The 65,269-nt window shown below is 44.3% G+C and overlaps 2 protein-coding genes across 4 annotated transcripts; one reads left to right on the forward strand and one right to left on the reverse strand.

The window, feature by feature from the left end:
- The first annotated feature begins 743 nt into the window (after positions 1-743).
- On the forward strand, positions 744-41,151 carry LOC139413937 (DENN/MADD domain containing 6Aa). 3 transcript variants are annotated; one of them, XM_071161823.1, is made up of 19 exons: positions 744-1,074; positions 1,306-1,344; positions 1,445-1,487; positions 12,340-12,452; positions 13,747-13,827; positions 14,039-14,144; positions 14,716-14,795; positions 14,986-15,045; positions 15,698-15,753; positions 16,082-16,204; positions 19,041-19,136; positions 21,173-21,333; positions 22,062-22,126; positions 24,357-24,446; positions 30,321-30,484; positions 31,989-32,091; positions 35,057-35,131; positions 36,660-39,365; positions 39,500-41,151. In XM_071161823.1, exons 1-18 carry the CDS (start codon positions 847-849, stop codon positions 36,789-36,791), a joined length of 1,815 nt encoding a protein of 604 aa, XP_071017924.1. In that variant the 5' UTR covers positions 744-846; the 3' UTR covers positions 36,792-39,365; positions 39,500-41,151. The 3 variants fall into 3 exon arrangements, with proteins under 3 accessions (XP_071017924.1, XP_071017922.1, XP_071017923.1); XM_071161821.1 differs by having other exon boundaries at positions 36,660-38,937; positions 39,366-41,151; XM_071161822.1 differs by having other exon boundaries at positions 36,660-38,937; positions 39,433-41,151.
- A 4,816-nt stretch (positions 41,152-45,967) lies between these two features.
- LOC139414493 (phosphodiesterase 12) lies at positions 45,968-50,230 on the reverse strand. Its single transcript, XM_071162404.1, has 3 exons — positions 48,696-50,230; positions 48,504-48,582; positions 45,968-47,427 (listed from the first exon to the last, which is right to left on the reverse strand). The coding sequence occupies exons 1-3, from the start codon at positions 49,932-49,934 to the stop codon at positions 46,985-46,987; spliced, it is 1,761 nt and encodes a 586-aa protein (XP_071018505.1). The 5' UTR covers positions 49,935-50,230; the 3' UTR covers positions 45,968-46,984.
- Between the last annotated feature and the right edge of the window lie 15,039 nt (positions 50,231-65,269).

The raw sequence follows: 65,269 nt of genomic DNA on the forward strand, positions 1-65,269 counted from the left end.
TGTTGTAATAAACAGATTAGGAATATTGTTTGTGATACAATTCCCTCAGTAAGATTATTTTGGTCAAATATCTATGGTGATATACAATGGGGGAAAGCATGGAAAATTGCTAACAAATATTGTATATGTTTTGGAAAGATTCAAGCTGAATATTGAATATAACTGTGATTTCTGTGGAACGGAGAAGGAGACCATTTTGCATTTGCTTTTTGCCTGTATTTATAGTAGAATGTTTTGGATTGACATACACAATTGTTTTGAACATTTTTAATAGAACCGGTTGTACTATTTAATCGTTTTGATATGATGATTTATTTTAGAAATTCTGACATAAAGATGTAGTATATTTAATCAAACTGCTAATAATACTAGGTAAATTTCACATTCACAAATGCAAATAGTCTAATTCAAAACCTAACTTTTTCACTTTATAAATGAGTTTAAACAATATGGCACTACTTCAACTAAAATGAAAAACAAAAAGGCAATTAAAACTTCTTGTATTTTTAATTAATATGATTTGTTTGTTTAGGATTCCTGGCCATGTAAATAGTTTGTTTGTATGCTTGTTTGCATGTGTGACTATTCCTCTTTTTTTGTTGATGTATGTTAATAAAAATTGTTTTGCAAATGTGTTAACATGTTTAAAAAAACGCCCATGATTGTAGCGCTGACTAGTGGGCTTGTGCCGCTACTGCATTTCTGGTTGGAACGTTACGTACTTACGTAGCGTAGCCACGCCGGATTACGTGGTTGTTGTTTTTTTTAACGTGTGAGGTACATTGTTTAGCTTGCTATCGAAGAATAAAGTGACCAGTATAAAAGTTATCTAAAGGAAGCAATTTCATGATGGCTTTGCAGGGCTCTGAGGAGATAGAGGAGCAACTCGCAGAGCCTGAAGAGGTTGGAGACGAGGATGTGAGCATCTCTCCAGCTGAAGAAATAACATTAACCGTCGGGCCTGGAGGAGAGGAGGACACGGACCCGCTTCTCCTCCCGTGGGATCGCTTCTCTGCCTGGCTACACTGTATCTGTGTCGTCGGGTTTGATCTAGAACTCGGCCAGGCGGTGGAGGTGCAGTGAAATAAATACCTTTCTCTGCTTGTTGTCAATTCGGTAGATGGATGGCTAAAGCTTAGCTGGCTCACTAGCTAATGGTGTTAGTCGTAGCTAACTATATCTGGCTAATGTTCTTTAGCAAGCTATTGGAATTTAAAGTAACGTTATACAGTTAACATCTAGTTAGCTAGCTATCCGCGTTAACAGCTACGTTAGCTAGCCAACTGTTGTTTCTCTCTCTTGCAGGTCATCTACCCACACCATTCAAAACTATCCGAGAAGGAGGCAAGTTATGTTTTCAAAAGTAACCTCCTGTATCACACTGACTGTCTGTATTGTATTGAAACGTCACATCAAATAAACTGTCACCTTATTTTTGTTCCAGAAAACAAGTATCTGCTACTTGTCATTCCCAGACTCCAACTCAGGTAAGCTCCTTCCTTCATAGTCTCTCATGAACCAGAATCTGGTTTTACAGAGATCTGGGTTTACGGGGATCTGGGTTTACAGGAAACGTTGAATTTGACGATTTTCCTTTAAACCAAGGAAGCGGCCGTTCACTTGCAATTCACCAGTTTAATAATGTCAATACGGTCGTTACTTCGCAAAGTACGGAGTCTCGATGAGTAACTATCGTCATAACTGCCGCCTCGGCATGTATTTACTGACAAAAAAGGTCTAAATAAAGTTTCATGCAGTTTTTATTCCCATGGTTTAAAAATAGCATATTTTTTTTCTTCCTCGGCTGATAATTGAAGCACACTTCCCATTCGACATGCTAGTGGATATAGGCAACCTGTAGGTAGGCTTCATTGCATCAGACAATGAGCTGGAGGCACTATGCATTTTGAAAACCTATAGGCCTACTTGTTTGAAAGCACGTCTTACCTTGCTTCAGAGTAAAATCCGACCATTGGAGGCAATTATTTTATTCACTTCCATATGCCACTGAGACCACTTTCTCTCCTGTTCTATTGGTTTTCAAATCAACTTTCATTGTCCATCAGCCAAAGGCACAATCCTAGTCATATTAGCAACCCATGCTAGTTGATGATGATCCTAGTCATATTGGCAACCCATGCTAGTTGATGATGATCCTAGTCCTATTAGCATCTCGTGCTAGTTGATGATGATCCTAGTCATATTAGCATCCCGTGCTAGTTGATGATGATCCTAGTCATATTAGCATCCCGTGCTAGTTGATGATGATCCTAGTCATATTAGCATCTCGTGCTAGTTGATGATGATCCTAGTCCTATTAGCATCCCGTGCTAGTTGATGATGATCCTAGTCATATTAGCATCACGTGCTAGTTGATGATGATCCTAGTCATATTAGCATCCCCGTGCTAGTTGATGATGATCCTAGTCATATTAGCATCCCGTGCTAGTTGATGATGATCCTAGTCCTATTAGCATCCCGTGCTAGTTGATGATGATCCTAGTCCTATTAGCAGCCCGTGCTAGTTGTTGCATCTTTGGATCTCCCCTCTTTCCAAATTTCTAACTGTTATTTTCACCGCTTTTGGCAACAGTATTTTCCCGCTAATTGCATTATGGCTTACTGCCTTGTGCACATTGCTGCGCTTAAAATGTTTTAAACTAAACGTTCTGATCTGTTGCGTCACCCTCATTGCTTTTAAGGTGTTTGTGTTGCCTAGGCCTACTGGTTGTATGAATTTGGGATTTATTGTCCCAAAGTCTGTTTGGAATAGGCCATTTTTTCTTCTTGACAAACTGCCCAATAAAATTAGATAAATGTTTCTACTGTGAGGGTTAGTAGATTGACATAGGCTAGTGATTTTGTTATTTGTCTTGTTGGCTGAGGAAAGGTAACTGTGACAGTTATTGTAACCTCTTCAAGGTGGGCATTGTGATTCGGCAAGAAGGGAAGCGTAATGTTGCAGCCTCAACTTGCATGTTCTGTTAATATGAATGACCATAATCTAAATGTGATTTGTGTCATTCTGAGCACCGTGGGTGGACGCTCTGATCAGGTTACCCACCCAATGTGCACCGTGGGTGGACGCTCTAATCAGGTTACCCACCCAATGAGCACCGTGGGTGGACGCTCTAATCAGGTTACCCACCCAATGAGCACCGTGGGTGGACGCTCTAATCAGGTTACCCACCCAATGAGCATCGTGGGTGGACGCTCTAATCAGGTTATCCACCCAATGCATATGGGTCCGGTACATTTCTTAAATGCTGCAGGTTAAATGTCCGGCGCCACATTTTCCTGAAACCCTGTATCACGCCCATGTTAGACACGCCCCCGACACCATGTATCACGCCCATGTTAGACACGCCCCCGACACCCTGTATCACGCCCATGTTAGACACGCCCCTGACACACTGTATCACGGCCATGTTAGACACGCCCCTGACACCCATGTTAGACACGCCCCTGACACCCCGTATCACGCCCATGTTAGACACACCCCTGACACCCTGTATCACGCCCATGTTAGACACGCCCCTGAAACGCTGCTCCAGACACGGAGTCAGTCATTTACCCCACAGCTGATTGGGTGTCAGGCAACAGCTGAGTTTATATAAAGCTGTAACAAATATTTTCTCTGGACTATCATACTTTTCTAAGTAGTAAGTACACACTTACAGTACCAGTCAAAAGTTTGGACACGCCTACTCATTCAAGAGTTTATTTATTTGTACTATTTTCTACATCGTAGAATAATAGTGAAGACATCAAAACTATTAAATAACACATATGGAATCATGTAGTAAAAGTGTTCAACAAATCAAAATATATTTATATTCTTCAAAGTAGCCACCCTTTGCCTTGATGACAGCTTTGCACACTCCGTGCAGAGTTAAACCGTAAGAACAATCAGCAAGACAAAATAAGGAAAGAGTAACACAATAAAATAACAATAACGAGGCTATATGCAAGGGCTACAAGGGTAGTTGAGTTTTAAATAAGGTAATATGTACATGTGGATTAAAGGCAAAAGTGACTAGGCACAATCACAATGGATATTTAAGAGTAGCAGCAGTGTGTGTGTGACATTAATATGTGTGTGTGGGTAGAGTCCAGTGAGTGGGTAGAGTCCAGTGAGTGGGTAGAGTCCAGTGAGTGGGTAGAGTCCAGTGAGTGGGTAGAGTCCAGTGAGTGGGTAGAGTCCAGTGAGTGGGTAGAGTCCAGTGTGTGGGTAGAGTCCAGTGTGTGTGTGACATTAATATATATGTGTGTGGGTAGAGTCCAGTGTGTGGGTAGAGTCCAGTGTGTGGGTAGAGTCCAGTGTGTGTGTGACATTAATATATATGTGTGTGGGTAGAGTCCAGTGTGTGGGTAGAGTCCAGTGTGTGGGTAGAGTCCAGTGTGTGGGTAGAGTCCAGTGTGTGGGTAGAGTCCAGTGTGTGTGTGTGTGTGGGGGGGGAGTCCAGTGTGTGTGTGTGTGTGGGGGGGGAGTCCAGTGTGTGTGTGTGTGTGTGTGGGGGGGGAGTCCAGTGTGTGTGTGTGTGTGTGGGGGGGGAGTCCAGTGTGTGTGTGTGGGGGGGGGTAGAGTCCAGTGTGTGTGGGGGGGTAGAGTCCAGTGTGTGTGTGGGGGGGGGGGGTAGAGTCCAGTGTGTGTGTGGGGGGGGGGGTAGAGTCCAGTGTGTGTGTGGGGGGGGGGTAGAGTCCAGTGTGTGTGGGGGACTCCATCAGGTTTTCTTCCAGAATGGTCCTGTATTTGGCTCCATCCATCTTCCCATCAATTTTAACCATCTTTCCTGTCCCTGCTGAAGAAAAGCAGGCCCAAACCATGATGCTGCCACCACCATGTTTGACAGTGGGGATGGTGTGTTCAGCTGTGTTGCTTTTACGCCAAACATAACATTTTGCATTGTTGCCAAAAAGTTACATTTTGGTTTCATCTGACCAGAGCACCTTTCTTCCACATGTTTGGTGTGTCTCCCAGGTGGCTTGTGGCAAACTTTAAAAAACACTTTTTATGGATATCTTTAAGAAATGGCTTTCTTCTTGCCACTCTTCCATAAAGGCCAGATTTGTGCAATATACGACTGATTGTTGTCCTATGGACAGAGTCTCCCACCTCAGCTGTAGATCTCTGCAGTTCATCCAGAGTGTTCATGGGCCTCTTGGCTGCATCTCTGATCAGTCTTCTCCTTGTATGAGCTGAAAGTTTAGAGGGACGGCCAGGTCTTGGTAGATTTGCAGTGGTCTGATACTCCTTCCATTTCAATATTATCGCTTGTACAGTGCTCCTTAGGATGTTTAAAGCTTGGGAAATCTTTTTGTATCCAAATCCGGCTTTAAACTTCTTCACAACAGTATCTCGGACCTGCCTGGTGTGTTCCTTGTTCTTCATGATGCTCTCTGCGCTTTTGACGGACCTCTGAGACTATCACAGTGCAGGTGTATTTATACGGAGACTTGATTACACACAGATGGATTGTATTTATCATCATTAGTCATTTAGGTCAACATTGGATCATTCAGAGATCCTCACTGAACTTCTGGAGAGAGTTTGCTGCACTGAAAGTAAAGGGGCTGAATAATTTTGCACGCCCAATTTTTAAGTTTTTGATTTGTTAAAAAAGTTTGAAATATCCAATAAATGTCGTTCCACTTCATGATTGTGTCCCACTTGTTGTTGATTCTTCACAAAAAAATACAGTTTTATATCTTTATGTTTGAAGCCTGAAATGTGGCAAAAGGTCGCAAAGTTCAAGGGGGCCGAATACTTTCGCAAGGCACTGTAATTCACTACAACAAACAGACAAAAATGTGGGGAAATGGGGAAAATGTGATTTTTAGATTTGCTGTAAGCCACACATTGTTTTTTTTCCCCCCGCGGGCCGCGATGTTCTGTCTAATAACGACTGGGACTATGCAATAAAATGTTCGCAGGCTGATTTTAAAAAGTAATAATAATGTTGAGACGGGTTGTAATGTTCACATGCTCATTGATAATGAATTAATCAAAAAAAAGCTATGGAACATTGTATTGGGTGGATCTCCTCTTTAAATACATATTTAAAGAGGTTTTTTTTTACCATCAGATCAAATGATTTACCTAGATTGACTCATTGAAACAACAATGTGACACATAGCACAAATACATATTTAAAGAGGTTTTTTTTTACCATCAGATCAAATGATTTACCTAGATTGACTCATTGAAACAACAATGTGACACATAGCACAAATACATATTTAAATAGGTTTTTTTTTTACCATCAGATCAAATGATTTACCTAGATTGACTCATTGAAACAACAATGTGACACATAGCACAAATACATATTTAAAGAGGTTTTTTTTTACCATCAGATCAAATGATTTACCTAGATTGACTCATTGAAACAACAATGTGACACATAGAACAAATACATATTTGTTTTATGGACATTAGTCATACTGGGATGAAGTCCAAGAGGCCCAAAGTTAGTTTTGTATTGGATATTCCCTTTTTTGAACCGACTCTTTTGTCTTCACATACGCTGCTGTTACTGTTGTTATCTATCTATGCTGTTGCCTAGACACTAGCCCTGCTTATATATACATATCTATATACTGGTACGCTGTGTGTACAACAGCCATGTTATTGTTATTCCATTGGATTTATTCCTCCTGTTATGTTTCTTTTTTCTCTCTTCGTTGTTGGGCAGGGCCTGTAAGTAAGCATGTCACTGGTAGTTTACACTGGATAATTCTCACTGAACTGTAAAAAGAAGAAAACCCTTTCTGAAGTGAATTTACAGAAATTATTCAGAGCTTCAGATGTATACTTAGCTATTTCCTTTTTAAATATTTTTTGTTGTTGTACATTACCCCTTTTTGTCACCACTTTTTGATCTTGTCTCATTGCTGGAACTTTCCAATGGGCTCAGGAGAGGCTGAGGTGGTGTCATGCGTCCTCCTCATCACCCGCCAGCTTAACCCGGGTTAAGCCGGGTTCACCAATGTGTCGTTCAACTGACGACCGGGGTAAGCCCGCAGGCACCCGGCCCGCCACAAACAGTCGCTAGAGCGCGATGAGCTAAGTTAAGCCCCACAGACAAAACCCTCCCCCGGCCAAACCCTCCCCTAACGACGCTGGGCCAATTGTGAACTGTCCTATGGGACTCCCGACCACAGCCGGATCTGGGAATGAGCCCAGGTCTGTAGTAGCACTGCGACGCGGTGCCTTAGACCACTGCACCTCTCAGAAGGCCATATAGTTAACCTGTCTAGGACTGATGACACTCATAGGACTTCATGTTACACAATACATGTATGTTTTGTTCGGTAAAGTTCAAATTTATATCCAAAAATCTAATTTTACATTGGCGTGTTACGTTCAGTAGTTCCAAAACATGCAGTGATTTTGCAGAGCCACATTTTGCAGAGCCACAATTTACAGAAATACTCATAATAAATGTTGATGAAAATACAACTGTTATACATGGAACTTTAGATACACTTCTCCTTAATGCAACCGCTGTGTCAGATTTCAAATAAAAAATAAAATACTTTATGGAAAAAGCATAATCTGAGAACGGCGCTCAGAGCCCAAACCAGCCAGAGAAATATCCGCCATGTTGGGTCGTCAACATTAGTCATAAATAGCATTATAAATATTCACCATGTTGGGTCGTCAACATTATCAGAACTAACATTATAAATATCCGCCATTTTGGGTCGTCAACATTATTCATAAATAGCATTATACATATTCACTTACGTTTGATCTTCATCAGAATGCACTCCCAGGAATCGCAGTTCCACAATAAATGCTTGTTTTGTTCGATAATGTCCATAATTTATGTCCATTTATGTCCAATAGCTTCTTTTGTTAGGGCGTTTGGTAAACAAATCCAAAAGCGCGATCTGGTCCATTCGGACGAAACGTTCAAAAAGTTATATTACAGGTCGAAGAAACTTGTCAAACTAAGTATAGAATCAATCTTTAGGATGTTTTTATCATAAAAGTTCAATAATGTTCCAACTGGAGAATTCCATTGTCTGTAGAAAAGCAATGGCAAAAAGAGCTTACCTCTCAAGTGAAAGCGCGTGGCTGAGAATGAGGCTGACCAATTAGTCAAACAGCTCCCATCTGGCCCCCCTTCACATGAGAAGCCTGAAACAACGTTCTAAAGACAGTTGACATCTAGTGGAAGCCTTAGGAAGTGCAACATAACCCATATCTCACTGTGTTTTCGATAGGGGCTGAGTTCAAAACTACAAACCTCAGATTTCCCACTTCCTGTTTGGATTTTTTTCTCAGGTTTTCGCCTGCCATATGAGTTCTGTTATACTCACAGACATCATTTAAACAGTTTTACAAACTTTGGAGTGTTTTCTATCCAATACTAATAATAATATGCATATATTAGCATCTGGGACTGAATAGGAGGCAGTTCACTCTGGGCACGCTATTCATCGCAAAGTGAAAAATGCTGCTCCCTATCCCAAACAAGTTAACTACTTTAAAGTTATCACATTTTTTCGATCAGATATTATTAATTTTACCAATATTTTCACAAAAGTCTAATTACTGTTTTCGTAGTCGAACTGTTATAAACAAATCAATATGTGTAATGTTTTTTTTAACATGGTTCCCTTAATGAAAAGGCTTAACACTGGAAGAAAAATATATATTTCAAACAAATTATACAAATATTATACATTTTAATCAGCAACTGGGCCTGAGTTGCAGGTAGTTTACTCTGGGCACGCTTTTCATCCAAACGTGAAAATGCTGCCCCCTATCCTAAATTACTGACTCAGTGTCTGGAGCAGCGTTTCAGAGGCGTGTCTAACATGGATGGTCAAGGGCAGTCAGGTCTGGAGTGAACAATTTCGGCAGATCATTTTAGAAAGAGACGGTCCAGATTGTCTAGCCCAGATTGTATAGCCCAGCTGATTTTGTAGCTCTTTCAGAACATTGGCTATCTGGATTTGGGTGAAGGAGAAATGGGGGAGGCTTGGGCGAGTTGCTGTGGGGAATGCAGTGCTGTTGACTGGGGTAGGGGTAGCCAGGTGGAAAGCATGACCAGCTGTAGAAAAATGCTTATTGAAATTCTCAATTATTGTGGATTTAGCCGTGGTGACAGTGTTTCTTAGCCACAGTGCAGTGGGCAGCTGGGAGGAGATGCTCTTATTCTCTATGGACTTTAGTGTCCCAAAACTTTTTGGAGTTTGTGCTACAGGATGCAAATTTCTGTTTTGAAAAAGCTAGCCTTTGGAAAGCAAACTTCCTGTGTTTGTCGGTTCCTAACTTCCCTGAAAAGTTGCATATCGCAGGGGCTATTCGATGCTAATGCTGTACGCCACAGGATGTTTTTGTGCTGGTCAAGGGCAGTCAGGTCTGGAGTGAACAAAGGGCTGTATCTGTTCCTGGTGAGGAAGGCATTTAAAAAAATATTTAAAAAAATAACCAGGCATCCTCTACTGACAGAATGAGGTCAATATCCTTCCAGGATACCCGGGCCAGGTCAATTAGAAAGGCCTGCTCACTGAAGTGTTTTAGGGAGCGTTTGACAGTGATGAGGGTTAGTCGTTTGACCGCAGACCCATTACGGACGCAGGCAATGAGGCAGTGATCGCTGAGATCCTGGTTGAAAAACAGCAGAGGTGTATTTGGAGGGCAGGTTGGTTAGGATGATATCTATGAGGGTGCCTGTGCTTACTGATTTGAGGTTGTACCTGGTAGGTTCTTTGATAATTTGTGTGAGATTGAGGGCATCAAGCTTAGTTTGTAGGATGGCCGGGGTGTTAAGCATGTCCCAGTTTAGGTCACCAAGCAGCACGAGCTCTGAAGATAGATGGGGGGGGGGCAATCAATTCACATATGGTGTCCAGGGCACAGCTGGGGGCAGAAGGTGGTCTATAGCAAGCGGTGGATCGTAAGACAGAGCTCTGCAGGCTATCTCTGCAGTAGATTGCAACTCCGCCCCCTTTTGGCAGAGTTGTAAGGGAGGTGTTTTTAGAATATGAACTAAACTCTGAAGGCATATAAGAAAATACATTAACATAATTTAAACTCATCTGACTACTTCTCTTGCATCATGAGTTAATAAAGATTATATTTTTTAAAACGGATTCAAGTTTTTACCGGATCTTGGAAAAGTATTATGGTAATGAGACCCATGTCCACAGAAGGTTTTTGTACTTAATAAATATTATATTTTAATGTTTACTTAAACTAGTATACCATTTTATGGACAAACTAGAGCAACATATATTTTATTCAAATAAGTTTAAAGTTTTTTTGAAAATTAAACATTTTTAAAACATTATCCTAGTATTTAATCCGGATGCATTTCGGTAATGAGTTTTTGGAGTAACAAATGTCAAGAAATACAGGCGCAAATGTAAAATGTATTTAAAAAGACACTTTCCCAAAACTAGACATCTTGGCCGATTTTTGCCGATATGTCATTGTTTTGTAACTTAATTTGCTACAGACATTTTAAACTGGTTTAATGAGAATCACCTTAAGCATGTGACTAATACAATTCAATATTTTTTTTATAAAAATAAAAACAATTTGACACCTGTATTAGTCTGTAGGGCAATTCCCACAGTAACTCAGATTTTAGGCCAAACATGTATGCCAAACAAATACCATTTGATTTCTAAGTTTAACAAACCATACAACAACCATACAACAACCATACAACAACCATACAACAACCATACAACAACCATACAACAACCAAACCATTTACACCAAACATTTTGCTGAAACATAATGATGGATCTGACGTTCTCTTTACAGAGATTCATTCTGAATAGGTACACAGAGGTAGAATTATACAATATCCTCCTTTTACATATTTGGGAATTTATTTTACACACTGGCTATTATTTTAAAGACGTCTGCCACCAAACAAGACAACGTTTGGTTGGACTGGACCAAATATGAACCAATCATAGATGTTGATGTTTCATAAGTTCTGGACATCAGGGTCGAGCTCGGCAGGGTCGAGCTCGGCAGGGTCCTCAATTTGTGTGTGCTGTACTGTCCTGAACTATACTCTACTGTACTATACTCTACTCTACTTTACTTTACTGTGATGTACTGTACTCTACTGTGATATACTATATTCTTCTGCGACATACTCAACTGTGTCACTCAGGTGGCTTAGCCACCTCAGCACACAAAGCATAGCCTGGAATTTCACACGTTGTTCAAGAAGTGACTGGAACTCGGCCCACTTGTTACCTGCATCAGAGGAGAAACTCCGGGAAATGTTAACATCACTGTATTTAATCAACACTTGGTCCAACTGAAATCTGACTTCCTGTATTTAATCAACACTAGGTCCCACTGAAATCTGAATTCCTGTAATCTAATCAACACTAGGTCCCACTGAAACCTGACTTCCTGTATTTAATCAACACTAGGTCCCACTGAAATCTGACTTCCTGTATTTAATCAACACTAGTTCCCACTGAAATCTGACTTCCTGTATTTAATCAACACTAGTTCCCACTGAAATCTGACTTCCTGTATTTAATCAACACTAGGTCCCACTGAAATCTGAATTCCTGTAATCTAATCAACACTAGGTCCCACTGAAACCTGACTTCCTGTATTTAATCAACACTAGGTCCCACTGAAATCTGACTTCCTGTATTTAATCAACACTAGTTCCCACTGAAATCTGACTTCCTGTATTTAATCAACACTAGTTCCCACTGAAATCTGACTTCCTGTATTTAATCAACACTAGGTCCCACTGAAATCTGACTTCCTGTATTCCAACCCCTTTGAAATACTCCGATGTATACATGTTGGAGAGATTGGACCTGCTGCACTAGGCACCTGGGAAAACCTCCTGTCCCCATGTGGTGTGCAGATAGACACAGGCTGACATGCAGGCTCTGCTCTGCTCTGGAATGTAGAACTGGTGTTTCACTGTACAGTATGTTTTACCCCTTCAAAATGTCTTCACCAAATGCCTTGTTAGACTTCAATGTCTTATTTGGCCCCTGTATGACATTTTATTAGCCTGGTCCCAGATCTGTTTGTGTTCTTGCCAACTCTGCTGCCATTGTCAAAAGCATGATAATTCCGTAAGGAGTTGGTAGGACAGCACAAACAGACTGGCACCCAGGCTTCATTCTTATTAGCTATTCAGGGACCTTTCAGTAAAACAGCTTCTTTGTGTGATAAATCACTGCTTTAACAGTCTGGTTTCAAAACCTCCATCTCAGAACCCTGTTGCTATCACAACATTCCTCCCCTGTCCTCTTCCCCATGTCAGTGCTGAAATCCAGCCAAGAGGAAGATGACTACATTTGTTTCCTCTTCCTGTTTGGCAGGTTGTCTAGGGGACACACAGTTCTGCTTCCGTTTCCGCCAGGCCTCAGGCAGGAAGTCTTCTCTGGGATGTTTTCTGGACCAGTTTGACCGTGACGCCCCAGTCTGCCTGAAGGTAAAAAGGGGTCTCTGCAGGGCGGGGTCTCTGCAGGGCAGGGCGGGGTCTCTGCAGGGCGGGGCGGGGTCTCTGCAGGGCGGGGCGGGGTCTCTGCAGGGCGGGGTCTCTGCAGGGCGGGGTCTCTGCGGGGCGGGGTCTCTGCTGGGCGTGGTCGCTGCAGTTGTTAATTGTGGTCGTAAACATTGTTTTGAGTTAATTCTATGGGGGAGGGTGGTCTGCAACTTATTTGACAGTACACGGGGAGGGTTATTTGAAAATGTTTTTGATCTATCAAACTCTGAGGACCATGTTGAATGGGGCTATCTGGGTTAGAATAGATATAGAGCTGTCTGGGTTAGAATAGGAATGGCTGGGTTAGAATAGATATAGAGCTATCTGGGTTAGAATAGGAATGGCTGGGTTAGAATAGATATAGAGCTATCTGGGTTAGAATAGGAATGGCTGGGTTAGAATAGATATAGAGCTATCTGGGTTAGAATAGGAATGGCTGGGTTAGAATAGATATAGAGCTGGCTGGGTTAGAATGGCATTTATGTCCGCTAAGGGGAAACTCCTCATGACTGTACAGGTAAACATTGACTCACACCTGAGAGATGAGAATCTCTGTGAGAGCCATACAGTCTCAGCCAACACTTTCCCCATGCCATGACACACCTCAGCCAGTAGACACCTCAGCCAGTCACCAACCAGCCGGAACACACCTCAGCCAATCACCGGCCGGCCATTACACGCCTCAGCCAGTCGCCGGCCGTTACACGCCTCAGCCAGTCATCGGCCGGCCATGACTTCCTACTGCACTCTGACTGCCAGCTCTGGTCACACACTGGAAAATACTGAAGTTGGAAAACAAAATAAATATTCCTTGGGAGTGTAACCTGTCCTATAGACCTGTCCTATAGAGAAGGAGCTGGTATGATGTCAGTGTATAACCTGTCCTATAGAGAAGGAGCTGGTATGATGCCAGTATATAACCTGTCCTATAGAGAAGGAGCTGGTATGATGCCAGTAGATAGCCTGTCCTATAGAGAAGGAGCTGGTATGATGCCAGTATATAGCCTGTCCTATAGAGAAGGAGCTGGTATGATGCCAGTATATAACCTGTCCTATAGAGAAGGAGCTGGTATGATGCCAGTATTATCCACTGCCTCAATTCACTTGTCAACTGTTCACTTCCAACCATGTCGTGTTTAGGCTTACGTCAATGACTAATGAAATATTGTGTGTGTGTGTTTTATTGTACGTGTGTGTGTGCCCATACTAAATGTGAGTTTGTGTGTGTGTGTGTGTGTAGAGGGACCAAGGCCATTACTATGGTTACGTCTACTTCAGACAAGTCCGGGACAAGTCACTCAAGAGGGGTTACTTTCAGAAGGTGAGTTAGCTGGTGTTGAACTGTGTTATCAGACTACGTTTTAGCACAGTTTTTCTAAAACTTCCTGACCTTATTGCAAAATGATTTTGAAGTGTGTGTGTGTGTGTGTGTGTGTGTGTGTGTGTGTGTGTGTGTGTGTGTGTGTGTGTGTGTGTGTGTGTGTGTGTGTGTGTGTGTGTGTGTGTGTGTGTGTGTGTGTGTGTGTTTCCAGTCCCTGGTCCTTATCAGCAAGCTTCCCTACGTCACGTTCTTCCACTCCCTGCTGAAGCTCGTTGCTCCAGAGTACTTTGAGAAGCAGGAGCCATGTCTGGAGGCTGGTGGGTCTCCTCATTTCACCCTGTTCCAATGGGGGAAACATCAGCTGAAACCGGGAGGGGCCACAGACTAGCCCCTCCCTTTAGTAGAGAGGCTGGTCTGTGGCCCCTCCCTTTAGTAGAGAGGCTAGTCTGTGGCCCCTCCCTTTAGTAGAGAGGCTAGTCTGTGGCCCCTCCCTTTAGTAGAGAGGCTAGTCTGTGGCCCCTCCCTTTAGTAGAGAGGCTAGTCTGTGGCCGCTCCCTTTAGTAGAGAGGCTAGTCTGTGGCCGCTCCCTTTAGTAGAGAGGCTAGTCTGTGGCCCCTCCCTTTAGTAGAGAGGCTAGTCTGTGGCCCCTCCCTTTAGTAGAGCGGCTAGTCTGTGGCCCCTCCCTTTAGTAGAGCGGCTAGTCTGTGGCCCCTCCCTTTAGTAGAGAGGCTAGTCTGTGGCCACTTTTTTATAAAGTGTTGTCTGATCTGTTTGTTTCCTGTTATTTTTCTGCTGTTCAGTTGTTGTGTGTTTTTAGTCTGGTTTTTATTGGCCCGGTGAACCCTGTAGTCTGTCTGTCTTCACGTGGCTTGTTTCTGTGTGCGACAGCCTGCAACGACATCGACCGCTGGCCCACTCCTCACCCAGGGAAAATATTGGTCCTCCCTATAATGGGTACAGTTATGAAGGTACGTCTAACCCAGGGAAAATATTAACCATCTCTATAATGGGTACAGTACAGCTAAATATTTATGTAGGCCTCTTCTACGATTACCTATCAATCAAATATTTATAAAATATATTTTTTAAATTTACACCAACAGTTGTCACAAAGTACTTGAGCAACTTAATCGATAATATTTCTTTCTGTTTTTCTAGGTTCGGATCCCAACATGTTACGACAAGCCTGGAACCTCTCAGCTGGTACAGTCCACACAGGTGAGGATGAGAATCACCGTGCTACGAACAACACTACAAAATGGCACCCTGTTCCCTATCGCCGTGCTACGAACAACACTACAAAATGGCACCCTGTTCCCTATCACCGTGCTACGAACAACACTACAAAATGGCACCCTGTTCCCTATCACCGTGCTACGAACAACACTACAAAATGGCACCCTGTTCCCTATCGCCGTGCTACGAACAACACTACAAAATGGCACCCTGTTCCCTATCACCGTGCTACGAACAACACTACAAAATGGCACCCTGTTCCCTATCACCGTGCTACGAACAACACTACAAAATGGCACCCTGTTCCCTATCACCGTGCTACGAACAACACTACAAAATGGCACCCTGTTCCCTATCGCCATGCTACGAACAACACTACAAAATGGCACCCTGTTCCCTATCACCGTCCTACGAACAACACTACAAAATGGCACCCTGTTCCCTATCATCGTGCTACGAACAACACTACAAAATGGCACCCTGTTCCCTATAGTGAACTGTGTTTTGACCGGTGTACCATATATAGTGAATAGGATGCCATTTCAGACTCCTACCATGTCACTCTGATACACTGCTGGTAGTCTGTCCAAAACCCTGTAACCCTAATTATACCCCATGACTGTTTTTGTTACAGAATGACAACCTGGTGTCCATAGTCCTCCCCACGGTCCACGAGGTAGACTTGTTCACGTGAGTACATGTTAGTAGTGGTGTTCAATCACAAATGGCACACTATTCCCTATATCGTGCACTACTTATGACCAGGGTCTGCAAAAGTAGTGCGCTATATAGGGAATAGGGTGCTGGATGTGTTGTTGTTTTACTACCTTCCCAGCTCTCTGATGCCACCCATTGGTAGGGAGTGGGAGTGCAGGTTGACTCCAGCCAGGAGGACACTTAGCTGCTTTATGTTGTTGGCACACGCAGACTGGTTGCCATGGTAACATGGGGTTTCTGTAGAGTGTCCACCCAGGAGGAAGTGGAGAGCAGATACAGTTCCATCTCTTCCCCTCTGCAGGTGTTTCCACCCAGTCTTCTTCCACATTCAGATGTTATGGGAGCTGGTGTTGCTAGGAGAGGCTCTGGTTGTCATGGCACCATCACCGGCAGAATCTTCCGATACTGTTCTGGCATTGGTCAGGTGAGACAAGGAGGGTGTGGCTAGAAAGATAAACATAACCATTTTTTTTAAATAAAAAAGTACACAGGTGTAAAATACAGTGTCGTGAAAAAGTATGTCCCCCTTTACAATTGTCTCTTTTTTGCATATTTATTTACACTAAATGTTTTTATATCTTCAATCAAAACCTAATATTAGATAAAGGGTACCTGAGTGAACAAATAACTCCAAACCTAATATTAGATAAAGGGTACCTGAGTGAACAAATAACTCCAAACCTAATATTAGATAAAGGGTACCTGAGTGAACAAATAACTCCAAACCTAATATTAGATAAAGGGTACCTGAGTGAACAAATAACTCCAAACCTAATATTAGATAAAGGGTACCTGAGTGAACAAATAACTCCAAACCTAATATTAGATAAAGGGTACCTGAGTGAACAAATAACTCCAAACCTGGACAATTATTTAATGAATTTAATAAACAAAGTAATGCAACACAATAAGTATTTTCCCCCTTATACACAATAACTGGTTGTGCCACCTTTAGCTGCAATGCCTCCAACCAAACACTTCCTGTAGTTGATGATCAGTCCACCTTTAGCTGCAATGCCTCCAACCAAACACTTCCTGTAGTTGATGATCAGTCCACCTTTAGCTGCAATGCCTCCAACCAAACACTTCCTGTAGTTGATGATCAGTCCACCTTTAGCTGCAATGACTCCAACCAAACACTTCCTGTAGTTGATGATCAGTCCACCTTTAGCTGCAATGACTCCAACCAAACACTTCCTGTAGTTGATGATCAGTCCACCTTTAGCTGCAATGACTCCAACCAAACACTTCCTGTAGTTGATGATCAGTCCACCTTTAGCTGCAATGACTCCAACCAAACACTTCCTGTAGTTGATGATCAGTCCACCTTTAGCTGCAATGACTCCAACCAAACACTTCCTGTAGTTGATGATCAGTCTCTCACACCGCTGTGGAGGAAGTTTGGACCACTCTTCCAGAACTGCTGTAACTCAGCGACCTCAGCAACCGATCAGGTCCTGCAACAAAATCTCAAATCGGGTTTAGGTCTGGACTTTGACGAGGCCATTCCAAGACATTAAATGAGTTTCTTTTCAGCCATTCTGATGGAGACTTGATTTTGTGTTTTGGATCATTGTCTCGCTGCGTGACCCAGCTGGGCTTCAGCTCACAGACGGACGGCCTGTCATTCTCCTGTAGAGTTCTCTGATACAGAACCGAATTCACGGTTCCTTCAAGCAATGCAAGTCGTCCAGGTCCCGAGGCAGAAAAGCATCCTCAAACCATCACACTACCGCCACCACCACCATGCTTCACCGTTGGTATGAGGTTCTTACCGTGGAATGCAGTGTTTGGTTTTCTCCAGACATAATGGGACCCGTCTCGTCCAAAAAGTTCCACTTTTGACTCCTCTGTCCATAAAACATTCTTCCAGGAGTCTTGACGATCATCCCGGTATTTTTTGCAAATTTCAGTTGACTTTTTGTGAATGAAAAAGGGATAATTCTGAATGCGAATGTCAAGCCATCCGTCTGTGAGCTGAAACTGAAGCCCACAGACACGGATCTAGAACACACAAGTCTCCATCAGAATGAATGGCTGAAAAGCAACTCATTTAATGTCTTGGAATGGCCTCGTCAAAGTCCAGACCTAAACCCGATTTGAGATGTTGTGAGAGGCATTGTGTGTTGCATAACTTTGTTCATTAAATAAATGTTCATGTTATTTGTTCACTCAGATATCTAATATAAGGTTTTGTTTGAAGATGTTAAAAAATATATATGGAAAAATAGAGAATAACAAAAAGGGGAAATTACTTTTTCACAGCAGTCTGCTCCAGTAGCTACCAGCAGTCTGCATCAGTAGCAGTCTGCACCACTAGCTACCAGCAGTCTGCTCCAGTAGCTACCAGCAGTCTGCACCACTAGCTACCAGCAGTCTGCTCCAGTAGCTGTCTGCACCAGTAGCTACCAGCAGTCTGCTCCAGTAGCAGTCTGCACCAGTAGCTGTCTGCACCACTAGCTACCAGCAGTCTGCACCAGTAGCTACCAGCAGTCTACACCACTAGCTACCAGCAGTCTGCTCCAGTAGCAGTCTGCACCAGTAGCTGTCTGCACCAGTAGCTACCAGCAGTCTGCTCCAGTAGCAGTCTGCACCAGTAGCTGTCTGCACCACTAGCTACCAGCAGGCTGCACCAGTAGCAGGCTGCACCAGTAGCAGGCTGCACCAGTAGCAGGCTGCACCAGTAGCTGTCTGCACCAGTAGCTACCAGCAGTCTGCACCAGTAGCTACCAGCAGTCTGCACCAGTAGCAGTCTGCACCAGTAGCTACCAGCAGTCTGCACCACTAGCTACCAGCAGTCTGCACCAGTAGCAGGCTGCACCAGTAGCAGGCTGCACCAGTAACAGGCTGCACCAGTAACAGGCTGCACCAGTAGCTACCAGCAGTCTGCACCACTAGCTACCAGCAGTCTGCACCAGTAGCAGGCTGCACCAGTAGCAGGCTGCACCAGTAGCAGGCTGCACCAGTAGCAGGCTGCACCAGTAGCTAGCTACCAGCAGTCTGCACCAGTAGCTACCAGCAGTCTGCACCAGTAGCTACCAGCAGTCTGCACCAGTAGCTACAAGCAGTCTGCACCAGTAGCTGTCTGCACCAGTAGCTTACCTGCAGTCTGCACCAGTAGCTGTCTGCACCAGTAGCTACCAGCAGTCTGCACCAGTAGCTGTCTGCACGCAGGATAATAGACACAACACAACCCCTTAAGATGATCTGTGTGTCTGGAGTTCAATCACTAATTACTGTGTGTGTGTGTGTGTGTGCAGCTGCATCTCTCCACTCCGCTACTGCAGTGACTTCAGACCGTACTTCACCATCCACGACAGCGAGTTTAAAGAGTACACCACCAGAACACAGGCCCCGTGAGTAACACTATAGTAGGACACCACCAGAACACAGGCCTCCTGAGTAACACTATAGTATAGTAGGACACCACCAGAACACAGGCCCTGTGAGTAACACTATAGTAGGACACCACCAGAACACAGGCCTCCTGAGTAACACTATAGTATAGTAGGACACCACCAGAACACAGGCCTCCTGAGCAACATTATAGTATAGTAGGACACCACCAGAACACAGGCCTCCTGAGTAACACTATAGTATAGTAGGACACCACCAGAACACAGGCCTCCTGAGCAACATTATAGTATAGTAGGACACCACCAGAACACAGGCCCTGTGAGTAACACTATAGTATAGTAGGACACCACCAGAACACAGGCCTCCTGAGTAACACTATAGTATAGTAGGACACCACCAGAACACAGGCCCCGTGAATAATGGGCACAACTGAAAACACCTTATACTCTGAGTGGTATACTACAAAGCAGAAACAACTGGATTTGCTTATTCATTAAAAAAAGCTACACTTAGATATGTTTGTTTGTTGAATCAATTAGAGCATACCCATTTCAAGCTTATCTTCAAAAAAATATATATAAACTCAGCAAAAAAAGAAACGTCCAATGTCAACTGCGTTTATTTTCAGCAAACTTAACGTGTGTAAATATTAGTATGAACATAAGATTCAACAACTGAGACATAAACTGAACAAGTTCCACAGACATGTGACTAACATAAATGGAATAATGTGTCCCTGAACAAAGGGGGTCAATCAAAAGTAACAGTCAGTATCTGGTGTGGCCACCAGCTGCATTAAGTACTGCAGTGCATCTCCTCCTCATGGACTGCACCAGATTTGCCTGTTCTTGCATTGAGATGTTACCCCACTCTTCCACCAAGGCACCTGCAAGTTCCTGGACATTTCTGGCAGGAATGGCCCTAGGCCTCACCATCCGATCCAACAGGTCCCAGACGTGCTCAATGGGATTGAGATCCGGGCTCTTCGCTGGCCATGGCAGAACACTGACATTCCTGTCTTGCAGGAAATCACGCACAGAACGAGCAGTATGGCTGGTGGCATTGTCATGCTGGAGTGTCATGTCAGGATGAGACTGCAGGAAGGGTACCACATGAGGGAGGAGAATGTCTTCCCTGTCACGCACAGTGTTGAAACTGCCTGCAATGACAACAAGCTCAGTTCGATGATGCTGTGACACACCGCCCCAGACCATGACGGACCCTCCACCTCCAAATCGATCCCACTCCAGAGTACAGGCCTCAGTGTAATTCTCATCCCTTCAACGATAAACGCAAATCCGACCATCACCCTTGGTGAGACAAAACCGCAACTCGTCAGTGAAGAGCACTTTTTGCCAGTCCTGTCTGGTCCAGCGACGGTGGGTTTGTGCCCATAGGCAGTGATGTCTGGTGAGGACCTGCCTTACAACAGGCCTACAAGCCCTCAGTCAAGCCTCTCTCAGCTTATTGCGGACAGTCTGAGCACTGATGGAGGGATTGTGCGTTCCTGGTGTAACTCGTGCAGTTGTTGTTGCCATCCTGTACCTGTCCTGCGGGTGTGATGTTCGGATGTTCGGAAGCTGTTAGTGTCTTAACGACCATTCCACAGGTGCATGTTCATTAATTGTTTGTGGTTCATTGACCAAGCATGGGGAAACAGTGTTTAAACCCTTTACAATGAAGATCTGTGAAGTTATTTGGATTTTTACAAATTCTGAGAGCTGGTGTCCTTTAAAAAACTTTTTTTTTTTTTTTTTTTTGCTGAGTTAATATATTTCCAAGTATTTAGGTAAGTTGGCTAGCTAACTCCTTGATCCTGCATTGTAGTATACAGCTCTGGAATACCAATCTCTTCTTACTTCACATTTGATTTGTCTAGCTATGTTGTATGGACATGCTAGCTATGAGTTTTTAGGGAGCAAATGGAACACAGAAGCCAGTCAGACATGCTTTTGTTGACAAGTAGAGCTGCTATGATTTATTAACACGTGTCTGTCTTTGTGCCTGTGTGTCTGTCTTTGTGCCTGTCTCTCAGGCCATCTGTGATTCTTGGCGTGACCAACCCGTTCTTTGCGAAGACCCTCCAACACTGGCCTCACATCATCCGTATTGGAGACATGAAGCAGGCTGGAGAGACTGTCAAGCAGATGAAGGTCAAGAAGCTGAAGAACCTGAAGACACTGGACTCTAAACCAGGTGATTGAGCGGAGGCTTTACTCTCACATGACTAGGGTCGCAAAATTCCCTGTTTACAAAAATAAATAATGTAATCCTGGTTGAAGAATTCCAGGATGGATGATTCCAAAAATGCTCACTAGTGTTTTCATATCCACATTGTGTCTTCACTGTGTCACTAGTGTTTTCATATCCACATTGCCCCTTCACTGTGTCACTAGTGTTTTCATATCCACATTGCGTCTTCACTGTGTCACTAGTGTTTTCATATCCACATTGTGTCTTCACTGTGTCACTAGTGTTTTCATATCCACATTGTGTCTTCACTGTGTCACTAGTGTTTTCATATCCACATTGTGTCTTCACTGTGTCACTAGTGTTTTCATATCCACATTGTGTCTTCACTGTGTCACTAGTGTTTTCATATCCACATTGCGTCTTCACTGTGTCACTAGTGTTTTCATATCCACATTGTGTCTTCACTGTGTCACTAGTGTTTTCATATCCACATTGCGTCTTCACTGTGTCACTAGTGTTTTCATATCCACATTGCGTCTTCACTGTGTCACTAGTGTTTTCATATCCACATTGCGTCTTCACTGTGTCACTAGTGTTTTCATATCCACATTGCGTCTTCACTGTGTCACTAGTGTTTTCATATCCACATTGTGTCTTCACTGTATCACTAGTGTTTTCATATCCACATTGTGTCTTCTCTGTGTGAAACTACTTTGTGTGTTCCATTGCAGGTGTCTACAGCGCGTACAAGCCCTTCCTCAACAAAGATGAGGATATCATTAAACAACTTCAGAAGGTAAGCGGGGGAACTAGGGAACTACAGAAAGTAATGGAGGGGGGAACTAGGGAACTACAGAAAGTAATGGAGGGGGGAACTAGGGAACTACAGAAAGTAATGGGGGGAACTAGGGAACTACAGAAAGTAATGGGGGGAACTACAGAACTACAGAAAGTAATGGGGGGAACTACAGAAAGTAATGGGGGGAACTACAGAAAGTAATGGGGGGAACTACAGAAAGTAATGGGGGGTAACTACAGAAGGTAATGGGGGGGTAACTACAGAAGGTAATGGGGGGGTAACTACAGAAGGTAATGGGGGGAACTACAGAAGGTAATGGGGGGGAACTACAGAAGGTAATGGGGGGGACTAGGGAACTAGAGAAAGTAATGGGGGGGAACTACAGAAGGTAATGGGGGGGGGGGGGAACTAGGGAACTACAGAAAGTAATGGGGGGGGGGGAACTAGGGAACTACAGAAAGTAATGGGGGGGGGGGGGAACTAGGGAACTACAGAAAGTAATGGGGGGAACTAGGGAACTACAGAAAGTAATGGGGGGGAAACTAGGGAACTACAGAAAGTAATGGGGGGGGGGAAACTAGGGAACTACAGAAAGTAATGGGGGGGTGGAACTAGGGAACTACAGAAAGTAATGGGGGGTGGAACTAGGGAACTACAGAAGGTAATGGGGGAACTAGGGAACTGCAGAAGGTAAGCGGGGGAACTAGGGAACTGCAGAAGGTAATGGGGGGGAACTACAGAAGGTAATGGGGGGGAACTACAGAAGGTAATGGGGGGGAAACTACAGAAGGTAATGGGGGGTAACTACAGAAGGTAATGGGGGGTAACTACAGAAGGTAATGGGGGGGTAACTACAGAAGGTAATGGGGGGGTAACTACAGAAGGTAATGGGGGGGTAACTACAGAAGGTAATGGGGGGGTAACTACAGAAGGTAATGGGGGGGTAACTACAGAAGGTAATGGGGGGGTAACTACAGAAGGTAATGGGGGGGTAACTACAGAAGGTAATGGGGGGAACTACAGAAGGTAATGGGGGGGAACTACAGAAGGTAATGGGGGGGACTAGGGAACTACAGAAGGTAATGGGGGGGAACTACAGAAGGTAATGTAGGGAACTACAGAAGGTAATGGGGGGGAACTACAGAAGGTAATGGGGGGGAACTACAGAAGGTAAGGGGGGGAACTAGGGAACTACAGAAGGTAATGGGGGGGACTAGGGAACTAGAGAAAGTAATGGGGGGAACTACAGAAGGTAATGGGGGGGAACTAGGGAACTACAGAAGGTAATGGGGGGGAACTAGGGAACTACAGAAGGTAATGGGGGGAACTACAGAAGGTAATGGGGGGAACTACAGAAGGTAATGGGGGGGAACTACAGAAGGTAATGGGGGGGAACTAGGGAACTACAGAAGGTAATGGGGGGGAACTAGGGAACTACAGAAGGTAATGGGGGGGAACTAGGGAACTACAGAAGGTAATGGGGGGGAACTAGGGAACTACAGAAGGTAATGGGGGGAACTAGGGAACTACAGAAGGTAATGGGGGGAACTAGGGAACTACAGAAGGTAATAGGGGGGAACTAGGGAACTACAGAAAGTAATGGAGGGGGGAACTAGGGAACTACAGAAGGTAATGGGGGGGAACTAGGGAACTACAGAAGGTAATAGGGGGGAACTAGGGAACTGCAGAAAGTAATGGAGGGGGGAACTAGGGAACTACAGAAGGTAAGCGGGGGAACTAGGGAACTGCAGAAGGTAAGCGGGGGAACTAGGGAACTGCAGAAGGTAATGGGGGGGGGGGGACTAGGAAACTACAGAAGGTAATGGGGGGAACTAGGGAACTACAGAAAGTAATGGGGGGGAACTACAGAACTACAGAAAGTAATGGGGGGGAACTAGGGAACTGCAGAAAGTAATGGGGGGAACTAGGGAACTGCAGAAGGTAATGGGGGAACTAGGGAACTACAGAAGGCAAGCGGGAAACTAGGGAACTGCAGAAGGTAATGGGGGAACTGCAGAAGGTAATGGAGGGGGGGAACTAGTGAACTATAGAAAGTAATCTGGGGGAACTGCAGAAGGTAATGGGGGAACTAGGGAACTGCAGAAGGTAATAGGGGAACTAGGGAACTGCAGAAGGTAATGGGGGGTGTGTATTGGCAATAGCTAGCCATATGGGACTGACTATGCCTGCTGTGTAAACTGATGTTCATATTGTGTCCTCCCCTCAGGGTGTGCAACAGAAACGTCCCTCGGCGGCACAGAATGCCATCCTACGACGGTACTTCCTGGAGCTGACGCAGAGCTTCATCATTCCACTGGTGAGAACCTTAGAACCTGGGAACCTTGGAACCTGGGAACCTTAGAACCTGGGAACCTTGGAACCTGGGAACCTTAGAACCTGGGAACCTTAGAACCTGGGAACCTTAGAACCTGGAAACCTTAACCTGGGAACCTTAGAATTTTAATAACATTACAATACATTCAGATTTCACCACACACTGTGTGTCCGCAGGCCCCTATTCCACCACTACCACATATCTACAACACAAAATCCATGTGTGTGTGCCTATGTTTGTGTTGTTTAACAGTCCCCGCTGTTCCATAAGGTGTATTTAAAAAATGTAATCTGATTCTATTGCTTACATCCGTTACCTGATGTGGAGTAGAGTTCCATGTAGTCATGGCTCTATGTAGTACTGTGGAATAGAGTTCCATGTAGTCATGGCTCTATGTAGTACTGTGCGCCTCCCACAGTCTGTTCTATACTTGGGGAGTCGGAAGAGACCTCTGGTGGCATGTCTTGTGGAGTATGTATGGATGTCTGAGCTGTGTGTTAGTAGTTTAAACAGACCTCTGGTGGCATGTCTTGTGGGGTATGCATGGTTGTCTGAGCTGTGTGTTAGTAGTTTAAACAGACAGCTCGGTTCATTCCACATGTCCAATACCTCTCATAAATGCAAGTAGTGATGAAGTCAATCTCTCCTCCACTTTGAGCCAGGAGAGAGTGACATGCATATTATTCATGTTAGCTCTCTTTGTACATCCAAGGGCTAGCCGTGCTGCCCTGTTCTGAGCCTTGGTCCCTTTTTGTGGTACCTGACAACACGACTGAACAGTAGTCCAGGTGTGATAAAACTAGGACCTGTAGGACCTGCCTTGTTGATAGTGTTGTTTAGAAGGCAGAGCAGCGCTTTATTATGGTCAGACTTCTCCCCATCTCAGCTACTGTTGTATCAATATGTTTTGACCATGACAGTTTATAATCCAGGGTTACTTTAGTCACCTTGCTCAATTTCCACATTATTTATTACCAGATTTAATTAAGGTTTAGTGAATGGTTTGTCCCAAATACAATGCTTTTACTTTTATAAATATTTAGGACTAACTTATTCCTTGTGTTGCAGTAATTTCAGTCGCTGTAGTAGCTGAGGTGTATAGTGTTGAGTCATCAGCATACATAGACACACTGGCTTTACTCAAAGCCAGTGGCATGTCGTTACTCAAAGCCAGTGGCATGTCGTTAGTAAAGATTTTAAAAAGTAAGGGGCCTAGACAGCTGCCCTGGGGAATTCCTGTTTCTACCTGGATTTTGTTGGAGAGGCATCCATTAAAGAACACCCCCTGTGTTCTGTTAGACAGGTAACTCTTTATCCACAATATAGCAGGGGGTGTAAAGCCACAACACATACGTTTTTCCAGCAACAGAATATGATCGATAATGTCAAAAGCCGCACCGAAGTCTAACAAGACAATTTTTTCATCAATTTCTCTCAGCCAAATCAAATGTTATTTGTCACATGCGCTGAATACAACACGTGTAGACCTTACAGTTAAATGCCCTTAACCAACAATGCAGTTTTAAGAAAATAAATAAAGTACGAGATAAGAACAACAAATAATTAAAGAGCAGCAGTAAATGACACGGTGCTCTATGCAGGGGGTACCGGTGTCGAGGTAATTTAGGTAATATGTACATGTAGGTAGAGTTATTAAAGTGACTATGCATAGATAATAACAGAGTAGCAGCAGTGAAGAAGGGGGGGCAATGCAAATACTCTGGGTAGCCATTTGATTAGCTGTTCAGGAGTCTCATCAGTAATTTGTGTAAGTGCTGTGTTTATTGAATGTCCTTCCCTATCAGTGTGCTGAAAGTCTGTCAATTTGTTTACTGTAAAATAGCATTGTATCTGGTCAAACACCATTTTTTTCCCCCTAAAAGTTTACTAAAGGTTGGTAATGGGCTGATTGGTCGGCTATTTGATTGGTCGGCTATTTGTAAAGGGGACATTACTATTCTTAGGTAGCGGAATGTCTTTACCTTCCCTCCAGGCCTGAGGGCACATACTTTTCAGTAGGCTGAAATTGAAGATGACAGATGGGAGTGGCACTATTATCCTCAGTCATTTTCCATCCAAGTTGTCAGACCCCGGGGGCTTGTCATTGTTGATAGACGAGAATACTTTTTTCACTTCTTCCACACTCACTTTACGCAATTAAAAATTAGAATGCTTGTCTTTCATAATCTGGTCAGATATACTTGGACATGTAGTGTAAGCATTTGTTGTTTGCTAATCTTGCCAATGAAAAAATAATTAAAGTAGTTGGCAATATCGGTGGGTTTTGTGATGAATGAACCATCTGATTCAATGAATGAGGGAGCTGAGTTTGTCTTTTTTAGTCCAACATTTAATTTATCTTTGTTTCTTCTTAGTTAGTTAGTTTCTTTTTTTATTTAGTATTTGCAGTACGTTTGCCAATAGGTTGGGTTGCCAGACTCCAGTACAGCATCTGTTTGCTCCTCATTCAAAGTCAATATTCTTTACATCATCAACATAGGAATCACTACAAAACGTATTGTATGACCTCTCATACACTATATTAGGCCCAGCCTGTCCTCTTATACACTATATTAGGCCCAGCCTGTCCTCTTATACACTATATTAGGCCCAGCCTTTGGAACTGTGGTTTTCCTAGATATGGCTACTGTATTGTGATCACTACATCCTATGGATCTGGATACTGCTTTACAGCACATTTCTGCAGCATTAGTAAAGATGTGAACAATGCATGTTGATGATATCATTCCTGTGCTGTTTGTAACTACCCTGGTAGGTTGACTGATAACCTGAACCAGGATGCAGGCACTGGTTACAGATTCAAGCTTTTCCTTGAGTGGGCAGCTTGATGAAAGCCAGTCAATATTTAAATCACCCAGAAAATATACTTCTCTGATATCACATACATTTATCAAGCATTTCACACATATTATCCAGATATTGACTGTTATCACTTGGTGATCTATAGCAGCTTCCCACCAGAATGGGCTTTAGGTGAGGCAGATGAACCTGGAGCCATATTACTTCAACATTATTTAACATGAGATCCTCTCTAAGCTTTACAGTAATGTAGTTCTGAATATAGACCACAGCACCACCCCCATTGGAATTTCTGTATTTTCGGTAGATGTTACAACCTTGTATTGCTACCACTGTATCAATGTGCGTGGGCACCGGTTCGTCGGGCTATTTGAGGTAATATGTACATGAATGTATAGCTAAAGTGACTATGCATAGATGATCAACAGAGAGTAGCAGCAGTGTAAAAGAGGGAGTGGTGGAACACAATGCAAACAATCCGGGTAGTCATTTGATTACCTGTTCGGGATTCTTATGGCTTGGGGGTAAAAGCTGTTGAGAAGCGTTATGGTCCTAGACGTGGCGCTCTGGTACCGCTTGCCATGCGGTAGCAGAGAACAGTATGACTGGGGTCTTTGACCATTTTTAGGGCCTTCCTCTGACACCGCCTGGTAAAGAGGTCCTGGATGGCAGGAAGCTTGGCCCCAGTGATGTACTGGGCCGTACGCACTACCCTCTGTAGTGCCTTGCGGTCGGAGGCAGAGCAGTTGCCATACTAGGCAGTGATGCAACCAGTCAAGATGCTCTCTGTTGCAGCTGTAGAAACCTTTGAGGATCTGAGGACCCATGCCAAATATTTTCAGTCTCCTGATGGGGAATAGGTTTTGTCGTGCCCTCTTCACGACTGTCTTGGTGTGTTTGGACCGTTCTAGTTTGTTGGTGATGTAGACACCAAGGAACTTGAAGCTCTCAACCTGCTCCACTACAGCCCCGTCGATGAGAATGGGGGTGCGTGTTCGGTCCTCCATTTCCTGTAGTCCACAATCAACTCCTTCTGTCTTGATCACGTTGAGGGAGAGTTTGTTATTCTGGCATCCACCCAGCCAGGTCTCTGACCTCCTCCCTATAGACTGTCTCATTGTTGTCAGTGATCAGGCCTACCACTGTTGTCATCAGCAAACTTAATGATGGTGTTGGAAACGTGCATGGCCAGGCAGTACAGGAGGGGCCAGGGAGTACTTGAGTGCCACGGGTCTGTAGTCATTTAGGCAGGTTACCTTAGTGCTCTTGGTCACAGGGACTATGGTGGTCTGCTTGAAGCGTGTTAGTATTATAGACCCAATCAGGGACATTTTGAAAATGTCAGGGAAGACACCTGCCAGTTGGTCAGAACATGCCCGGAGCACACGTCCTGGTAATCCGTCTGGCCCAGCGGCCTTGTGAATGTTGACCTGTTTAAAGGTCTTACTCATGTCGGCTACGGAGAGCGAGATCAGTCGTCCGGAACAGCTGACGCTCTCATTGCTTGCCTCGAAGCGAGCATAGAAGTGATTTAGCTCGTCTGGTAGGCTTGTGTCACTGGGCAGCTCTCGGCTGTGCTTCCCTTTTGTTGTCTGTAATAGTTTGCAAGCCCTGCCACATCCGACAATCATCGGAGCCGGTGCAGTACAATTGTTTGATGGTTCGTCGGAGGGCATAGCAGGATTTCTTCTAAGCTTCCGGGTGAGTTCCAGAGATGTTAGCTGTTACTAGCAAACTTGATTTCATGAACCTCGTCTCTTAAGCTACATATGTTAACGCTGGTTTATTTTGAGCACTTTTCTTCTGGGATACTTACTTGATTTGCTTTACTGGGAGGCTTAGCAGAAGTAGACATGCTCATGTTATTGATGTTATTGCAGGGTGAGCTGCACACAGTGGACTTCCTCCTAGGGCACACCGCCTCAGTGCTAACAGTATAACTCTGGTTCATAGGCTCATGATTATGGCATAAACTGAGCTGGGCTTGGGTCATTGTCTTAACGCAGCCTTGTAATGCTGTGAAATGACTTGGGTGGATCCCGTCCTCCTTATAAAACGTGTTTTTGTTTCCTAAAGGTGTTGACATTGTCATCAAAAGTTACACCAATTGAGCTGCAGTAATCACATAGACAGTTGTGTAGAGAAAGAATCCTGCTAAAGTGTTCAATGCCACGATTCAGAGAGGGCACTGGGCCAGATAGGATGGGTATTTTACTAGTGTCAATCAGCTCTTTAAAAGAGCTGCCCTTCATAATGTTTTTCAAACCCACATGTCCTGGCGTAGTACATTCAGGAGCAGCTTAGTAATGTAATTTACTCCAGCTTCATGATAGGACATTGTTTTTGCTGTCACATTGTTGTCACATTTCTTGATCACAGTTAAGACATCTTGTTATATATATTCAATTTGTAACTCCACTCACTACTTGTAGTTGTATAGTCTGTTAGTAACTCCACTCACTACTTGTAGTTGTATAGTCTGTTAGTAACTCCACTCACTACTTGTAGTTGTATAGTCTGTTAGTAACTCCACTCACTACTTGTATAGTCTGTTAGTAACTCCACTCACTACTAGTAGTTGTATAGTCTGTTAGTAACTCCACTCACTACTTGTTTGTGTTGTTGGGCTTAATGTTCCAGTCAGTAGCTAGCTAACACACTGGCTGCTAGAGCCGTCATGACGAGTCTTGAGGGAAGCCCTACATTATGATGTGTTTCTAACTAGTGGGAACGCAGGCTGTGTTGTAAAGTCATCTTTGGACCTGTACTTTTCTTGAATGTAGTTTTGTTATTGACGAAAACAAGCAGACAACCAAAAAAATAGCGCTTTGAAAAATGTGAAGTTTTTGCTGTCAGTCAATGGGATAACCTCGATTAACCACAGGTTGTTTTCCCCACAGGCGGGCGGGCCGCGATGTTCTATCTAAAACCGAATATAGATCACTGTGCTGAGAACTTAAACAGTTGTTGTGTGGAAGGGCGATATGAAAACTACACTAACACACAGGTCTTCCATTCCGTTTCTCCATCTCACAGGAGCGCTATGTGGCCAGTCTGATGCCTTTACAGAAGAACATCTCTCCTTGGAAGAGTCCTCCACAGCTGAGACCCTTCCTCCAGGAGGACTTTATGAAGACTCTGGAGAAGGCTGGTCCTCAGCTCACCTCACCACTCAAAGGAGACTGGATGGGACTCTACAGGTACTGACATCCACATAGCCTGGTTCCGCGTGTATTTCACCTTTATTTAACCAGGCAGTCCTACTGAGAGGTCTGTGTTACGGACAAAAACACACACATAAACGGACGCAGCCATAGGAAACAACTTCAGCCACAGGAAACGGACGCAGCCACAGGAAACGGACGCAGCCACAGGAAACGGACGCAGCCACAGGAAACGGACGCAGCCACAGGAAACGGACGCATCAGTAATAAGCTCCTCAATCAGTTTTCTGAATTTCCCTAGAGGCATCCAATTTTAAATAGATTTTTGAGATTATTCCTTAGAAATAAGGTGCAAAAAAATAAAAGCTGATTCACCTTAACTATGTGGAGACCGAAGGAGTTTCCGGTGTTGGCTATCCCTGAGACCGGGGCAACTTGACAAGGGAGTTTCTGGTGTTGGCTATCCCTGAGACCGGGGCAACTTGACAAGGGAGTTTCCGGTGTTGGCTATCCCTGAGACCGGGGCAACTTGACAAGGGAGTTTCTGGTGTTGGCTATCCCTGAGACCGGGGCAACTTGACAAGGGAGTTTCCGGTGTTGGCTATCCCTGAGACCGGGGCAACTTGACAAGAGTTTCTGGTGTTGGCTATCCTTGAGACCGGGGCAACTTGACGACAAAGGAGTTTCCAGTGTTGGCTATCCCTGAGACCGGGGCAACTTGATGACAAGGGAATTTCTGGTGTTGGCTATCCCTGAGACCGGGGCAACTTGACAAGGGAGTTTCCGGTGTTGGCTATCCCTGAGACCGGGGCAACTTGACAAGGGAGTTTCCGGTGTTGGCTATCCCTGAGATCGGGGCAACTTGATGACAAAGGAGTTTCTGGTGTTGGCTATCCCTGAGACCGGGGCAACTTGACAAGGGAGTTTCTGGTGTTGGCTATCCCTGAGACCGGGGCAACTTGACGAACAGGGAGTTTCCGGTGTTTGCTATCCCTGAGACCGGGGCGACTTGTACAGGACATCTAACAGTTATTAATGACATTAGGTACAGGGGGAGTTTTGCTAAAATCACTTTCCTTATAAACAAAACGAGAGAGTAGTGCATTGATCTTTGACACTAAAGAGAGGGCCAGCCTACTTTCTGGTGTAGGTTCGGTACACATCACTGCATCCTATCACCCGTAATGAAGCGTAGTGTGAAAAACTGTGTCCAATGACTTCAATACAGTGGCAGCTGCATTCATGTAGACTGCATTGCCACAGTCCAAAGCTGAGATGACTGGATGATTTGTTTTTTGCTAAGAGAAGCCCAATATTTTGTGTGTGTGTGTTCTTAATCTTAACTCAACATGCTTTTTTTTTTAGAGAGCTTTATTTATTTTCGGTCTGTTTACCAGGAAACACAAGTCTGTTATGATGTAATATAATGAGTCTGTGTATTTCCTGTTTTGCAGACTTTGTGATTGTGACATGGTCTATGCATCCTAAAAGCTTGTTGGTGTGTTTTTGTTTCATCTTGGTGTGTCTATTTCCTATCCAGACAGTTCCTGAGGTGTCCTAACTTTGACGGCTGGTTCAGGAATCGCAGGAGAGAGATGATGAAAAAACTAGAGGCCCTTCACCTAGAGGCTGTCTGTGAGGAGGTGAGTAATGATGAAACTAGAGGCCCTTCACCTAGAGGCTGTCTGTGAGGAGGTGAGTAATGATGAAACTAGAGCTCCTGCCAAGGCAGCAGCTACTCTTCCTGGGGTTTATTATGGATCCCCATTAGTTCCTGCCAAGGCAGCAGCTGCTCTTTCTAGGGTTTATTATGGATCCCCATTAGTTCCTGCCAAGGCAGCAGCTGCTCTTCCTGGGGTTTATTATGGATCCCTATTAGTCCCTGCCAAGGCAGTAGCTACTCTTCCTGGGGTTTATTATGGATCCCCATTAGTTCCTGCCAAGGCAGCAGCTACTCTTCCTGGGGTTTATTATGGATCCTCATTAGTTCCTGCCTAGGCAGCAGCTACTCTTCCTGGGGTTTATTATGGATCCCCATTAGTTCCTGCCAAGGCAGCAGCTACTCTTCCTGGGGTTTATTATGGATCCCCATTAGTTCCTAGCAAGGCAGCAGCTACTCTTCCTGGGGTTTATTATGGATCCTCATTAGTTCCTGCCAAGGCAGCAGCTACTCTTCCTGGGGTTTATTATGGATCCCCATTAGTTCCTGCCAAGGCAGCAGCTACTCTTCCTGGGGTTTATTATGGATCCCCATTAGTTCCTGCCAAGGCAGCAGCTACTCTTCCTGGGGTTTATTATGGATCCCCATTAGTTCCTAGCAAGGCAGCAGCTACTCTTCCTGGGGTTTATTATGGATCCTCATTAGTTCCTGCCAAGGCAGCAGCTACTCTTCCTGGGGTTTATTATGGATCCCCATTAGTTCCTAGCAAGGCAGCAGCTACTCTTCCTGGGGTTTATTATGGATCCTCATTAGTTCCTGCCAAGGCAGCAGCTACTCTTCCTGGGGTTTATTATGGATCCCCATTAGTTCCTGCCAAGGCAGCAGCTACTCTTCCTGGGGTTTATTATGGATCCCCATTAGTTCCTAGCAAGGCAGCAGCTACTCTTCCTGGGGTTTATTATGGATCCTCATTAGTTCCTGCCAAGGCAGCAGCTACTCTTCCTGGGGTTTATTATGGATCCCCATTAGTTCCTGCCAAGGCAGCAGCTACTCTTCCTGGGGTTTATTATGGATCCCCATTAGTTCCTGCCAAGGCAGCAGCTACTCTTCCTGGGGTTTATTATGGATCCCCATTAGTTCCTAGCAAGGCAGCAGCTACTCTTCCTGGGGTTTATTATGGATCCTCATTAGTTCCTGCCAAGGCAGCAGCTACTCTTCCTGGGGTTTATTATGGATCCCCATTAGTTCCTAGCAAGGCAGCAGCTACTCTTCCTGGGGTTTATTATGGATCCTCATTAGTTCCTGCCAAGGCAGCAGCTACTCTTCCTGGGGTTTATTATGGATCCCCATTAGTTCCTGCCAAGGCAGCAGCTACTCTTCCTGGGGTTTATTATGGATCCTCATTAGTTCCTGCCAAGGCAGCAGCTACTTTTCCTGGGGTTTATTATGGATCCCCATTAGTTCCTGCCAAGGCAGCAGCTACTTTTCCTGGGGTTTATTATGGATCCCCATTAGTTCCTGCCAAGGCAGTAGCTACTCTTCCTGGGGTCCCGCTAAATTAAGGCAGTTACACATTTACAAAAACATTTACAATACGTTCACAACAGATTTCACAACATATATTGTGTGTGCCTTCAGGCCTCTACTACCACACATCTACAACACAATCCATGTGTATCGTGGGTGTGTGTGTGTGCCCTCAGGCCTCTACTACCACACATCTACAACACAATCCATGTGTATCGTGAGTGTGTCTGTGCCTGTGTTTGTGTTGCTTCACAGTCCCTGCTTTTCTATAGGTTGTATTTATCTGTTTTTTTAATCTAATTTTACTGCTAATATGAGTTACCTGATGTGGAATAGAGTTCCATGTAGTCATGGCTCAATGTAGTACTGTGTGCCTACCCTGAAACTAACTGCAACTCTTTGTTGCTGTCATTTCAGTCGCTGTCGTAGCTGACGTGTAAAGTGTTGAGTCATCAGCATACATGGACACACTGGCTTTACTCAAAGCATGTCGTTAGTAAAGATTTAAACAAGTAAGGGGCCTAGACAGCTTCCCTGGGGATTTCCAGATTCAACCTGGATTATGTTGGAGAGGCTTCCATTCTAGAACACCCTCTGTGTTCTGTTAGACAGGTAACTCTTTATCCACAATATAGCAGGGGGTGTAAAGCCATTACACATTTTTCCTGCAACAGACTATGAACGATAATGTCAAAAGCCACACTGAAATCTAACAAGACAGCCCCCACTATCATTTTATCATAAATTTCTCTCAGCCAATCATCAGTCATTTGTGTAAGTGCTGTGCTTGTTGAATTTTCTTCTATGTAGGTAGTTATTAAAGTGACTATGCATCGATAATAACAGACTAGCAGCAGCGAAGTAGAGGGGGTGGGGGGGGTGCAATGCAAATAGTCTGGGTAGCCATTTGATTAGCTGTTTAGGAGTCTCATCAGTGATTTGTGTAAGTGCTTGTTGAATTTTCTTCCCTTTAAGTGTGCTGAAAGTCTGTCAATTTCTTTACTGTAAAATAGCATTGCTTCTGGTCAAACATTATTTTTTTTCCCCAAAGGTTTACTAAGGGTTGGTAACAGGCTGATTGGTTGGCTATTTGAGCCAGTAAAGGGGGCTTTACTATTCTTAGGTAGTGGAAAGACTTTACCTTCCCTCCAGGCCTGAGGGGACACTCTGGTAGGATGAAATTGACAATATGGCAAATAGGAGATGTAATATTGTCCACTATTATCCTCAGTCATTTTCCATCCAAGTTGTCAGACTCCGCTGGTTTGTCATTGTTGATGGACGACAATAATTTTTTCTTTTTTATTCAGTTTAGTCACATGATTTCTCAATTTTGCAGGACGTTTGCCAATCCGTTGTTCAGCCAGACCACATCATGCTTGAATATTGTATTCACCTCTCTATTTCTATTCTTCATGTAGGATCTGCAGGTGCGTGTCCAGCAACACACTGAGGTGGAGACTGTGGACCTCGTTCTCAAACTCAAAGACAAACTGGTCAGTATGAGGTTGTTTCATTGTAACAGATTGACGTGGCGTTCTCCAGAATGACGCGGCGTTCTGCTCATTAGTGATAGAACACATAACAGTAGGGTTCCTGTACACTACATGGCCAAAAGTATGTGGATAACTTCTCGTCAAACATCTCATTCTGTAGTCATGGGTATTAATATGGAGTTTGTCCCCCCTTTGCTTCTGCAACAGCCTCCACTCTTCTGGGAAGGCTTTCCACTAGATGTTGGAACATTGCTGCTATAACAGCCTCACCTCTTCTGGGAAGGCTTTCCACTAGATGTTGGAACATTGCTGCTATAACACTCTCCACTCTTCTGGGAAGGCTTTCCACTAGATGTTGGAACATTGCTGCAGGGACCTGCTTCCATTCAGCAACAAGAGCATTAGTGAAGTCGGACACTGATGTTGGGCGATTAGGCCTGGCTCACAGTCGGCGTTCCAATTCATCCCAAAGGTGCTCGATGGGGTTGAGGTTAGGGCTCTGTGCATGCCAGTCAAGTTCTTCCACAACGATCTCGACAACCCATTTCTGTATGGACCTCGGTTTGTGCACGGGGGCATTGTCATGCTGAAACAGGAAAGTGCCTTCCCCAAATTGTTGCCACAAAGTTGAAAGTACAGAATAGTCTAGAATGTCATTGTATGCTGTAGCGCTAACATTTCGCTTCACTGGAACTAAGGGGCCCGAAACCATGAAAAACAGACCCAGACCATTATTCCACCTCCACCAAACTTTACATTTGTCACTATGCATTGGGGCAGGTAGCGTTCTGGCATCCGCCAAACCCAGATTTGTCCGTCAGACGGGATGGGAAACGTGATTCATCACTCCAGAGAACTTTCCACTGCGCCAGAGTCCAATGGCGGCTAGCTTTACACCGCTCCAGCCGACGCTTGGCATTGCGCAAGGTGATCTGAGGCTTGTGAGGCTTGTGAGCGGCTGCTCGGCCATGGAAACCCATTTCATGAAGGTCCCGACGAGCAGCTCTTGTGCTGCTGTTGCTTCCAGAGGCAGTTTGGAACTCGGTAGTGAGTGTTGCACCAGAGGACAGACTTCAGCACTCGGCGGCCCAGTTCTGTGAGCTTGTGTGGCCTGCCACTTCGTTGCTGAGCCGTTGTTGCTCCTAGACGTTTCCACTTCACAATAACAGCACTTACAGTTAGTTGACCGGGGCAGCTCTAGCAGGGCAGAAATTTAACGAACTGACTTGATGAAAAGGTAGCATCCTATGTGGGGGCCACATTGAAAGTCACTGAGCTCTTCAGTAAGGCCATTCTATTGCCAATGTTTGTCTATGGAGATTACATGGCTGTGTACTCGATTTTATACACCTGTCAGCTGAAATAGCCGAATCCACTAATTTGAAGGGGTGTTCACATACTTTTCGGCCACTTGTATGTTCAGTGTATGCTAAATGAACTTGATTTATGTTAGTTAACACAAAATATTGTAAATAACTTGAAAGTGCTTTGTTGAGTGTTGCTGACCTGTTCTTCCTGTATGTTCTAGACTCAGGCAGAGAGAGAGCAGCTTCCTCTGAGGCCGGGGACGTTGACTAAACTACAAGCCCACATCGACTCTGTCATCCTGTCTTTGCCTGATGATCTACAGGGAATCCTGCACAAGCCCTCCACACCCTGACCTCTGACCCTGACTTCTGACCTCTAACCCCTGACCACTAATCATTGACCTATAACCCCTGGGGGAGGAGGAAGGGAGGCCCAAGGAAGGACTGCTCCAGTCTCATCATTGAAACTGTGGATTTTTAAGACTTTTTTTTTTTTTTTTTAAGTGCACTTCACCCTTTATCTGTGTGTGACTGAGCCACCTCCAACCTCTCTCCACCTTCATGTGCAATGCTGGCATTGCCCCCCAAAAAAATCCACTGATGATTATTGATTATGCAACCAGTCAGAAAGCCAATTAGTGGTTTATTCCTCAGAGATATAACGTCTGTGCTGTAGTGAATCATGTGTCTGTGACACATGTCCATAAAGGTTGGCAGATTTTCTAAAACAGTTTAATCTGTGTCCGGAAAACCAAACCTTTAGTCTAGACTTTTTTAAAAACAGCCTTGTTTGGATTTCTATGCTGCGCTGATAACTTAACACTGCAGTTACAATAAACTATAGACAGATTGTGATATACAGTTTAAATGTCAACAATACTTGTACGTTATGAAAGGTTGCTGTGCTGTTGTATAAATGTTGAAGACATGGCGACATGAAGAGCTGTATTGTATAGCATCACTATACACTTATTGGACAAATCATTAGGAACACCTTCCTGATGTTGAGTTGCACCCCCTTTTGCCCTCAGAACAGCCTTAATTCGTCAGGTCATGGACTCTACAAGGTGTAGAAAACGTTCTGCAGGGATGCTGGCCCATGTTGACTCCAATGCTTCCCACAGTTGTCAAGTTGGCTGAATGTCCTTTGGGTGGTGGACCATTCTTGATACACGTGTGGAAAAACCCAGCAGCGTTGCAGTTCTTGACACAAACCAAAGGCACTTAAATCTGTCTTGTCCATTCACCTTCTGAATGACACACATACACAATCCATGTCTCAAGGCTTAAAAATCCTTCTTTAACCAGGTCTCCTCCCCTTCATCTACACTGATTGGAGTGGATTTAACCTGTCTCCTCCCCTTCATCTACACTGATTGGAGTGGATTTAACCATGTCTCCTCCCCTTCATCTACACTGATTGGAGTGGATTTAACCATGTGTCCTCCCCTTCATCTACACTGATTGGAGTGGATTTAACCTGTCTCCTCCCCTTCATCTACACTGATTGGAGTGGATTTAACCATGTCTCCTCCCCTTCATCTACACTGATTGGAGTGGATTTAACCATGTCTCCTCCCCTTCATCTACACTGATTGGAGTGGATTTAACCATGTCTCCTCCCCTTCATCTACACTGATTGGAGTGGATTTAACCATGTCTCCTCCCCTTCATCTACACTGATTGGAGTGGATTTAACCAGGTCTCCTTCCCTTCATCTACACGGATTTTGAAGTGGATTTAACAAGTGACATCAATAAGGGATCATATCTTTCACCTGGTCAGTCTGTCATGGAAATGTTTTGTCCACTCAGTGTATAGTGGTTGAGGAGGAGACATCGGGGTGGTCTTCATGAGGCACAAAACAGATCGAAACAAGAAGGAACCTAAAGCTAGTGCAATAACAAATGGTTTGCGTTTCAAAACGTTTTGTTACGTTGTGCCTTAATGAATAGCACCCTTGTTGGAGGTTGATCTGTGTGTGTGGGAATAGAATAGCAGAGTGTTGTTGCTATTTTAGACCAATAGGATCGAACTTGTATATAATTTGTACTCATTATTAGAAGAACGTAAGGAAAAAGACCTTCACTAAACCCTCGTCCTTATATTGCAGTACTACTTCTGCTCTAAATGTGTGTTCTGCATAGGGAATAGGGTGCCATTTGGGATGCATTCTACATGTTTAAAATGGGCAACCGGGTAACTGACGAAAACTAACTGGCTGACACATTGCCTTGTCATATTGATTTGGACCTGATTTTTGTGAGGTTTTACCATATTATTCATCTGTGTAGGCCCACCACAACCCCCTGTACCACATTATTCATCTGTGTAGGCCCACCACAACCCCTTGTACCACATTATTCATCTGTGTAGGCCCACCACAACCCCCTGTACCACATTATTCATCTGTGTAGGCCCACCACAACCCCCTGTACCACATTATTCATCTGTGTAGGCCCACCACAACCCCCTGTACCACATTATTCATCTGTGTAGGCCCACCACAACCCCCTGTACCACATTATTCATCTGTGTAGGCCCACCACATTATTCATCTGTGTAGGCCCACTACAACCCCTTGTGCCACATTATTCATCTGTGTAGGCCCACCACATTATTCATCTGTGTAGGCCCACCACATTATTCATCTGTGTAGGCCCACCACAACCCCTTGTACCACATTTTTCATCTGTGTAGGCCCACCACAACCCCTTCTACCACATTATTAATCTGTGTAGGCCCACCATATTATTCATCTGTGTAGGCCCACCACATTATTCATCTGTGTAGGCCCACCACAACCCCTTGTACCACATTATTCATCTGTGTAGGCCCACCACATTATTCATCTGTGTAGGCCCACCACAACCCCTTGTACCACATTATTCATCTGTGTAGGCCCACCACATTATTCATCTGTGTAGGCCCACCACATTATTCATCTGTGTAGGCCCACCACAACCCCTTGTACCACATTATTCATCTGTGTAGGCCCACCATATTATTAATCTGTGTAGGCCCACCACAACCCCTTGTACCACATTATTCATCTGTGTAGGCCCACCACAACCCCTTGTACCACATTATTCATCTGTGTAGGCCCACCACAACCCCCTGTACCACATTATTCATCTGTGTAGGCCCACCATATTATTCATCTGTGTAGGCCCACCACATGATTCATCTGTGTAGGCCCACCACATTATTCATCTGTGTAGGCCCACCACAACCCCCTGTACCACATTATTCATCTGTGTAGGCCTTCACAACCCATATGAACAGTCCTTGTACACCAGGGCTTTCTAGCGGCTAGCTAAACCAGAGTTAGTTTCCTACCGGTCCACTGCCACTGTCTCTGTCCTCAGTGTCATTGATTTGGTTCACACCAACTGGATTGTCCGAAACACATTTTGCTGATCATAATGGATGTTGATAGCCTGGGTACAGGTCTGTTTAGCTATCATTCCACTCCTTGTCTTTGGCATATGACACGGAGGAGTGGAATGTTGGCTAAACAGACTGGTCCCCAGGCTAGGATGTTGAAACGGTTTAGCCTTCCAGACCCTAACTGTTTGTATTCATGCTGTTTTTATGCTTTGAGTAGAAGTTTTGTTTGGAGTGCATTACGTGTATGGTGTGCTCAACCATCATATGTTAAGTGTAGAGATCATTCTTCCTCTGAACTGTTAAACATATCTACATGTATGCTGAACAACATTACTGCAGAGGAGGTTTTTCCTAACACAGATTTTGCTGTCAGACTTTGGACTACCTATGAGGTTTTTACGTCTTACATTTTGAAAACCGATATTTGATTTGTTGAGTATTTTGATGTTACAGAATACATTATTTTTCTTGATCAGCTTTTATCATAGGGTGTGCCTTAAGGGATGATGGTTAGGGAAAACAGAACCAAAGATGGACTGTTTTTAGGTTAAATATCGAACTGTGACTGTGTAGTAGGCTAATAATAACTTCTGATATCTACAGTAGTGGCTCACTCACTCAGTAACCTGTCATATTCTGATCTGCTTCAAACACCATGGAACACCATCATTCTGTTGGAACCCATCAGAATTCCATTGGAACTGTTGGAACCCATCAGAATTCCGTTGGAACCCATCAGAATTCCGTTGGAACTGTTGGAACCCATCAGAATTCCGTTGGAACTGTCTGTCCTCTGAGGGAATATTTCAGTTAAATTAATATTGGTTGGTACACACCTGTGATGGGTTTCCATATTTTGAAAATACTTATTTTAACAAGATAATTTTGTATAAAGGGCTATTCTCATATTCCATTAATCTAAAAAGTGAAGTTTTGTACATATGTTGAAATACCCAGCCATCACCATTGATGATGATATTCATTATATTACAACCATTATTTGACTAAATATAGATATTACTGACATGGAATACTATACATTTGTAATATCTTCCAATGGGCTGGTTAGATGTTAAAGAACTAGAATAAGGATGATAACATAATATACTGCATCATATTGCTTTGGGGAACTCAGTATTTTTACATTTGCAATGTTTGATCGTTTTTTTGTATTGAAGCCTTGATACAATAACTACTGAGGAACCACTATTGATGCCTTTTTAAAGAAGTACTGAGGAACCACTAATGCTAACAGACAATGGCTTTCAGTGAGCGCAAGTATTTTAATGTGAATAAACGGGCCTCTAGGATCTCACTAATAAATGGTTCTGAATTCTTTTTTTTATCCCAGTTTGTTTTGTTAATAGGGAGCATTGTGAAATACAGTATAAACACACACACACTTATCTTCACAGCATTTAGAGTACCAGTGTAGGAAATAGAATCTGATTCATCCACGAGGCTGCGATCTCTCTCTATAAGAGCGTTTTATAACATCGTCTTTCACGACTCCCAACAGCGCTGAAAGTGAGGTGGAGGAAATGGGTCGAGAGATATCGCTGCAGTCACTAGCGCCTTGTACCAGTGGGTGGCGCCTGACAGTTGACACCTATCTACTAAGTAGCCTTGGCTTGTGTGAGGCGGAATGGCTCATGGAAGCCGCTCTGCTGTTTGTAGCGTGAGGCAGCTCGATGTACAGGTACACCCCCAGGACAGGATGCTCGTCTATCGCAGGGCCTTACCCTCCAATCTATCTCAATGTCGAGTGCCAAGCTGAGACACATTGATCCTGTTTTTACAGTCTTCTGTATGGGGATGGAACTCCCAACCTGCCAATCTAAAGGTGGACACTAAGCACAAGGCCACTGAGACGATATAAGCAGCACAGTGTTTCCCATAGGGGATTTTAGAAACACTGAAAATAAGGGCTGTGTTTTGTGTAGACTTATCATGGCTTTAAAATCTTCTGATAGGCTAATTGACATAGTTTGAGTCAATTGGAGGTGTACCTGTGGATGTATTTCAAGGCCTACCTTCAAACTCAGTGCCTCTTTGCTTGATATCATGGGAAAATCTAAAGAAATCAGCCAAGACCTCAGAATATGGATGCCAATAGTGTGCAAAGCTGTCATCAAGGCAAAGGGTGGCTACTTTGAAGAATCTCAAATATGAAATATATTTGTTTAACAATTATTTTACGACATGATTCCATATGTGTTATTTATTTAATAGTTTGTCTTCCCCATTATTCTACAATGTAGAAAATAGTCAAGATAAGGAAAAACCCTTGAACCCGTGGCCAGTTTTATTGCTTTTTTAATCAGAACAGTTTTCAGCTGTGCTAACATAATTGCAAAAGGGTTTTCTAATGATCAATTAGCCTTTTAAAATTATAAACTTGGATTGGCTAACACAACGTGCCATTGGAAGACAGGAGTGATGGTTGCTGATAATGGGCCTCTGTACGCCTATGTAGATATTCCATCAAAAATCAGCCATTTCCAGCTACATTAGTCATTTACAACATTAACAATATTTCACTGTATTTCTGATCAATTTGATGTTATTTTAATGGACAAAAATGTGCTTTTCTTTCAAAAACAAGAATTTCTAAGTGACCCTAAACTTTTGAACCGTAGTGAAAAAAAGAAACGTCCTCACTGTCAACTGCGTTTATTTTCAGCAAACTGAACGTGTAAATATTAGTATGAACATAAGATTCAACAACTGAGACATAAACTGAACAAGTTCCATAGACATGTGACTAACAGAAATGGGATAATGTGTCTCTGAACAAAGGGGGAGTCAAAATCAAAAGTAACAGTAAGTACCAGCTGCATTAATTACTCACCAGATGTGCCAATTCTTGCTGTGAGATGTTACCCCACTATTCCACCAAGGCACCTGCAAGTTCCCGGACATTTCTGGGGGGAATGGCCCTAGGCCTTACCCTCCGATCCAACAGGTACCAGACATGCTCAATGGGATTGAGATCCGGGCTCTTCGCTGGCCATGGCAGAACACTGACATTCCTGACTTGCAGGAAATCACGTACAGAACGAGCTGTATGGCTGGTGGCAATGTTGTACTGGAGGTCATGTCAGGATGAGCCGGCAGGAAGGGTACCACATGAGGGAGGAGGATGTCTTCCCTGTAATGCACAGCGTTGAGATTACCTGTAATGACAACAAGCTCAGTCCGATGATGCTGCGACACACTGCGCCAGACCATGACGTACCCTCCACCTCCAAATCGATCCCGCTCCAGAGTACAGGCCTCCGACCATCACCCCTGGTGGGACAAAACCGTGACTCGTCATAGAAGAGCACTTTTTGCCAGTCCTGTCTGGTCCAGCAATGGTGGGTTTGTGCCCATTGGCGACGTTGTTGCCAGTGATGTCTGGTGAGGACCTGCCTTACAACAGGCCTACAAGCCCTCAGTCCAGCCTCTCTCAGCCTATTGCGGACAGTCTGAGCACTGATGGAGGGATTGTGCGTTCCTGGTGTAACTCGGGCTGTTGTTGTTGCCATCCTGTACCTGTCCCGCAGGTGTGATGTTCGGATGTACCAATCCTGTGCAGGTGTTGTTACACGTGGTCTACCACTGCGAGGACAATCAGCTGTCCGTTGCGTCTCACAGTATGGACATCGCAATTTATTGCCCTGGCCACATCTGCAGGCCTCCTTGCAGCATGTCTAAGGCACGTTCACGCAGAGGAGCAGGGACCCTGGGCATCTTTCTTTTGGTGTTTTTCAGAGTCAGTAGAAAGGCCTATTTAGTGTCCTAAGTTTTCATAACTGTGACGTTAATTGCATACCATCTGTAAGCTGTTATTGTCTTAATGACCGTTCCACAGGTGCATGTTCATTCATTGTTTATGGTTCATTGAACAAGCATGGGAAACAGTGTTTTAAACCCTTTACAATGAAGATCTGTGAAGATATTTGGATTTTTACAAATTATCTTTGAAAGACAGGGTCCCGAAAAACGAGATTCTTTTTTTTTTTGCTGAGTTTATATTTACACACACACACACACACACACACACACACACACACACACACACACACACACACACACACACACACACACACACCTAGTCCTAACCCCAGGAACATAGAGATGCAGTATATAACCCTAACAGCCTTAACTATGGGACCAATATTAAATTCATTAGATATACACTGAAATTCCTATTTTCCTCCTTTCAAAGCTCATCTGTGTTCCAACTAAAGATCTGTGTGATTTGCCTCTAAGGCACTGGCCTACTCCGACCTATTGGACCGAAACGGTCATGTGTGGTAGATGTAGGATTTAGGAGAGGAGAGGAGACTGGACCGGATGGAGCTGAGTGTGGTAGATGAAGGATTTAAGAGGAGACTGGACCGGATGGAGCTGAGTGTGGTAGATTAAGGATTTAAGAGAGGAGACTGGACCAGATGGAGCTGAGTGTGGTAGATGAAGGATTTAAGAGAGGAGACTGGACCGGATGGAGCTGAGTGTGGTAGATGAAGGATTTAAGAGGAGACTGGACCAGATGGAGCTGAGTGTGGTAGATGAAGGATTTAAGAGAGGAGACTGGACCAGATGGAGCTGAGTGTGGTAGATGAAGGATTTAAGAGGAGACTGGACCAGATGGAGCTGAGTGTGGTAGATGAAGGATTTAAGAGAGGAGACTGGACCGGATGGAGCTGAGTGTGGTAGATGAAGGATTTAAGAGGAGACTGGACCGGATGGAGCTGAGTGTGGTAGATGAAGGATTTAAGAGGAGACTGGACCAGATGGAGCTGAGTGTGGTAGATGAAGGATTTAAGAGAGGAGACTGGACCGGATGGAGCTGAGTGTGGTAGATGAAGGATTTAAGAGAGGAGACTGGACCGGATGGAGCTGAGTGTGGTAGATGAAGGATTTAAGAGAGGAGACTGGACCGGATGGAGCTGAGTGTGGTAGATGAAGGATTTAAGAGAGGAGACTGGACCGGATGGAGCTGAGTGTGGTAGATGAAGGTTTCAAGTAGACATCATCGCCAGGCCATGGTAATTAGGCTGCTGTGGTGATTTTCTAAAATGTATTTTACCTTTATTTAACTAGGCAAGTGAGTTAATGTAACGGATGTGAAATAGCTAGCTAGTTAGCGGTGGTGCGCGCTAAATAGCGTTTCAATCGGTGACGTCACATGCATTGAGACCTTGAAGTAGTGGTTCCCCTTTGCTCTGCAAGGGCCGAGGCTTTTGTGGAGCGATGGGTAACGATGCTTCGTGGGAGACTGTTGTTGATGTGTGCAGAGGATCCCTGGTTTGCGCCCGGGTATGGGCGAGGGGACGGTCTGAAGTTATATTGTTACATTAAGAACAAATTCTTATTTTCAATGATGTCCTGTCTCTCTGACCAGCTCTTCAATAGAGGAGGAAGGACTGTCTCTCTGACCAGCTCTTCAATAGAGGAGGAAGGACTGTCTCTCTGACCAGCTCTTCAATAGATGAGGAAGGACTGTCTCTCTGACCAGCTCTTCAATAGAGGAGGAAGGACTGTCTCTCTGACCAGCTCTTCAATAGAGGAGGAAGGACTGTCTCTCTGACCAGCTCTTCAATAGAGGAGGAAGGACTGTCTCTCTGACCAGCTCTTCAATAGAGGAGGAAGGACTGTCTCTCTGACCAGCTCTCCAATAAATACTGTAACTAGTTGAGCTTCCTGCTTATGGATGAAAAGAAGGCTGGTTTACTCTGATCCACCATTGAGCAACTTCCTTTGGAAAAAAATTGAAGTTTTCTTAACTTGGTCTACTATATATTACTCTACTGTTTTCTTAACTTGGTCTACTAGATATTAGTCTGTTTTCTTAAGCATGTTTTTTCCAGAACCCACCAGAGAAGTGCCTTCCTGAGCAGTCCCATCTGTTTCATGGTATGTTATATTACATGCATAACATTAGTATTTTAGTGCCCTCTGTGTTACACTGTGATAGTATCCGTTTTCTCACCGAGTGAATGTAAGCCAATAAAGCACAAATGTGTGAATGTATCTGCAGTGTGTTTTCTTTGTGGGTAAACACGATCACAGTGCAGACAAAACTCAATTCAGAAGCAACAAAACAATTGCTTCCATCACTGATGGGTTTGTGTGATGGGAGAGCAAGACTCATCTTTATTCAATTCAATTACAACTGAATAATCAAAGGCATTAAGGTCCTATCTGTATGATAAACAGCAGTCATACGTGGATCCACTTGTTGGTTGAAGGATATAATGAAGAACAAACCATTTCATTACTCAGCAAACTGTTAATAAACTGATCCTCCACATCCCATCGATTATGGATTTGACTAGATTAATGTTTCTCAATCACTGGGCAAGTATTCAGAAAGCATCTGGGGGGGGGGGGCCTGGTCAGTTTCTCAGCACTGGGCAAGTATTCAGAAAGCATCTCGGGGGGGGGGGGGGGGGGGGGCTGGTCAGTTTCTCAGCACTGGGCAAGTATTCAGAAAGCATCTCGGGGGGGGGGGGGGGCTGGTCAGTTTCTCAGCACTGGGCAAGTATTCAGAAAGCATCTCGGGGGGGGGGGGGGGGGGGGGGCTGGTCAGTTTCTCAGCACTGGGCAAGTATTCAGAAAGCATCTTGGGGGGGGGGGGGGCTGGTCAGTTTCTCAGCACTGGGCAAGTATTCAGAAAGCATCTTGGGGGGGGGGGGGGGGCTGGTCAGTTTCTCAGCACTGGGCAAGTATTCAGAAAGCATCTCGGCAGTAGGACTACAGATCCAGGATCAGCTCCCCCCTGTCCATACAGTATATAATCAGAATGCTCTAAAATGGGAAAACCTAGATCAGTGGTCCTACTCTGAGAAGCTTTATGACCTGATTCTAGATCAGCGGTCCTACTCTGAGAAGCTTTATGGATATGGGCCCTGGTCTCAGGGAGGCTGCTCACTGCTATTTCAGTTCCCAGACTGATCATTTTTATTTAAACAAGAGAAGTACTCGTTGGTCAGAACCCTGAAACACACTGTAGGGGCCCTGGTACAGAGACACACTGTAGGGGCCCTGGTACAGAGACAGACATGGTACAGAGACACACTGTAGGGGCCCGGGTACAGAGACAGACATGGTTTAGAAACAGACATGGTTGATCAGCCACAGACTGCTGTAAACAGGAGGGAGAGCTTTACTTCCACTTGAGGTCACAGACCAGCGCTATGTGGTCAGAGGGGTGTGAGACGCTGGGGAGGGCCTGACAGGTAGTGACCTCCTGGTGGCTGGGCAGAGGGATCATCTGATCTACCTGCAGCACCCGCGGGTCCATGAAGATATAGTCCAGGCAGCCGTGGAAGCCCCCTACGTAGTTAGTATAGGCCGGCTCCCCGCAGGCGCTACTCAGCTGGAAGGGGTTGGAGACCTCCATGGGACAGAGCTCGTCCGGTCCGTTGGAGCTCCAGTCCGGGTGGGTGCTGTGCAGAACCCCCTGGCTCACCAGCTGGAAGACCCCCGAGGACGGGGTGCTGTTGAAGTCCCCGCAGAAGAGGAGCGAGGCGTCAGGGTAACTCTGGGTGATCACCTGCTGCAGCTGTTTCAGAGCTACTGCCATCTGGACCAGACGTACATTCCCACCTGTGGTGAGGACATAGAACGGTTATAACCATGGAATATGGACTTGATTCACACTAGTGTGCCAACTCAAACTGTGATAGGTTGGCTTGGATGTTTAGTTTTCAGTATGGTTCCAGCAACTCAAACTGTGATAGGTTGGCTTGGATGTTTTGTTTTCAGCATGGTTCCAGCAACTCAAACTGTGATAGGTTGGCTTGGATGTTTAGTTTTCAGCATGGTTCCAGCATCTCAAACTGTGATAGGTTGGCTTGGATGTTTAGTTTTCAGCATGGTTCCAGCTCGGCTCAGTATGGTAGATGTAACCGTGCCAACCCAGTAGTGTGAAATAGGTCATGTTGTGCTGCATAGCAGGAAGGGGTTGTGCTGCATAGCAGGAAGGGGTTGTGCTGCATAGCAGGAAGGGGTTGTGCTGCATAGCAGGAAGGGGTTGTGCTGCATAGCAGGAAGGGGTTGTGCTGCATAGCAGGAAGGGGTTGTGCTGCATAGCAGGAAGGGGTTGTGCTGCATAGCAGGAAGGGGTTGTGCTGCATAGCAGGAAGGGGTTGTGCTGCATAGCAGGAAGGGGTTGTGCTGCATAGCAGGAAGGGGTTGTGCTGCATAGCAGGAAGGGGTTGTGCTGCATAGCAGGAAGGGGTTGTGCTGCATAGCAGGAAGGGGTTGTGCTGCATAGCAGGAAGGGGTTGTGCTGCATAGCAGGAAGGGGTTGTGCTGCATAGCAGGAAGGGGTTGTGCTGCATAGCACAACATGGGGCGGCAGGTAGCCTAGTAGTTAGGGCGTTGGGCCAGTGACCGAAAGGTTGCTAGATCGAATCCCCGAAGCCGACAAGGTAAAAATCTGTCGTTCTGCCCCCTGAACAAGGCAGTTTAACCCACTGTTCCTAGACCGTCATTGTAAATAAGATTTTGTTCTTAACTAACTTGCCAAGTTAAATAAAGATTTAAATAATAGCTAAGGCCCTGAGTTTGACCTCTGTTTTACCTCACCATGTTACTTGACGAGGAACACCTCTGGGCTCCTGTAATAAGCTAAGCTGTAACTAGTGTAGTAACCTACTGCGGATAAAATAACACTTTACCTTTGGGATGCCAGTAGAGGTGGGTGTTGGCAACACAGATCTCCTTGGATGGATCGTTCAGACAGTGAAGGACACTCACCTAGAGAGGAGAACATAAGATCTTAGCCAAGCAGAGCCAAAACTGAGAGCCCAAGCAGATCCTTGAGGGCCTCGGATCCCAACCGGGAGCCAAAACACACCATATTACTGTACCTGTAGTGTGGTAGATCTCTGCATCACCTTCTCCTTCAAGGCAGGGTTGCTGTTCACTCTGTCTGACAGTTCTTCGTGGATAGGGTCTGACGTCAGAGCTTCACTCAGCATGATGTCGTGTTGACTGAGCAGTTTAAACTTTGACCTCCTGTAGTAGGTGGCCAAACCTTCGTGCTGCTTCTCCTTAATCCTGAAGACCCCGTCGAAGCCGAACGCATCCAGGGCCGGAGACAGACTGTCGGCGAACACGTTCTTATCCACTTCCTGGAGGCAGATGATGTCAGCATTATAGCCGGACAGCTCTTTTTTTATCAGACTTTGTCTGTAGTCCAGTTCCAATGCATAGGGAGTACAATAAGGGTACAGGACGGTTTTGGAGAGGTCTGTTTGTGCGTAAACGTCAGCTAAGATGTTGTATGACACTACTCTGACGGTCATGTCATCTGTGACCTTGTTGGTGTACATATGTCTGTTGTCAAAGGTACAGGAACCGGGCCCTGCCTCGACTGTACCGGTGGTTACTAACTCTTTGTCCATCCCACACCGTTTGCCGTCACCCGGTGTGCATGTCAGTTTAAGCTTGGAGCCAATGTCCATATTTGACGGGATGAACACTCGTTCGCTCCCGGCCTCGGTCCAACCATTCTCTCCTCGATGCTCCTCATCACCTGCACCGGACTTGCTCTCCTTGAACCATTTAAACCGACAGTCTTTTAAATCCCCGAATTCTACCTTGAGCTTCGGGCACACGGGGAATCCGGCCAGTAGAGAAGCGGGCAGCTCTGCCGTGGTGAATGTGGGAGGGTTCCTCTCCACTGTGTACTTACGGTCACCCACGTGTAAAACTGCCCCATCCTGCCAGGCATCGGAGTTTAGAGCATCCTCTGCCACAAAGTCTCCGTTGTAGTACAGCCTCACCGCTGCAGCGGGCTCCTGGGCGTCTGTGGGCGCGCCTTTGTTTTTCTTGTATTTTTTAGCTTTGCCCTGGCCCTTGATGATACTGTTAGCGATCCGTGCCAGTGCTTTGCCTAGCTCCTCGGTCTGGTCCCTGAGCATGTGTTTGTTGCTCCCATCAAGGACGAAGGAAATAGTGAGTTTGGATTCCCACGGGACACATCTTACCACGGCTCGATCCATTCTCCTGTAAAACCGACAAATGATGTTGTAGTTACCCCTCGACGAGATGGGCACGGTGTTTCGGAGAAATAATCTGGAGGCGGTTGTCAAATAGTTTAACATAGGGCCTAGTGCATGAGTGGACAAATAGTCCGCTGTATGAATAGCTAGCTAGTGGAGCGAAAGCGGTGATCTGAAACGTCAAACGTCTAATTCACCAACCGAGCAACCAGTAGCTTCCGTTTTCAGAGTAGCAGATTCGATTATGTTAATTGCATAAACTTTACTATGAACGTTAAATAGGGCGGAACATAGTATTTTTTTGTTGTTAAATGACCATCTCATTCTTTACCACGACTTTATCACGTATTTCGATCATTTCCACGATAGTACTCACTGTTTTTCTCATCAACTTCTTCTTTTTAACTCAATGGTAAACCTCTTCTAACATATGGCACATACTGCCACCTAGTGTAGACTAGGGGTGTTCTACAAACCTGTTCCGAGGGGAAGGTGTGTGTGGGTTTCTTTTTTTCTTTTTCCACATTTAGTGGACACATTGTTTTGGCAGCTAGAATTGTAGACAAACACACCCCTCCCGTAATGAAAGTGGCGTTGGAGTTAACTCTAGTAGCTAGCAAATACCCTAACGCTAACTCCTCCTCCCCACCCTCCCCATTCCCAGACACTGTCCTCTTATTACGGGATGTGCTCGTTATTTATTTGATTACAGTGTTTGTCTACTACTTCATATGCCAAAACAATGAGTAGAAAGTGCTGTCTCATTCACATTACAAACTTCATAGGAGCTGAATCAGACAGACATCTGTCCCTGAACTCTATACACCACCTGACAGAGCCTACACAGGTATTAATCTTCCTATGTGTTAAGTGTACTTGGTGATTTTATTGCGAATGGCAACAATGTCACACACCTTGTGGGTCTCGAACCCTGAGCTCCCTGCCCATAGGCAGCCCTGCTATCCACTGGTCCAGGGGAGAGGAACCGAACAGGCCTACCTAAGCAAATCAAATGTTATTTGTCACATGCGCCGAATACAACAGGTGTAGATTTTACCGTGAAATGCTGACTGACGACCCCTTAACCAACAATGCAGAGTTAAAAAAGTAAGAGAAGATTAGCAAATAAAAAAGAGTATTTATACTGAACAAAAATATCAACATAACATGCAGCAATTTCAGAGATTTTAAGGAGTTACAGTTGATATGAGGAAATCAGTCAATTTACATACAGGGGCACAGGGCACAGCCATGGGTGGCCTGGGAGGGCAAAGGCCCACCTACTTGGGAACCAGGCCCACCCACTGGGGAGCCATGCCCAGCCATTCAGAGTCGTCGTCGTCCCCCCCCGCCCCCCCCACAAATGGGCTTTATTACATACAGAAATACATCTGTTTCATCAGGTGGCTGGTCTCAGACGATCCCGCAGGTGAAGAAGCTGAATGTGGAGATCCTGGGCTGGTGTGGTTACACGTGGTCTGCGGTTGTAAGGCTGGTTGGACATACTGCCAAACAACGTTGAAGGCGGCTTATGGTAGATAAATTGACTTTAAATGATCTGGCAACAGCTCTGGTGGACATTCCTGCAGTCAGCATGCCAATTGCACGCTCCCTCAAATCAAATCAAATCAAATGTATTTATATAGCCCTTCGTACATCAGCTGATATCTCAAAGTGCTGTACAGAAACCCAGCCTAAAACCCCAAACAGCAAGCAATGCAGGTGTAGAAGCACGGTGGCTAGGAAAAACTCCCTAGAAAGGCCAAAACCTAGGAAGAAACCTAGAGAGGAACCAGGCTATGTGGGGTGGCCAGTCCTCTTCTGGCTGTGCCGGGTGGAGATTATAACAAAACATGGTCAAGATGTTCAAATGTTCATAAATGACCAGCATGGTCGAATAATAATAAGGCAGAATAGTTGAAACTGGAGCAGCAGCAAAGTCAGGTGGACTGGGGACAGCAAGGAGTCATCATGTCAGGTATTCCTGGGGCATGGTCCTATGGCTCAGGTCCTCCGAGAGAGAGAAAGAAAGAGAGAATTAGAGAGAGCATATGTGGGATGGCCAGTCCTCTTCTGGCTGTGCCGGGTGGAGATTATAACAGAACATGGCCAAGATGTTCAAATGTTCATAAATGACCAGCATGGTCGAATAATAATAAGGCAGAACAGTTGAAACTGGAGCAGCAGCACAGCCAGGTGGACTGGGGACAGCAAGGAGTCATCATGTCAGGTAGTCCTGGGGCATGGTCCTAGGGCTCAGGTCCTCCGAGAGAGAGAAAGAGAGAAGGAGAGAATCAGAGAACGCACACTTAGATTCACACAGGACACCGAATAGGACAGGAGAAGTACTCCAGATATAACAAACTGACCCTAGCCCCCCGACACATAAACTACTGCAGCATAAATACTGGAGGCTGAGACAGGAGGGGTCAAAACTTCAGGAGTTTGAGTTTTCAGGAGTTTTCAGGAGGTAGCATTGTGTTGTGTGACAAAACTGTACATTTTAGAGTGGATTGTTATTGTCCCCAGCACAAGGTGCACCTGTATAATGATCATGCTGTTTAATCAGCTGCTTGATATGCCACACCTGTCAGTCAAGTGGATGGATTATTTTGGCAAAGGATAAATGCTCACTAACAGGGATGTAAACAAATTTGTGCACAACATTTGAGATAAGCTTTTTGTGTGTATGGAACATTTCTGGGATCTTTTATTTCAGCTCATGAAACAGGGGACCAACACTTTACATGTTGTGTTTATATTTTTATTCAGTATATTAACACAATAAAAAACAACAATGAGGCTATATACAGGGGGTTCCAGTACTGAATCAATGTGCAGGGGTACCAGGTAGTAATGAGGTTATATACTGGAAGTACCAGGTAGTAATGAGGCTATATACAGGGGATTCCAGTACTGAATCAATGTGCAGGGTACCAGGTAGTAATGAGGTTATATACAGGAAGTACTAGGTAGTAATGAGGGTATATACAGGAAGTACCAGGTAGTAATGAGGTTATATACAGGAAGTACCAGGTAGTAATGAGGTTATATACAGGAAGTACCAGGTAGTAATGAGGTTATATACAGAAAGTACCAGGTAGTAATGTGGTTATATACAGGGGGTTCCAGTACTGAATCAATGTGCAGGGTACCAGGTAGTAATGAGGTTATATACAGGAAGTACCAGGTAGTAATGAGGCTATATACAGGGGGTTCCAGTACTGAATCAATGTGCAGGGTACCAGGTAGTAATGAGGTTATATACAGGAAGTACCAGGTAGTAATGAGGCTATATACAGGAAGTACCAGGTAGTAATGAGGTTATATACAGGGGGTTCCAGTACTGAATCAATGTGCAGGGTACCAGGTAGTAATGAGGCTATATACAAGGAGTACCAGTACTGAGTCAATGTGCAGGGGTACCAGGTAGTAATGAGGTTATATACAGGAAGTACCAGGTAGTAATGAGGTAGATGGGTAGGGGTAAAAGTGACTAGGCAATCAGGTTAGTAATAAACAGAGTAGCAGCAGCGTATGTGAAGAGTGTGAAAGTGTGTCTATGTGTGAATGTGTGTGTGTGGCGTCAATACGTGTGTATGTGTGTGTTGGAATGTCAGTGTAGTATGTGTGAGTAGAGCCCAGTGAGTGTAGATAGATGTCAGTGCATTAAAAAAAGGGGGGTCAATGTAAATAGTCCGGGTAGCCATTTGATGAACTGTTCAGCAGTCTTATGGCTTGGGGGTAGAAGCTGTTCAGAAACATTTTGGTCCCAGACTTGGCACTCCGGTACCGCTTGTTATGCAGTAGCAGAGGGAACAGTCTATGACTTAGGTGGCTGGAGTCTTTAACAATTTTTAGGGCCTTCCTCTGACACCGCCTGGTATAGAGGTGTTGGATGGCAGGAAGCTCAGCCTCAGTGATATACTGGGCCATACGCACTGCCCTCTGTAGCGCCTTGTGGTCGGATGCCAAGCAGTTGCCATACCAAGCGGTGACGCAGCCTGTCAAGATCAGTGCCAGTCCGTTCTGCCGCCCTAGGCGAGACCAAAAAATGCAGCCTCCGCAAAACTAGAATAGTCCTAGTAAGCAAAATGAGGTTGAAAAGACGTCTTAAAGACATATTTTCTAGACATTGAAGTCAAGTTCAATTTAGGTTCTGAATGAAAAGTGAAAATACGTATTTTCCCAACGTTTGAAATCAGGCTAATGTTTGATTCTGAAAGAAAATTCGAAAATACTTATTTTCAGAATGTTGAAAATACGTAACTTATAGACCAAATCAAGGCTGGTCCAGACCGGAAAATATCTGAACCAAACATAGACTTTTATGATTGGTTCAGATTTGGTCCAGATCGGACAAAAATCTATGTCCATGGACCACACCAAACCTGAACCAAACATAGACCTCAGTGATTGCCCATCTATGTGGTAAGCCTACCGTTTGTAAAACACCAAAACACCAAACAGGACCAATACATTGGCTCGTACTTATTGGGGTGTAGCCTTACCATGTCGGCCGCAATGGAATGTGATGAATGCCCATCCATGTGGTAGGTCCACCATTTGTAAAACAGGCCTTAGTTCTGATTCCTGTGACTAAGGATATTTGATCGGAGAAACCTGCATGATGTCCAAAGTGTTTGTCTCATAACATTGTCATCCATATTATCTCCAGCCTGTAGGCTACAGAAAAGGCTACAAACTCTTTCTATCATATCCTATATCTGCTACATGATTTATTTATTCTAGATTGGTGGTTTTATGTGTTGTTGTTGGAGGTGCGTCTTGGTCAGTTTAGCTCAGAAAATGCCGCCCTCGTCAATCTTCCTCCATAGAGGGCCGACCGTGGTCAAGATGCTCTCGATGATAAAGCAGGAGCACTTTTTTAGGATCTGAGGACCAAGGTGTTGTCGTGTCCTCTTCCCTACTGTGTTGGTGTGTTTGGACCATGATAGGTCTTTAGTGGACACTGAGGAACTTGAATCTCTCAACCCGCTCCACTCCGTCCCAGTCGAATGGGGACGTGCTCGGACCTCCGTTTCCTGTTGTCCACGATCAGCTCCTTTGTCTTGCTGACGTTGAGGGAGAGGTTGTCCTGGCACCACACTGCCAGGTCTCTGTCCTCCTTCCTATAGGCTGTCTCATCGTCGGAAGTGATCAGGCCTACCGCCATCGCATCGTCGGAAACTTAATGATGGTGTTGGAGTCATGGGTGAATAGGGAGTACAGGAGAGAACTAAGCACCCACCCCTGAGGGGCCCCCATGTTGAGGGTCAGCATGGCCGATGTGTTGTTACTTACACTCACCACCTGGGGGCGGCCCGTCAGGAAGTCCAGGGTCCAGTTGCAGAGGGAGGTGTTTAATCACAGGGTCCTTAGCTTAGTGATGAGCTTGGAGGGCACTATGGTGTTGAACCCTGACCTGTACTCAATGAAAAGCATTCTCACATGCATTCTCACATTCTCACATTCTCACTCCTTTTGTCCAGGTTTGAAAGGGCAGTGTGTAGTGCAATAGAGATTGTGTCATCTATGGATCTGTTGGGGCAGTATGCGAATTAGAGGGGGTCCAGGGTGTCTGGGATGATAGTTTTGATGTGAGCCATGACCAACCTTTCAAAGCATTTCATTGCTACAGATGTGAGTGCTACAGGTCGATAGTCATTTAGACAGGTTACTTTGGCATTCTGGGGCACCACATTATGGTGGCCTGCTTGAAACATGTAGGTATTACAGACTGGGTCAGGGAGAGGTTGAAAATGTCAGTGAAGACACTTGCCAGGTGGTCAGCGCATGCTCTCAGCACACATCCTGGTAATCCTGCGGCCTTGTGAATGTTAACCTTTTTAAAAGTCTTACTCACATCGGCTACGGACAGTGTGATCACATAGTCATGCAGATCAGCTGGTGCTCTCGTGCATGGTTCAGTGTTGTTTGCCTCGAAACGAGCATAGAAGGTATTTAACTCGTCTGGTTGGCTCGCGTCACTGGAAAGCTCGCCACTGGGTTTCCCTTTGTAATCTGTGATAGTTTGCAAGCCCTGCCACATCTGACAAACATTAGAGCCGGTGTAGTATGATTCAATCTTGGTCCTGTATTGACGCTTTGCCTGTTCGATGGTTCGTCGAGGGCAAAGCGGGATTTCTTTTGCATCTAGATTAATGTCCCACTCCTTGAAAGTGGCAGCTCTAGCCTTTTAGCTCAGTGCAGATGTTGCCTGTAATCCATGGCTTCTGGTTAGGATATGTACAGTGCCTTCAGAAAGTATTCATACCCCTTAAATTATTCCACATTTTGTTGTGTTACAGCCTGAATTAAAAATGCATTAAAAATAAATCATCACGCACATCTAAACACAATAACCTCATAATGACAAAGTGAAAACATAATTTTAGAATTATTTTCAAATGTATTGAAAATGAAATACAGAAATATCTCATTTACTTTTAACAAGGCACTTGTACTGTACATAAGTATTCACACCCCTGAGTCAGTACAAGTTAGAATTCCCTTTGGCAGCGATTACAGCTGTGAGTCTTTCTGGGTATTTTTCTAAGAGCTTTGTACACCTGGATTGTGCAATATTATATTTTAAATTCTTCAAGCTCTGTCACATTTTTTGCAGTACTACTCCAGTGCCTAGTTTCAAACAGGAAGCATGTTTCTGTACAGGCTTCCTTCTATTCACTCTGCCATTTGTATTATTATTGTGGAGTAACTACAATGTTGTTGATCCATCCTCAGTTTTCTCCTGTCACAGCCATTAAACTCTGTAACCGTTTTAAAGTCACCATTGGCTTCATGGTGAAATCCCTGTGCAGTTTCCTTCCTCTCCGGCAACTGAGTTAAGAAGGACACCTGTATCTTTGTAGTGACTAGGTGTATTGATACACCATCCAAAGTGTAATTAATAACTTCACCATGCTCAAAGGGATATTCAATGTCTGCTTTTTAAAATTTGTACCCATCTGTCACGAGTCCGACCGAGGGTGGCTTCCCTTCCCGGTCGGGTGGCGCTCGGCGGTCGTCGTCACCGGCCTATTAGCTGCCACTGATTGTCTTTCCTCCCCCTCCTTGTATGTTTATTGGTAGCACCTGTTTGTGATGATTAGTTGGGCTTCTTTAGACAGCCGGCCTGCCTGTTTGTTGTGCGGGATTAATTATTGTAACCTTCGGCTCTGTACTAGAGGAACGTGTTAGTGCCTGGTCGTGCATTTTTCAGTTGTAAATGTTTCATTCCCCGTGTTTGGGGCCGTTATTATTGTGTTGGTGCAATTAAAGAGCACAGCATTGCACTCTCTGTCTCCTGCGTTTGACTCCACACCCACGACACCCGGAGCATTACACATCTACCAATAAGGACCCTTCTTTGCGAGGCATTGGAAAACCTCCCTGGTCTTTGTGGTTGAATCTGTGTTTGAAAGGGATCTTACAATTATCTGCATGTGTGGGGTACAGAGATCAGGTAGTCATTCAAAAATCATGTTAAACACTATTATTGCACACAGAGTGAGTCCATGCAACTTATTATGTGACTTGTTAAGCACATTTTTACTCCTGAACTTATTTAGGCTTGCCATAACAACGGATTTGAATACTTATTGACTCAAGACATTTCAGCTTTACATTTTTTTATTAATATGTAAACAGTTTTTTAAACATATTTCCACTTTGACATTATGGGGCACTGTGTGTAGGACAGTGACACAAACTCTCAATGTAATACATTTGAACTACAGGCTGTAACACAACAAAATGTGGAAAAAGGGGTGTGAATACTTTCTGAAGACACTGGTCACTGTGGGGACGACTGTGGGGACGACTGTGGGGACGCACTTATTAATGAAGCCGGTGACTGAGGTGCTATACTCCTCAATGTCATCGGATGAATCCCGGAACATATTCCAGTCTGTGCTAGCGTATATGCCATGTAGCTTAGCATCCGCTTCGTCGGACCACTTCCGTATTGAACACGCGCATCACTGGTACTTCCTGTTTGTGTTTTTGCTTGTGGAGGGACTATGTACAAAAACATTTTTGTCATTTAGTAGACCATCTTATCCAGAGGGATTAGGGTTAAGTGCCTTGCTCAAGGGCACATCGACCAATTTTTTTCCCACCTTGTCGGCTCAGGGATTCAAACCAGCGACCTTTTGATTACTGGCCAGCATCCTGGAGTCGCGTCTTCACTGTTGACGTTGAGACTGGTGTTTTGCGGGTACTTTTTAATGAAGCTACCAGTTGAGGACTTGTCCTCCAGTTGAGGAGTCGTCTGTTTCTCAGGAGCACTTGTTAAGTTGGTAAATTACCTTTTAATGGTGTCAGACCGAGGCTTTGCATCTGTCCTCGTGCTCCTAGACATTAGTGCTGCTTTTGATACCATCGATCACTACATTCTTTTGGACAGATTGGAAACCCTAACTGGTCTACACGGACAAGTTCTGGCCTGGTTTAGATCTTATCTGTCGGAAAAATATCAGTTTGTCTCTGTGGATGGTTTGTCCTCTGACAAATCAATGGTAAGTTTCAGTGTTCCTCAAGGTTCCGCTTTAGGACCACTATTGTTTTCACTATGTATTTTAACTCTTGGTGATGTCATTCAGAAACATAAGGTTAACTTTCACTGCTATGCGGACGACACACAGCTGTACATTTCAATGAAACATGGTGAAGCCCCAAAATTGCCCTCCCTGGAAGCCTGTGTTTCAGACATAAGGATGTGGATGGCGGCAAATGTTCTACTTTTAAACTCGGACAAAACTGAGATGCTTGTTCTAGGTCCCAAGAAACAAAGAGATCTGCTGTTGGACCTGACAATTAATCTTGATGGTTGTTCAGTCGTCTCAAATAAAACTGTGAAGGACCCTGATCTCTCTTTTGACAAACATATCAGAAATATTTCATGCCTCAGGACTACCTGGCCTGATGACTCCTGGCTGTCCCCAGTCCACCTGGTCGTGCTGCTGCTCCAGTTTCAACTGTTCTGTCTGCAGCTATGAAACCCTGACCTGTTCACCGGACGTCTGTCTCTGTCTCTCTCTCTCTGTGCTCTCTCTCTCTCTCTCTCTGTCTCTCTGTCTCTCTCTCTCTCTCTGTCTCTCTCTCTCTCTCTTCCTCTCTCTCTCTCTCTCTCTCTCTGTGCTCTCTCTCTCTCTCTCTCTCTCTCTCTCTCTCTCTCTCTCTCTCTCTCTCTCTCTGTCTCTGTCTCTCTCTCTGTGCTCTCTCTCTCTGTGCTCTCTCTCTCTCTCTCTCTCTCTCTCTCTCTCTCTCAGAGAGGGGTTGCGTTAAATGTGGAACACACATTTCAGTTGAATATATTCTAGGTGCCAACCTTTCCATTTGATCTATGAACGTTTGTATATCTTGAAGATGCAGTAGTCAGTATTAAAACTGAGGACCAGCCAACTTTTTGATGCAGTAGTCAGTATTAAAACTGAGGACCAGTCAACTTTTTGATGCAGTAGTCAGTATTAAAACTGAGGACCAGCCAACTTTTTGATGCAGTAGTCAGTATTAAAACTGAGGACCAGCCAACTTTTTGATGCAGTAGTCAGTATTAAAACTGTCACTTGTGAGAAAGTGAAGGGCGTTATGTTAGACGGCATCCAAAGGTTTAAGAGTAGTGGCTGCTGCATTCTGGTAAATAGAGTCACCTGGCTGCTGCATTCTGGTAAATAGAGTCACCTGGCTGCTGCATTCTGGTTAATAGAGTCACCTGGCTGCTGCATTCTGGTAAATAGAGTCACCTGGCTGCTGCATTCTGGTTAATAGAGTCACCTGGCTGCTGCATTCTGGTCAATAGAGTCACCTGGCTGCTGCATTCTGGTAAATAGAGTCACCTGGCTGCTGCATTCTGGTTAATAGAGTCACCTGGCTGCTGCATTCTGGTCAATAGAGTCACCTGGCTGCTGCATTCTGGTTAATAGAGTCACCTGGCTGCTGCATTCTGGTCAATAGAGTCCCCTGGCTGCTGCATTCTGGTAAATAGAGTCACCTGGCTGCTGCATTCTGGTTAATAGAGTTACCTGGCTGCTGCATTCTGGTCAATAGAGTCACCTGGCTGCTGCATTCTGGTTAATAGAGTCACCTGGCTGCTGCATTCTGGTCAATAGAGTCACCTGGCTGCTGCATTCTGGTAAATAGAGTCACCTGGCTGCTGCATTCTGGTTAATAGAGTCACCTGGCTGCTGCATTCTGGTCAATAGAGTCACCATAGTCAAGAACTGGCAGGAAAGTTGACTAATCAATCCGCTTCCTGCTGTTTTAGGGAGAGGCCAGATATATTTCTAAAAAATACAAATAAAATATATATATTTTAAATGTTACATACAATCCAAAATCCCAGATATTTATATGTGTGAACCTGATTGATGGGAGAACCATCCAATGAAGTCCAACTGAAGCATTTTTTTTGTGAGAATTAGAGAACAACATGTATTTAGTTTTGCCCACATTAAGTACACATTTTAAACCAACCAGTACCGGCCCCTGTGGTACACCTTTAGTAATATTGAGGAAACTAGACTTGACAAAATCAGAAATCATACAATGTGTCCTATCTGACAGATAGTTCTCAAACCACTTGCACAGATGTCTGATCCAGGCCTATTTCAGACAACCTTTGAATGAGTAGAGAATGGTTGACAGTGTCGAAGGCCTTGGAAAGGTCTATAAATAAGACACCACAATGACTTTTATGATCTAAGCAATTTAACACATCATCTAAAACAAGCTTTAGCAGCTGAAATTGTACTATGTCCGGGTCTTAAACCCAGACTGGCTGAAACTGAATGTCCTGGTTAAACCAGACTGGTACACATTTAGAATAGAATGAGAAGTTTACAAAGTTCTTAGCTGACAGTTGGCCAGAGATTCTGAAACTTGGGAAAGGCAAGATGACTTGGAAATTGGATGTCCGAAGGATCTCCTCCTTTTTGTAGGGGAGGACATGTGCCACTTTCTAGATCTTAGGGATAACACCAGAAACCATTTTCAAGTAAAACATATATAATCAATGATTCTGCAATAAGTGGGGCAGAGAGCTGCAGTAAGAAGGGATCAAGATAATCAACCTCTATGGATTTTTTACATTGATTTTTTTAGCAAGGTACATAGTACATCATAGATATAATATTGTTGAAATGAAGGTTGAAATAAAAGGAGGCAAAATCTATGAATGATTCGTTCTTTGCTGTAATTTTCAGAAACTATTTTTTTCAAAAAGGTTGCCAGCTGAGGCAAAATGGTTATTAAATGCACCACAAATGTCAATTTTGACTATTATGGGACCAGCTAGGGAAACATGGGTGGAGTATTGTTAATTTGACTGAACCAGGAAAAAGGAGCGTGGGATGTCTCGCCTCCTCTTCCGTCTCTTGTGGTAGCAGCTGATATGACGTTCTACCGAGTGAATGACAGTACCACCACATGACCAGCAGATGGCAGTGCTAATTCTGTCTTGTCAAGTCCATTATTGGCCTCTACAGTGGATGTAGATTTGCATAGGTCAAGAGCATGGACATACAGTATATTATTATTGTTGCTTAAACATATTGTTCATGCACAGGTACGGATGGGAAATCGTTTATAGGTCCTGGATGGGAAATAGTTTATAGGTCCTGGATGGGAAATAGTTTGTACTTCCTGCAGGGGGAATGCAGGTGCATGTCCCACAAAAAAGCGCAACAAAGCTCCTATGCAAAAACCCTTACTAATCTTAGCATAGTCTAGTAGCCTACTGACATTAAAAGCATGATTCAGAAATTAGGGAGAGAGATTTTAATGACAGAAGAGTGGATTCACTTTTTTCACCGCTGGTTAAGGATACTATAGTTATCATGTTTCACTTTGAATGTATTAACTACAAAAAGGTAAGACGTTTTAAATGTTTTAAAACTGTTTCATAAGCTTGTTCGCTAATGTTTTATTCTGGTGCTGCTCTGCAATCATAAGCTTGTTCGCTAGCTAACCAGCTGCTCTAATGTGAAGCCAACTCTCCGAAGTTCAAAGACATTCAAAAAGTTCCTTGTCTCTCCTCCGTAGGTATAATTCAAATAATGCATATCACAACAAGAGGCCCAGCACTTCAAGCCAAGCCTCCCCCTCCTCTCTCCCTCCCCACCAGCAAAACAGACATTGCATCTCACGCCCAACCTGGTCTCAGGTATTCTGTAAGTAAATCTCCTTTTTTTTGTTGGTACCTTTATTTAACTAGGCAAGTCAGTTAAGAACAAATTCTTATTTACAATGACGGCCTAGGAACAGTGGGTTAACTGCCTTGTTCAGGGGCAGAACGACAGATTTGTACCTTGTCAGCTCAGGGGTTTGAACTTGCAACCTTTCAGTTACTAGTCCAAAGCTCTAACCACTAGGCTACCCTGCTGCCCCATAGGATCTGTATGATTTTTAATGGAATGTGTTAATGTGTTGATGCCCATCATCATTTTGTATGCCAATTTGTATTATATGTTATGAATCTGCAAATGTACAAGATGTTACGAATTTACAAAATATATTATATGTTTTATATTCTAGCTAGGTGGCTAACGGGGTTGGGGTTAGGGTTAAAGTTAAGGTTAGCAGTTAGGTTAAAGGGTTATGGGAATGGTTAGCTAACATGCTAAGTAGTTGAAAAGTTACTAATTAACTAGAATAGTTCGTGATGAGATTTGAACTCACAACCTTTGGGTTGCTAGATGCATTATACACTCACATATCCACCCTGAAAAGTGGATTTAATGTCGAGCTAAATGTAATTAAAAAAAAAAAAAAGACAATTTCAGAGGTTTTAAAAAGGAACAGACAGGAATTATATAAACTGTAACTTTTGTTTGATTCGAACCGGTTCAGAACTTTATTTTTCTGGTCGGAACAGTGGAATGGAATGGAAAAAAATAATAGTTTTGTTCAAAACAAAACGATTGGGAAATAATTTGGCTCCCAACCACTGATACAGAAACACAATGAACTCAGTGGCTGAATTGAAACTTGACCTGGACATTCTACTCTAGTCACAACGTATTTTAACCAAAGGAAGAAACATGAATGAAATCTGCCGATTTTGTATAAAAATGTGCGGTTCTTAATTCCATGTGTCATTTTGAAACTGTGTTTCTTTTCTTCTGCTTTACTCAGCATTTTGATTTTAGCGAATGATCGTAAAATAGAACATGTCACCTTGGATGGGGTGTGGTTCACCACGTTCAACAGAAACTCAGAAAGTAAAAATTAAATGCTGAGGGATCAGTTTCATTTCAGTAAAATGCCTCTGAAGATTTGATAAGAAAGATAAATGCTTGCAAAACTGTGGATTATTATTATTATTATTATTTGACCATGTTTTGAACTCTAAAAAAAAAACAAATAAGGAATTAATTAAATAAAGTATATATCTGGTCACAAAGACATCTCCAATCTGCCTCTGGAAGAAATGTCAGCACAATAAATGTTTGACGTGAGCTTCATGAAATGAGTTTCCATTGCTCCGAGCCTAAGATCAGGCTGTTATAGCAGCAAAGGGGGCGGGGACCATCTCCATATTAATGCCCATGATTTTGGAATGAGATGTTCGACTTGCAGATGTCCATATACTTTTGGTCATGTGGTGTACATAAACAAACACACTGATGTGTTTCTGTAAAGCCTGAGCACTACAGTAGATCGGTGTGGAGGTACTTGACTACTGTAGTGATCAGGCTTTGCTGCTATAACAGCCTCCACTCTCCTGGGAAGCCTTTCCACTAGATGTTGGAACATTGCTGCTATAACAGCCTCCACTCTTCTGGGAAGGCTTTCCACTAGATGTTGGAACATTGCTGCGGGGACTTGCTTCCATTCAGCAACAAGAGCATTAGTGAGGTCGGGCACTGATGTTGGGCAATTAGTCCTGGCTCACAGTCGGCGTTCCAATTCATCCCAAAGGGGTTCCATGGAGTTGAGGCCAGGGATCTGTGCAGGCCAGTCAAGTTCTTCCACAACGATCTCGACAAACCATTTCTGTATGGACCTCGCTTTGTGCACGGGGGCATTGTCATGCTGAAACAGGAAAGGGCCTTCCCCAAACTGTTACCACAAAGTCAGAAGCACAGAATATTCTACAATGTCATTGTATGCTGTAGCGTTAAGATTTCCCTTCACTGGAACCAAGGGGTCTAGTCCGAACCATGAATGCATTGATTAGATTGTTTCAATACCTAAACATTACAAAGATCTGCAGGGTTAACAGGGTTAGGAAGCTTATGGTGAAAGACTGCCATTTAGGAATGGGATGGGTCGAGAATCTCCACCTTATGACACAGGGTAAACTGATTCCCGATCAGAGAAGTGTGTGTGTTTGGGTCTGGGGGAGAACAGTGAAATGTATCCCATGTTGACACGCAGTAACGCTAACTCGTCGTTTCTGTACTTTTCAAGGAGGAAGGAAGATGGCCAATGTGGAATGATGACAGCTTCCTGCAGAGTCACATACAGGTTGATACAGTTCAGTTGTTTGGTGGTAACATGCAACACAGCACTGCTTGCTTCAGTAAATCTTCAAATCGACCAATTTGATGACCCCGGTTGGAGGCATTTCAAGCTGCCCTTTTTTAAGTTTCCTAAATTGGTGTAGTTCTGTCCTTGAGATGTCCTTGTCTATTGATGTTCTGTATTATGTCATGTTCCATGTTTTGTGGGGACCCCAGGATGAGTAGCTGCTGCTTTCACAACAGCTAAAGGGGATCCTAATAAAATACCACATTGCAAAATAACCTTGTGTGGAGTGAGGAGCCATAAGTATGTTGGGTAGTCATATTTGTGGCTTGAGATATGCTAAATAGGCAGTCTTAAATTAACCAACCAAAACTAGGAAGAAGAGAACAGAGAGGACTCCTTCCGATTCTAGAACACTGGGAATTAAAATAACATTCTGTCTATTTCAGCATTCTATTATACCACCAGCTCATGTGACATCTACAGACATGGGCTGTATTTGATGTTATAATAGGAAATGCTATAGAGAAGAGCAGTTGAGAGGAGAGGATAGGAGGGAAGAGTTGGGGAGGCGGGGAGAGAGGAGGGAAGAGAAGAGAGGAGAAGAGAGGAGAAGTGTCCCTCCTGTTGCTGCAAACACAGATATAGGATCTTTATTTGATCCCCCTGGTACAGGAGAACTTTCCTGCAATGCAGGAAAAGTTAAACTTGTAGTGTATTTGAGGTTTAAAAAGGTTTTTGAGGTTCGGAATTTCCACAAATTTCAGACTTGATTTTCAATTACACTTTTTTTTTTAAAATCAACCCCAACAGAAAACATCCATTAATTATAATCCACATAATAATTGACATTTCCTGTTAATGAGGATCATTTTTTTCTGCTGTAGCAAAATGGTTCAAAGGAAGATCCTTCATCATATGTGAGTAAGCAGAGTCACAGTTTTCTCTCATGATTGATCTCAACT

Source organism: Oncorhynchus clarkii, chromosome 7, assembly GCF_045791955.1.
Source record: "Oncorhynchus clarkii lewisi isolate Uvic-CL-2024 chromosome 7, UVic_Ocla_1.0, whole genome shotgun sequence".
Lineage (NCBI taxonomy): Eukaryota > Metazoa > Chordata > Actinopteri > Salmoniformes > Salmonidae > Oncorhynchus > Oncorhynchus clarkii.

Coding starts and splice junctions, on each gene's coding strand:
- LOC139414493 (XM_071162404.1), bottom strand. CDS start 49,934: ATGTTAAACTATTTGACAACCGCCTCCAGATTATTTCTCCGAAACACC. Junction 48,583..48,695: donor AGAGATCTACCACACTACAG/GTACAGTAATAT, acceptor TCTCCTCTCTAG/GTGAGTGTCCTTCACTGTCT. Junction 47,428..48,503: donor CCTCTACTGGCATCCCAAAG/GTAAAGTGTTAT, acceptor TCCTCACCACAG/GTGGGAATGTACGTCTGGTC.
- LOC139413937 (XM_071161823.1), top strand. CDS start 847: ATGATGGCTTTGCAGGGCTCTGAGGAGATAGAGGAGCAACTCGCAGAG. Junction 19,137..21,172: donor ACCACCAGAACACAGGCCCC/GTGAGTAACACT, acceptor CCTGTCTCTCAG/GCCATCTGTGATTCTTGGCG. Junction 21,334..22,061: donor GACACTGGACTCTAAACCAG/GTGATTGAGCGG, acceptor GTTCCATTGCAG/GTGTCTACAGCGCGTACAAG.